Below are 72,089 nucleotides of genomic sequence, written 5' to 3' on the forward strand. Positions count from 1 at the left end.
CTTCTTGCTTCCATCCTCCATGCATTATCGCGTCCCACATGTTTTAAGCTCTTCATAGGCGTTTGGACCTTTGGTCACCTTTTTGGATAATTTTAATGTTTTCCCCCCTTTGTTCCAATATCCTTACTTAGGATTTTTTTTCTCTATTTAACCTCCCACTTTAGATTTAGTGTTAGGGTCTTACATGAATAAAGGGTCTCACCCTCTCATTGGCCCGAGAGGGACTCAGTTTGTTGGTTGGATCACAAACCAATTGTTCATTAGAGGATTATGGGACTTAAGAAACAAAGGTAATCTCAGGGGTAAAACAGACATTTGATCCAACCGTTATTACGAACAACCTGTGAAGGGTTAACTTACTAATCATGGTTATATCGATTGGACATAATATATCTAAAGTGAGGGGAGTGCAACTATGGGCTTTAGAGGAGTGACCCATTAGTTAACGAATGAAGGTTAATTTGGTGTAAAAAGTTTAGCTAATTAATCTCGAATCATTGGAGCCCATGATTTGTAGGTCCATGAGGTCCCCTTACTAGCTTGTAAATGGATTAGCCTTAGAGTAACGTGGTAAGTTAATTTGAAACATTCAAATTAGAATTAAGGGAACTAGTAATATATGTGATATAATAATGTGTTTAAATTAGGATTAAACAGAACTAGAAAATTAATTAATATTTAAATATAATTTAAATATTAAATTCATGAATAGGGATTCATGTGGTGGAATTTGTGTAAAATTAATTTAATATTTGATATTAAATTAATTAGAATTAATTAAATTGTTTAATTAATTATTTATTATTAATTTTATTAAAAAATTAATTTATGAAATTAATTTTGTAAAATTAATAATTTTTCAATTTTGAAAACAAAATTGGTTTTGGAAATCAATTTATGAAAACAAAATTGGAAAAACTTGAAAAACACAAAATGGAAAAATTGGATTTCTCCACTTACCAACCAAGAAGCTCATTCATTTCTCCACCAACTTCTTGATTCAATCTTCCAAGCATGAGGTGCTCTTCATGCAGCTTTCTTCTTTGCATGATGGTCTTACAATAAATAGGAAAGATTGGACTGAAAATCGAGCATGCAAACTGATGCATTAGCTGATGTTTTGTTGAAAACTTGAGAGTGAAGAAGGTGTTCTTCCAAAGGCATAGCAGTGAGCTTCTTCTCCAAATTCATTTCATTCAAGCTTATTTGAGTCCCACAACTCAATCTAAAGCTCTAAGAGAATAGTAGGGAAGACCTTGAGGTGGTTCACAAAAAGCTTTCGAGAGATTTGCAGTTGATTTTGAGTTTCAAGAGGTTCTACAAAGGTATGACTTGAAATCCTCTTATCATGATATGAGCATGCTTTATTTATAGCCAAAATTAATGAATTAGAATGCTTATTGATCCTTGTTGCTTCCGCTGTATGCTAATATAATCCTACACTGTAGTATATGGATAAGGTTAGGTATCTTATCCTAGTCACAGTACGGATACAACCTACTTTATAATTGTTATAATAGTTATAAAATGTTACAAACGATCTGATCACGATCGTTCATGTAGAGACATGTGAGTGGAGATATTCTATACAAAGAGTTTGTATAAGAATGGACCGCGAAATGATTAGTCTCTCTTTATAACATCATTACTTAAAGAGAATTAACATTTCAATAGGATGACCATAGGCGACTCGACCTTAATCCTGAGTGAGTTGTGAACTCCTGCCAGATTCGCCGACTTAATAAGTTTACCATTTCGGGAATTCATCTGAGTGGGGAGCTGGGAACACAGCTACACAGGATGAAATTTGCTCCTTCTTGTCTTGAGGGTAAGTAGATGAATTGCTCCCTTAAAGGTTGATTCCGGGTCTTGAACAATGAGGTGTCTCACCCTCTCACTAGCCAAAAAGGGGTCTTGTTTATAATTGGACTATAATTAATTGTTCATTAGAGGGATCAGTGGTATTTAAGGAGTTAGACATAACTATAGGGGTAAAATGATAATTTGATCCAGTTGTAGTTATTAGCGATTAATGAAGAGTCAACTTACTGTTGAGTGATTATATTTGTGGACACAGAAATATAACTATAGTACGAATAGTGCAATTATAGGTCTTTAGTAGAGTGACCTGCAGTTAATGAATGTTGATAATTTAATTAAAGAGTTTTAATTAATCTCGTATTACTGGAGCTTCTAATTTGTAGATCCATAAGATTTCTTTGCTAGCTCATTAAGGATAAAACAAGGAATAAATTGTTTTCGAATAATTTTAATTATTCAAATTATTTAAGGAAAATTTTATGTTAATATGATTAATATAAAGTTAAATGTATATTGATACTTTATAATATATAGTTCACTATAAATATTATTTATAACTAATACTATGTATAAAAGAAATAAATATTTAAATAGGATTCAAATTAATGTAATGTATATTGATACATTATAGTTAATTATAAATATGATTTATAATTAATAAAAGAGATAAATATTTGAATTAATACAATGTATATTGATACATTATAATATATAGTTAATTATATTATAATTATAAATATGATTTATAATTTATACTATATAATATATGAGAGTAATGCATTTGAATAAGATTCAAATATTAATTATATGAATGCGATTCATATTAATACTATAAGTTAAATTAAGGAAAATTATTTCAAATGGTAAAACTGTTGAAAATATTTACAAGATATAGAAAAATTTTAGAATCATCAATGATAGATGCTGATACTGATATAGACTTCTATCAGTATCTACCCGTGATATTGATAGACACTGATAGAAGTCTATCCGTATCTATCAGCGTCTATCATTGATAGTTCTAAAATTTGTTATATTTTGGTTTATTTTTCTATATTTAAAAACAACCCTTAAATTAATATTAGTGAGATTCATATTAAAACTATAGGTTATGTGAGAGGATGTCGTTTTGAATATGATTCAAATGAAATCAAATATATGATATTTAATTATTAATTATTTAATATTATTAATTTAGTTATATATATTAAATGAGATTTAATATATATTTATGAAATTAACAAAAATAATAACTCCCAAAGGGAGTTATTATACATTAAGGAGAGGGGTGTCATGATCATTCTTTCGTTAGTTTTTTTCAAGGGATGTGTGTTCTGTAAAAGTTACAGAGGCAACACAAATTTTTTTTTGGAAGAACACAAACTCTCTCTAAAAAAACTCTCATTAGAAAAATCTCTGCAAAGTTCTCTTCCCGTTCCATATCTTGAACCATAAACAGATCTCACAACCTGTATTCCTTGCCTAAGAATAGCAAGAAAGTCCTTTTTATGGTATTCTTACTCGTGAGAAGTGTTCTTAGGGTTCGAGGGAAGTTTTTATTACTTGTTGTGTTCGTGGGGAGAAATTTATGTTGTTCTGTGACTTGGAGAGGAATTATATGAAGATAAGATCTTCAAGGGTAAGGTCCTAATTGCTTCTCCTTCTAAAAGCTCGTTTAGTTAGAATTGTTTATCCTATATGCTTTTTCTCTGGTTTATACATTTTTCAAAATTGATTTTCTAATGCACGACGTTCACATGCTTCCATGAGGAATTTGATTCCTTCAAGAACAAATCTGTAACCCATACAAAGTATCAAAGAACCAAATAACAAATCAACCCATCAACAAAATAAACAATAAATATAAACAATAGCTGCCCAAACACCAAACCAACATTCGCAGCTGCCGACATCCAACCAACAAACCAACAAAACAAGCATGAAAAAAAAACTAAACAAACACTAGACCAAGACTACCAAGACCAACTCCCCCTCTAGCTTAAAGAAAATATAAAAAATAATGCCCAACTTGATCGGGATCATCAGCAACCTATCTCATCAAACTCAACAACGTAGTAAGCTCATACTTCCGATTAGAGGCATGATTAATAATATCAGTAAGCATCTTATTCTCTTTAGACCAAGAGTACATGAGGCGGAGGCCAAAAATAAACTTGAAAAAATCAGCATCTGGAGCTTCCTCAATAGTATAGGGAGAAGGTAGTGTAATATCTGGAACATGATGGCATTGAAACAGCTTGAAGTTAAAATTTAGCATTCTCGGAGTGGCACTAATAGGCTCTTCTACTGAGAGTAAATAAGCTTCTGAGACAACAAAATTCCATAAATCAGACGTGGATAGAGAATAAGTAAACGTAAAGCCCGAGAGTCAATGTGCCTCCATATAAATGACAAAAACCCCCATAGTCAAAAGTAGCACCTTTTCCAATTTGATATAACAAAGTAGCCAGAGCAACAGATAAACCAGAGTGGTGAGAAGAAAGGCACTAATTGGCAATCCCAATGCGAAACAATACAACATGTTTGGCATCTAGCTCAACAGAAGCAAGGACACAATTCATGAGTGTTAGGGGGAACATTCCTATAAAAAAAGAGTTAATCACACAATAGTAAAAACAAATTTGTGGCCTCTGACATGAACCATTCGAAAGTCTGGAGAATTGGCATCATCAAAAGCAGGCGAAAGATTCACAATAAATTCTCTAATAAGTTTAGAATAATAAGGATCAAGGTTCAGAACAGTCTTCATCATATCAACTTTAAAAATCAGTTCCATAATATCAAGGCATTCTTGTGTCTTTTCTAAAACTCCTTTTCAGCAAAAATCTTCCTCTTGATCACAAACTTCCAAAATAAGACACTTTCCTTAGAGTGAAAAAGACATACATACATAATGCACGTCCAAATCAATAATATTTCTCTTGTACCTGTACATGCATAAAATAAAATCTTAATTGCTTTAAAAAAATCCCCAATAACTCACAAAAGAGGAATTGGATAATAACTTAACTCCAAAACTAAGATAAAATATATTTTTTCATCCAAATCAACTTGTTATGGTTTAGACAGCAAATTCCTACTTATCAACCATGAAGTATACATGTATATTCTACATTGAACAAGTAGAGTATACATCTTAAGTTGCACACAAGAATAGAATTCAAAATCAATAAATTACAAAATTGTTTAAATGACTAAAAATAAGCTGAAGATAAATGAAGAGTGTACAACAATGTCTTCCCAGGTTTTTTATGTCAATTTTTGGAAGGGACTATTCTTCAACCTACGAAGTAGATAAAAGAAAGATTTTGAAAAAATAAGTAAGAAAGACGACAATTTGAACAAATAAGGTAAATCAAGGATCATGTTAGCATGCAAGAAAACATACCCTAATTGGTTGAATTCTACTTACCTAAGCATTTTAAAAGTGATTTTCAAATAATCAAGAGACTCCTAAAATAATAACATTCAAGTTCCAAGGTTAGAACTTAGTTCAAAACCTTATTTGAAACTCGAGTGTTCAAAATGAATAATCTTACCTACAAAGACCTTAAACCCCAATCCAAAAAATTTGTAATGAGTCTAAACTACACACAGATAAAAACCTGTGAGTGTTAAACTAAATCATAGCACCCAAATTGAAGTTGAAATAGTCTAAATATAGCCATAACGCTTAAAACTCACTAAAACAAGTTTGGGTCCATGCTAAAGAGTGTTCAAATGCATTCGTAACTGTTTTGAAACTACAAAAACAGACTTGGGTCCAGGCCACCAGGATGCAATTGCAATGAAAAGAAGAAAAACGATGTAGCAAGGACATGCTAATATTCATGGAAAGTGTGGATTAAAACTAAATTGAACAATCAAATCGAGTTCAAATTAACAAATTTAAAATGTTATCAAAGGTAGGAAAAGGGCCCAATATCTCTTATTATGTCAATTTTAATGATTCTAAGCAGAGTAAAGCATCAACTCCACAATAGCCAATATCAGGGTATTGATAATAATAATCTTTCAGAGAAATGAAAATGTAACAATCCCAAATTTCAATCCTAAAACTGTTACCAAAATTTAATCTGAAACTAAGTTTACTAACTCTTATATTTTGAAAAATTTTCTGCAGCATGACGACGCTACCACAACAAAACCAAAGAAAAGATTTACTTTGGGTCTATTTAAAGAAACATACCCTCAATAATATTCCACAACTACTTCCCAATAGAACTACTAGAATTCCCAAAAAAAACAAATATTCACTTCATAAAACAAATCCACGCACAAAAATATGGAATAGAGAATAGCTAATAATTCTGATATGATCTCACAAGTAGTTTATATTGATAAAATGAGTAAATAAAAATTTAGAACATCCAACTGCTACAATAAACCAAGATTATAAGTTTAATACTTATCATAGATTTTACACTATACCATGAAGAAAATCAAGCTAATTGTACATATTCATAGTAGTAATTCAAGGGCCTCTTGTTCTCACATTTTAATAGCCTAACACATCTACGATTTATCGGCTTCAAGTGCAGTAGAAATGTCAATGGTAGGTCTTAACTCCCAATATACTTGACTTCTGTGGCATAATGAACTAGGTTAAACAAGAAGTTGCGCATAAGGTCTTAGTTAATCATCAATCCATTGTCAGACCATCATGACTTGTTGAGTGAAAATATGTAAATGAACTATGTAAAGCAAGCTTGAAATTGCAAGGAACAAAATAGGACTTAAACCGTTCATTATTCTTCATATATTAACTAATGAAGTTACAAGCCAGTCAAAGAGTCCTAAATTAATTAATATATTAAAAATATTTTTCAAAAATGTAATAAAGTAAAATTTAGTAATAGGTAACTTGGCAAATAAGATATTGTTTTTTATTTTTATTAATTACTTAATTCGGTTTTAGTGTTGCAGTATTTTTCCTACTTTTTCAATCATTTACACAGTGCTGTCAAAAAATTTAATTGTATAAATGCATTAATTTATGTGTACCTACAGAAGGAGAATTAGATCTTTCTCCGTTAACTGCTGGTTGGCTGTTGATAAAAAGAAAACCTTTCAGGTTAATTTTCCCAAGTTGTTTGTTTATTCTAATTCAGACCGAGGACATAGAGCATATATTAACAAATATCATTCACAGAGATCATGTATTTACAACTTCTAGTTTATTATTCATACTTGATAGTTAGTCAATGCCCCAAATATGGAGGATTAATAGAATCACTCCATCTACCATGGGTTTCAAAGCTATATGACATACCATATGATATATGTTGGGTTTTATGTCCTAAAACTCGTGGTTTGTAAACAATAAAACTTATTCTGAAAATTCAATAAGTTGTTATTGAATATATGAATTGCTTATTTCGTTTTAGAAATAAATCCAATAAACTAAAAGATCCATGACTATTACATGAGTACTTCAATAACAATTATGACATTAAATCAAGTTAATTTAATATCAAACATGAATAAGGTTGGGTGCGTTATTCTAGTAACACTATTGGATGTGGTCCACTTTGTAGTTGTTACAAGGAGTTGTAAAGTGTTACAGACGATGCAATCCTAATTCGTACATGTTATGACATAAAAAGTGGGGGCGTCCTGTGCAATAGGTTTGTACAAGATCGGACCACGAAATTAGTCACTCTTACTTTAAAACGTTGTTTATTGTTTAAGATTGACTATTTCAAAGCGATGACCGAGGTAACTTGACTTTAATCCTAACCTAACTATGAACTCCTATTTATTCGTGATCATCCTTAGATTTGCATAGGTGAGGGTTGGCTCAACAGCGTCGGCTCAATAAACCTCTAGTTCAGGGGTAAGAATGGATAGATAGCTAGGGACATAGGGTGCAAGATGGAATTCACTCCTACTCGCACTCAAAGATAGTAGAGAGGTTGTTCCTTAAGTGCTAACTCCGGGTCTTGAACAAAGGGCCCCACCCTCTCATTGGCCCGAGAGGGACTCAGTTTGTTGATCGGATCACAAACCAATTGTTCATTAAAGGATCAGTAGGACTTAAGGAACAAGATGTAATCTCGAATGGATATAATATATCTATAGTGAGGGGAGTGCAACTATGGGCTTTAGTAGAGTGACCCATTAGTTAACAAATGAGGGTTAATTCGGTGTAAAGAGTTTAGCTAATTAATCTCAGATTGTTGGAACTCATGATCTGTAGGTCCATGAGGTCCCCTTACTAGCTCGTAAATGGATTAGCCTTAGAGTAGCATGATCAGTTAATTTGAAACATGCAAATTAGAATTAAGGAAATTAGTAATTATATGTGATATAATTATGCGTTTAATTTTGGAATTAAGTGGAATTGGAGAATCAGTTAATATTTAAATATGGTTTAAATATTAAATTCATGAATAGAGATTCATGATGGTGAAATTTGTGTAAAATTATTTAATATTTGATATTAAACTCCTACTACCTAGGGATCGATTCGGTTCTTGAGTTTTGATACCTAATTTTATGAGCATGCGTGAGCGATGTGAGGTAATAAAAGGTTTATCACTTAGACATCGTGGGTTAAATCCAACGTAAAAGATATAATTGGATAAACGCCTAGACTTAGGTTGTATTTAATTAGCTAGAATATACCTTAGTAAAAGTTTAGCCAAACCATCTAGAACACTTCAGTGAGAGATTAATGATATATATGATATATATGATATATTATTTTTAGCTCTCACGTTCCTAAAAGTTCATACCGTGAGATTCCTGCTCGGTTTTGTGTCGCCCTGGGTGCGACTTCCATTCGGAAAGTATTTGCATGGGTCAATAGCAAGGTGAATAGAGGAAGTTGTTCATAGTAAGTGAGAGAAGGAAGTGTGTTAACACATACTGCGGTCTCTTTCATTAGATTGCACCGTGAGATTCCCATGTTCCATCTGCGTGTCGTTTGAGTGCAACCACCCATTCGGAGGGTTGTAACTTGGGGATCGGAACTACACAAACTTCAGAAATGGATAAGGTCTCTTAGGTCCATCTTCAGCATTGTCTGCCCTCAGTAGATTGTTAATATCGATCTCTGGGATCTAAAAATGGCAGGTTACACTTATAAGAATTACTACGTGTTAGTAAGTTCTTGATAAAAAAAAAAAAAAGCGATAACTAAATGCTAAAGGAATAAGAGTTATTGTGATATTAGTATTTAGTTGGTCCAGTGAAAGAGTAATTGATTACCCTTCGATAGCAGTTATTCTGACTCACTGAAGTATCGTTGCAAGTTAATGAGATATAGGTACCTTATTACTTTTGCTAAAACTTGATTGGATTTTAAAGCATTTGACTAATGGAACTTGTTTAATTTTTTCAGCATGTCTAGCAAAATCATTCAACTCCTCACTTGTAATAAATTAAATGGAAATAACTACACAACTTGGAAATCTAATTTGAAAACAATACTAGTAATCGATGATCTTGGGTTCGTTTTAACAGAGGAATGTCCTCCAACTCCTGGCTCATCAGCAAACCGAAATGTTTGGGATGCTTATGACAAATGGTTTAAGGAAAATGAAAAGGTCCAAACCTATATCTTAGAAAGCATATCAGATGTTTTGACTAAGAAACGTGAGAGTATGTTCACTGCTAAGGGGATCATGGATTCGTTGTAGACAGTATTTGGACAACTGTCCTCATCTGTCAAGCATGATACTCTCAAAGAGGTTTACAACCACTGCATAAAAGAAGGAACCTCTGTTAGGGAAAATGTTATTGATATGAGGGTAGAAGTAAACGATGTTATCATAGATAAGAAAGTTAAGAAAGAAAAACAAGGTAAATATCATTTACTCATTGTTGAAATATGTTTAGTAGAGAATGGTGCATGGACCTGGATACTAGATTCAGAGGCCACTAATCATATTTTTGCTTTCACTCAGGAAACTAATTCCTGGAGATAGCTTGTAAAAGGTAAGACAACCTTCAAAGTTGGAATAGGAGAGGTTGTCTCAGCTAAAGCAGTAGGAGAGTTGAAGTTGTTTTTTGGAGATAGATTTATTTTACTTAAAAATGCATTTTTATCTCTCGTTTGTTAGAACAATTGTACAAAGTATCTATTGAAATAAATGAAGTGTTCATTAGTTCAAGAGGTATTCAAATTTGTTCTGCAAAATTAGAAAATAGCTTATACATGTTAAAACCAGCAAAGGCTAAAGCTGTTTTGAATATTGAGATATTTAAAAAAGTTGAGACTTAGAATAAAAGGCAAAAAAAATTTCCTAATACCTATCTTTGACACTTGAGACTTAGACACATTAATCTCAATAGGGTTGGGAGATTGGTCAAGAGTGGACTCCTAAGTTAGTTAGAAAACAACTCTTTACCTCCATGTGAATCTTGTCTTGAGGGTAAGATGACCGAAAGGTCTTTTACAGGAAAAGGTTTTGAAGCCAAAGAACCCTTAGAACTCGTTCAATCAGACCTCTGTAGTCCGATGAATATGAAAACATAAGAAGGGTATGAATATTTCATCAGTTTTATTAATGACTATTCAAGGTATGACTATGTTTACCTAATGCATCATAAGTCCAAAACACTTGAAAAGTTCAAGAAGTATAAGGTAGAGGTTGAGAACCTATTAGGTAAAACAATTAATACCTTTCGATCAGATCAAGGTGGAGAGTATATAGATTTGAGATTCCAAAACTATTTAATAGAACATGGAATCCAGTCCCAGCTCACTACACTCAATACACCACAGTAGAATATTGTATCAGAAAGGAGAAATAGAACCCTATTAGACATAGTTCATTCAATGATGAGTTATACTCAGTTGCCTAATTCATTTTGGGGATATGCAATAGAGACTACAGTATAAATTTTGAACATAGTTCATTCAAAAAGTGTTTCTGAAACACCTTATAAGTTATGAAGAGGGCATAAAGGTAGTTTATGTCAATCAGGATTTGGGGATGCCCGACACATGTGTCAGTGCAAAGGCCAAAGAAGTTGGAACGCCGTTCAAAATTATGTCGATTCATATGATACCTCAAAGAGATGAAAGATGATCAGTTTTATGATCTTCAAGATGACAAAGTGTTTGTATCGACAAACGGTATATTCTTAGAGGAAGACCATATGAGAGATCATCAACCTCACAGTAAACTAGTATTGAATGAAATTTCCAAAGATGCTACAAATAAATCAATAAGAGTTGTTGATCAGGTAGGTTCTTCAACAAGGGTTGTTGATGGAACTAGTCAGTTACATCCTTCTTAAGAGTTGAGAGTGCCTCGTGGGAGGATTACTCAACAGCCTGACCAGTACTCAAGTCATCATACCTAATGATGGCATTGTGGATTCATTAACCTATAATCAGATAATGAACGATGTTGACAGAGACTAGTGGATCAAAGCCATGGACCTCGAAATGGAGTCTATGTAATTCAACCTGGACTAAAAAGTTGTAGATCAGTCGGATGGGGTAAAACCTATTAGTTGTAAATGGATCTACAACAGCCTGAAGGAACCTTGTTAGAGTTCTTAAGCGGAAAATATGGACCATCTCAACTTTCCAAAATTTTCACAGAACAGAAATTTTACAGTATATAGAACAAAGTTTATGCATTCAACAAAATTACAACATGATTTTAACAAATTACAAAAAAAGTAAATAGGATTCAAAACCCATACCTTTGAAAAATGATTCTTCAAATGAAAGAATTCCCTCGTACTCCAAATGGGCATCACCGTGAAGGTAACCTTGGTATTCTCTAGGTGAGAATCCAGGAAGATGTGGGGCTCTGACTATTTTGGAAGAGAGAGATATGAGAAGGAGGAAGGACACTTGGATTTTTACAGAACCTTTTTGTGTATGGAGAAAGTCTTTGTCTCTCGTTTCAGACACTACACAGAATGAGGAATCCCCCCCACTCTCACGTCTGAGAGAGTAAAAGGTGGGGAGGGACTTACAACTCCCTCTCATAATTAATTTTTTTGAAATAAATAATGTTAGTCTATATATATTAAATGTTTTATTAAATAAATATAAAAAAAAAATTATTTTTTTATTTCAGAAAAACTAATCAAAGGATTGTTTTCATAGGCAGAAGTTCACAACTCATTTAGGATTCAGGTTATGTTACCTATGGTCATCCTAGTGAAATGTAAATCTATATTATGAACGAAAGTCTATATTATGAACGACGGTATATAATGAGACTAAACATTTCGTGTTCCGATCTTATGCAAACTCCTTTGTATAGAATATCCCCGCTCACATGCCTTCACATGAATGATCAGGATTAGATCATTTGTAGCACTTCAACAATTGTAACATCTACAAAATAGACCATACTCGTAGTGTCACAAGGATAAGGTATCTAGCCTTATCCATATAGACTATTTAGATTATCACTTAAACATGATCCACCTGTATGTCTCTACATAATGTTTAAGCTACAAGATAACCTTGGATGTTAGTTTATTGGTTTGTGGTTAATGCAACTAATTTTGAAATAAAACATCACATATTTTATTACATAAATAAAATTATTGTACAAAACAATTACAAACTATAGGACGCTACAAGCTTTAGGGCATCAAACCCAACAAAAACCTATTATCATATTGCCATGATAAAGTTGATTAGAATACTCTTGTCCATAGTCGTTATTTATGATTATAAGATTTGGCAAATGAATGTCAAGACAACCTTTCTGAATGTCAATCTTGAAGAGAGTATCTGTATGGCTCAACCAGAAGAATTTATTGAACATGGCCAAGAGCAAAGGGTTTGCAAACTAAAACAATCCATGGGTTGAAACAAACATCTAAATCATGGAATATAAAATTTGACACTAGGATCAAATCTTATGGCTTTGAATAGAATGTTGATGAACCTCGTGTCTACAAGAAAATTGTCAACAAAACTGTAGCTTTCTTATTGTCGTATGTTGATGGAATCCTACTCATTGGGAATGGTGTGGGATACTTGACTGCATTAAGTAGTGGCTAGCAACACAATTTCAAATGAAAGATTTGGGAGAAGCTCAGTTTGTTCTTGGAATCCAAATTGTTTGGAATCACAAGAACAAAACATTAGCCTTGTCTCAAGCATTGTATATAGACAAGATGTTGTCTAGATATAAGATGCAGAATTCCAAGAGCGGTTTGCTACCTTTCAAGCATGGAATTCATCTGTCAAAGAAACAATGTCCTAAGACACCTCAAGAAGTTGAAGACATGAAACATATTTCCTATGCATAAATAGTTGGTAGTATGATGTATGTCATGTTGTGTACACGACCTAACATATGCTATGGAGTAGGAATTGTCAGCAGGTTTCAATTCAATCCAGGATATATCTTTGGATTACCATTAAAAATATCCTCAAATATCTTCGGAGAACGAGGGACTATATGCTCGTGTATGGCACTAAGGATCTGATCCTTATATCATACACTAACTCTGATTTTTAGACCAATATAGACTCAAGGAAATCAAAACCGAGATCAATGTTCACTCTAAATGGAGGACTTATAGTTTGGAGGTGTATATAGCAAAGTTGTATTGTTAACTCCACCATGGAAACGGAGTACATGGCTGCATGCGAAGCGACAAAGGAAGCAGTGTGGCTTAGAAAGTTCTTAACCTATTTGGAAGTGGTTCCAAATATGCATCTACCTATCACCCTTTATTGTGATAACAGTGGAACAGTTGCCAATTCTTAATAACCTAGAAGCCATAATCACGAAAAACACATGGAGCAAAAATATCATCTCATCAAAGAGATAGTACATCGAGGAGACATGATCGTCGTGCAAATAGTCTCAAAAGACAACATTTCTAATTCGTTTACTAAGGCCCTCACGGCAATAGCGCTTGAGGGTCACCTAGTGAGTCTAGGACTACGGGTTATATAAATCTAGAGCAAGTAGGAGAAGTCATGGATATGTGATATCCTAGTTTATTGTATTTATGTTTTTCTATCACACTCTAAATTGTAAATAACCTATAAGAGTTTAGTCCAAGTGGGAGTTTGTTGGGTTGTATGTTCCAAAACTCATGGTTTGTAAACATTAAATATATTCTATTTTACAATAAAGTTGTTATTGAGGTTATTCAGTAAAAATATTATTGAATATATAAATTGCACATTTTAACCCTAAATCCAATAAACTAACAACCCCAGGCCATAACATGAATACTTGAACTTTATGTGGAGACATAAAAATGAATCAAGTTCAAGTATATGGCCAAAACTCATGGTGTAAGCAATGTTGGATTGCTTACACCAATAGACGCAAAGAAATTAGGCCACTTTGAATTCACCGTGAAATACATCGATCAAGTCTTTATGGGATTGTTTTCCCCCTTCCTCTCCCTCCCCCCCCCCCCCCTCCCCGGCTCAACATCTGCATGATCCCCTTCAATTTATAGATGAAGTCCCTACTCTTGATCGTAGGGACAATGCAGCACAATGTGATTAAATTTGTGGATGTTAGGTTTATTTCATTCTTTTGTAATTTCTCTTATGCCTTTTTATTTGCTCTTTTATCTTGCTTCTTGCCTTGATACCTCAATGACTAAACCAATGTTAGATAACTAAAGAATCTTTTGATAGGCGTTAGAATTAAGTTTAGAAACTTCTCCAAGTAAAATATATCCTTGATTTTCTATGCATGCAAGCCTCACCTCAAACCTCTTTTTCAAATTTTTTCTAAGACATTCTAATAGTTCTCTTTCAGCAATGAGGACCTTGCTGACCTCCAAAATTTGAGGAGGTGGAGAGGAGGAAAAGGGAGGAGAGGTTCGAGTTGATGCGATCACTTTATAAAAGATCATTTTCATAATTTCATATATATATATATAAAATAAGTTCACTTAACAATAACAAACTCCACTATCAGCGCAAGGAAAAACCAACCTGATATGAGTTTAGTTGTGAATAACACTTACTTATAGTTGGATATCCGCATGACACTTGTGGGGGTAAGTAAAAACGAAGGTAAGTAACCAAGACCAGCGTAAGACATAGTATAACAAAACCCAAACTCCAATGTTGGAGAAAGAAAATATATAGCTTAGACAAGAGTTTAGTCGTGAAGGTAACTTGCTCGTAGTTGGATGTCCACATGACATAAATCGAAGGTGAGTACCTAAATCGACGCATGAAAGAACATTAAGCAATAACTAGAAGATTTTATTAAAAGTGAACCATCTAACGCATTTCTGAATTTGAAAGATGAGTACGTTTAAGAAAAGCATAAGGATTTTTTAGGAATGTGCTTGCCGGATAAAACATCAGGGATATATTTCTTTGGGAAGGAAGCAAACTTACATTGTTATATGCTGAGCTCAGACTCTTACAGTTGAAAACATGATGAGATGAGACTAAGTGAGTTGTTAAGGAATTTTTTTGGGAATGCTTGAGGACAAGCATTGTTCAAAATTTGGGGGTGTGATAACTTGTAGAAATACAAATTATTGTTCTCTTAAAGTTAGAATAATTAGGATCAAATAATGAGAAACACATTCATTTCAGTAGAAAAACACATAAATTTACATATATGTGTTCAATACATACAAAAGCATCCGTTTTAAAGAAAAGTGCACTACTAACACTTGATAACATAGGAATCATAGGATTTCACTAAGTGTTGTAGAGAGGCCAACACAGGAAGCATGCGCTGGAACCAAGTGAGCACAAGAAGATACATTTCACTCGTGCACTTGATGTCAAATCTCAACTTGCAGTATAGGCAACCTGACAGGCGGAATTTGAGCTGATCAAAACGGCAGAAGCCTATAGTACAACATGGAAATTAATGCTATCAGATCACAAGTTGCTGAGTCCAATGCCTATAAAAGAATATGTTGCACAAGAATAAGAGTTAGTTAGTTCGAGAGTCATAAAGTTAGACACTTAGAAGTAGGCAGTAACATCTCTATACAAAGTAGTTCCTCAACTGCCTACAAGAAGAAGAGGAGTCCGACCATTATTTCCACTACAGATACAGAGGTTCTGCCAGAGTTAAAGCTCAAGATTCAGCACGCCTTCACCATAGTCATAATAGCAAATAGCCAAAGGGAGCAAGAGATTGACCCTGGCGGTTTGACACACTTTTCTTTCCCTTATTTAGCATTTTCTTCCATTATTTGTCTTTATTGAACTGGAATTTTGTAGAATTATGTTGGGCCTGCTTTTGTGAATTGATGAAGCTATTAGCCCAAATGATGAAATAAAGTTAGGCCCTTTTTGTTGATTCGAACCGAGAGCCCTGTTCTTTGCCCCAAAGACTATTGGTTGGTAGAGAACTTGGTTATTTGGAGCCCACGAAGTTCCAGCTGATGCCTTACACATGGTCTATCCCATTGCTCTTTGTCTGATGGAAAAATGAAAAAGAATTACTTCTTTCTTATGGGTGTTTAATGCAAATTAATTTTTCTCTCTCTCTCTTGCTCTCTAATTCTCTCGTTCTTCGCCTTCTGTGTTCTTTTATTTTCTTCTAACCCTAATGCTTTCTTGTTTGATGTGTGCGACTGCTTTGAGTATACGATGGGGGAATCTTGCAATCCGGTAGACGATGGCAGAAGGAAAAGGTAAACGAACATGCAATCGTGTAGACGATTGTTAAAGGAAAATATAGACAATCGGTCAATATTCTAGATGATATGAAGAAAAATAGTAAACGATCGTGCTATCTTGTAGACGATGAGAAGAAAGGGAAGGAAATACTCAGCGATGTACGTGGTTCGGCTATTAAAGCCTACGTCCATGGGAAGGAGAGAGTTTTATTGAAGCTAAGTCACAGACTCTTTTTCTTTTACAGATCTTTCAAGTTCTTCTTGAAGCTATGTAGTTGTTGTATCTAAAAATTTGTAAATGATAAGTATTTATACTAATTTCTGATATAAGTAGTTACAATAACTAACTGTAAAGATTAAAGAAATGTGAAATAGCTTCTTGACTATTGAATGTATGAGCTTATAATCTTCAAATCTCAACCTTAAGCTCAACATGCAACCTCTTCTCCGTCTGGATTTAACATGTTTTTACCCTTTTTCAAGAAGCAGAAACCCGATCTGATCAAGACAATTAGCAACCTTGAGTTTACTCACAGGTTTGGTAAGCATGTCGGCTACGTTCTCGGTGGTATGAAATTTTAGCACCTCGACTTCTTCTTTCTCTATTATGTCTCTGACAAGGTGATACTTGATATCTATATGTTTGGTCCTTGAATGATACTGAGGGTTTTTGTAAAGGTGAATGGCACTTTGGTTATCACAGTAGATTTTAACTACTGTTTGATTAATACCAAAGTCCTTCATCAATCATGTTAACCATAGTGCTTCCTTTATTGCTTCTGATAGAGCCATGTACTCTGCTTCTGTGGTTGACAATGCTGTGATTGACTGTAAATTTTCTTTCCAACACAACAAGTTAGGCCCAAATAAAAATAAATAACCTGTTAGAGATCTCCTTTTGTCTTGGTCAACTGCAAAATCTAAATCAACATATCCATATAGCACTAAATTTGATTCATTAGTACTTTGATATGTTAATTTCGACTGTTTAGACCAAATTAGATATCTTAAAATCCATTTTGTTGCTTCGCAATATCTTTTTTTAGGGTTAGACATGTATCTACTGACTAAACTGGTGTTGTATGATAAGTCTGGTCTAGTAGATATCATTAAGTATATTTGACTCCCTACTGCTTGATTATAGGGAATTGATTGCATTTGAGTCAAATGTTCTATGTCTTTTTCTTTTGGTGAGTTCTCAGAGGAAAGTTTAAAGTGTTTAGCAATAGGAATGGTGACTAGTTTTGCATTTTTCATATTGAATCTGTTTATTACCTTTTCACAGTAGCTTAGTCGACTTATGGTTAGGGTTGAGGATGTTCTGTCCCTTTGAATTTCTATCCCAAGGATCTTTCTAGACTAACCCAAGTCCTTCATGTCAAATTCTCTCTTTAGGAGATTTTTTACATGAGTTAAATCCTCCTTAGATTTTCCTGCTAGTAACATATCATCAACATAGTGTAATAAATAGACTTTGTCCTTATAGGTAGTAGAGTTAATATAAGAACAAATATCATAGGAACTTCTTTGAAAACCTATACTCTCTATGTAGTCATTAAATCTTATGTACCAGCATCTAGGGGATTGTTTTAGACCATATATTGACTTATTTAGGAGACAGTACAGGTCTTTCTTACCTTTTTCCTCAAACCAAGTACAGGTCTTTCTTACCTTTTTCCTCAAATCCTTTAGGTTGAACCATATAGATAACCTCATCTAAGTTTCCATGTAGGAAGGTAGTTTTAACATCTAGTTGATTTAGTTCTAGGTTATATTGAGCAACTAGAGATAAAAGAAGCCTAATAGAGGTTTGTTTCACTACTGTGAAAAGATTTCAGTGTAGTCTATTCCTTCTCTCTGAGTAAATCCTATAGCCATTAACCTTGCCTTGTATCTAGGCTTTTCTTCTTTGGTAGAACCTTCCTTTAGTTTATATATCCATTTAGAGGCTATAGGTTTACAAGCTTTGGAAGAGGAGCTAGGGTCCAGGTATTATTGACAGTGAGTGACTCAATCTCTTCACACATAGCTTGAATCCAAGACCTAGCATTAGGGCAGTTCACTACCTCTTCAAAAGTGGCTGGTTCTTGGTCATTAGGAGCTATTGTGGCATTTAGAACTAGGTTCATATAGTTATTTCCAGTATGCCTAGCTGGAGGAACTATCAATCTTCTTTGTCTATCCCTAGCCAAGGAATACTGACTTAAATCAAGTACAACTTCAGTATTCCCAGTGATCTCATTTAAGGCACCCTCTTCTTCTTCTAAATTTATAGGAGAGTTTTGGTTAGTGGAAGAAACTTTTGGTGACTCCACCTCAATCCTAGTAGTATTAGAGCTATTAGGAACTTCACAGGATGTCTTTTCCTTTTGCATAAACGTTTCTTTTTCTCCGAAAGTGATATCTCTGCTTATAATAAACCTTTTTTCAATAGGGTTCCACATTTTAAATCCTTTTACTCCCTCAGAAAACCCTACAAACATACACTTTACTACCCTAGATTTTAATTTCCCCTGATTTTGATGAATATAACCAACACATCCAAATACTCTTAGGTTTTCTAGGTTAGGTGGATGTGTGGTCCATTTTTCTTCAGGAGTCAAAAAATTTAGGGAGGAATGTGGACACCTATTTAAGGTGTACACTGTGTAGCTTGCAGCCTCCGCCTAGTAATTTTCACTTAGTATTGCATCTGATAGGAGACATCTAACTTTTTCCATGACTGTCCTATTTAGTCTTTCAGCAACTCCATTTTGTTGAGGAGTGAATCTAACTGTCCTATGCCTAGTAATTCCTATTTCTTTACAGAATTTGTTAAACTCTTCACTACAAAATTCCAGTCCATTATCAGTTCTTAGGTATTTAATTTCTTTAAAAGTGTGTTTCTTTATCATAAGTTTCCATTCCTTAAACCTATCAAATACTTGGTCTTTAGTTTTAAGGAAGTAAACCCAACTTTTCCTAGAGAAATCATTAATAAAAGAAAGTAAATACTTTGAGCCACTTAGGCCTGGTGTAGGAGCTGGACCCCATAGGTCAGAGTGTATATAGTCTAGGATAGCTTTTGTGGTATGTTGTGTTTTAGTGAAACTTTTCCTTGTGGCTTTCCCTAAAACACAGTGTTCACAAAAGGTTAGATCTTTTGAGAGACCTTTAGGGAGAATTCCTTGATTAGATAGGACTTCTAGGCCTTTAGCACTTATGTGAGATAATCTTTTGTGTCATACATCAGCCTCTGTGATCTCATTTGTGGTGGCTACATAAGCCCTGTCATCATCTCAACTCCTTTGACCACAAATAAGTCATTTTATCTTTTCCCCAACTAATATTACTTTAGAGTTCTTTAGCACCTCTAGAGTTCCTTCTTTACCCCTGTATTTACACCCTATAGCATCTAACATACATAAGGAGATTAGATTTCTCTTGAGTAGTGGAACATATCTCACATTCCTAAGAAGTTTGATGGTTCCATCCCTAAGTTTCATGAAAACAGAGTCAATGTCTTCTATTTTACAGCCTTGGTTGTTTCCCATATAAACCATTTCTCCTTCTATTTCCTTAAAGATGTTAAACCAAGGTTTCATTGAGGTCATATGGTAGGTGCATCCATAGTCTAGAACCCAATCATGTTTTCCTAGAGGGTTTACATGATTAGATTTGTCTAAAGTTGAGGCTAAAGCATCTGAATAGATAAAGGAACCTTCTACAACAAATGCTTCAGGTTGTTTGCCTTTTGAATCCTTCTCTTTCTCTTGGTTCTTTCTCTTTAAAATAAAAAATCTTTTATTAAATGTCCCTTTTTCTTACAGTATTTGCATTTCATTTTTTGTTTTAATTTATTTTCTTCTAGGTTATGAGGTTTTCTGTCTTTAGAATGGTTTTGCTTGAAGTTTCCTTTTACAAACAGACCTTCACCACTAAGTTTATCCTTTTTATCAATCTATAGCTCAAGCTCTCTAGTTCTTAAGGCTGAGATTATGGTGTCTGTACTTATACTATCCCTTCCATACTTTAGAGCATTCTTAATTTTTTTATACGGTCCAGGCAAAGAGTTTAGAAGCACATAGGCCTCGTTTTCATCACCAAGTTTTTCTCCTAGAGTTTGAATTCAGTAACTATCTTCTTGAACTCATCTAAGTTATCAGTTAGAGTTTTAGATGAATCCATTTTAAATGTGAACAATTTCTCCCTAAGATACATTTTGCTAGGAAGGTCTTTAGTAGCATACAACTCTTCTAGCTTAGTCCATATTCTATATGCAGTTTCTTGATCTAAAACTTGTCTAAGAACACTGTCACTAAGATTAAGAAACAACATACCGTAGGCTGCCAGCTCTCAATCTTCCTTTTCTTGGGCTGTCACAATGGCAGGGAGTGTTGATGGATCAAGGAGGGCTCTGTGGGCTTTCTGCTGGCTGAGTATCGCCTTGATCTTGGCCTTCCGCAGTTCAAAGTCTCCTTTGCCATCGAATTTCTCCACCTCGAACCTTGTTACTAAAATTTTGGATGAAAAACTTGTGTCTTGATTCTCCAAGAATTGAGATCTTGAATGTCTATTGCTCTGATACCACTTTGTTGGGCCTGCTTCTATGAATTGATGAAACTATTAGCCCAAATGATGAAATAAAGTGAGGCCCTTTTTGCTGATCCAAACCGAGAGCCCTGTTCTTTACCCCCAAAGACTTTTAGTTGGTAGAGAACTTGGTTATTAAAAGCCCACGATTTTTCAACTGATGTCTTACACATGGTTTATCCCACTACTCTTTGTCTGATGGAAAAATGAAAAAGAATTACTTCTTTCTTATGGGTGTTTAATGAAAATTAATTTTTCTTTCTCTCTTTTGCTCTTTGATTCTCCCGTTCTCCGCCTTCTGTATTCTTTTATTTTCTTCTAACCCTAATGCTTTCTTGTTTGATGTGTACGACTGCTTTGAGTATACGATGGGGGAGTCTTGCAATCGGGTAGACGATGGCAGAAGGAAAAGGTAAACGAACATGCAATCGTGTAGACGATTGCTAAAGGAAAATGTAGACGATCGGTCAATCTTCTAGACGATATGAAGAAAAATGGTAAACGATCGTGCTATCTTGTAGACGATGAGAAGAAAGGGAAGGAAATACTCAGCGATGTACGTGGTTCGGCTATTAAAGCCTACGTCCATGGGAAGGAGAGAGTTTTATTGAAGCTAAGTCACAGACTCTTTTTCTTTTACAGATCTTTCAAGTTCTTCTTGAAGCTATGTAGTTGTTGTATCTAAAAATTTGTAAATGATGAGTATTTATACTAATTTCCGATACAAGTAGTTACAATAACTAACTGTAAAGATTAAAAAAATGTGAAATAGTTTCTTGACTATTAAATGTATGAGCTTATAATCTTCAAATTATTTCATTAATATTAATTCAATCATGATTTCATCTATTTCCATATCCATTTTCTTACTTTCCTTCATCATGAGTAGTTAAATCCATTGTGGATTGGGTGGAACTAAATGTTAATCTGCTAAGTCACATGTATGTGCATCCAGCTTGCTTGATGCATACTTAAACGTTTTATGCTTGAATCTATCTAATCAATCGATTTGAATAGAAATAATTAACTGCTTGAGAGAGTAAGTAACTATGGAACATGTCAAGTAAGAATATTAAGTAGCTTTAGAGATAATGTTAATTATATTGATCTATCATATTAGGAAATATATGCACCTTAGAGATAAGATAAGTGTGGCAAACGCATTAAGAGATGTTGAAAGACTTAAGTGGAGAATTGAACTTGGACGCATCACACATGTATACTTAGAGATTACCAGATAGTCTTCCTAACCTCATTTCATTCCATTGATTTCATACAAACTTGTTGTCTATTATTGAGGAATCGTCACATTATATTCCAACGCATTCCACAGTCTATTAACGTATCCCATTTCTCTGACCTCTTTATCTTGCATGTATGTTGGCTTAGTTTAGTTTAGAATCTCAACACATATACCTATAATTAGAATCTCACTACAAAAGACCATCTCACCATCTTGCGTTAGGACTAACTAATACCTGCGACCTTGGGCTTACCACGAAACTTGAGCTAGGTTTAAACTTATATCTAACTCAAGAAAACTTGTATGCAATCAGAGCTTTGCATGAAAAATTAATCTTTATCTCCTAACGCATAGTCTCACATTAAGGTAGAAAATGACATAAGTGTAACACAAAGATAAAAATGCAACAGCAATCGATTCATCATCCTGCATTTTGAGATTTTCAAATTTTGAAGCCAAAAGTTGCAGCTTAGACAGCTTGACTTTCAAAGTTCCCTCATGAGCAATTGACAAGATAACTCAAGCTTCTTTAGCTGATGTGCAAGTACTGATCAAATGAAATATGTTGTGATCCACCCCAAGAAGGCTTCATCTTCAACTTCATACCAATGGATCTCGAGTTTCAAAACTTCTTTGTCATCAGCATTCTTCATAGTAGAAGGAGACCATCCTATCACAATAGCCTTCTAGGTGTTGTTGTTAATTGACTTCAAGAAAGCAACCATCATGGCTTTCCAGCACGAGTAATTTTTTCCATCAAGCACAGGAGGACGTGTAGTGGAACCACCTTCCTTAATACCTTCCATGATCGAAGCACTTAAGATAAAGGTGACCCGCTCTGATATCAATTGAAATTTTGGAAAGTGGTTACTTGCACTCTACGACTATCTCACACGAAGACCTAGCACATTCAGAGACAACAATAAAACAACGTAAAGTAAATCAAAAGATAAACACACCAAGGTTGGTAACCCAGCACGGTGATAAAACACCTAGGTCTGGGGGGCAGTATGCCGAGGAAAATTAATCCATTAATATATAAATATCAAGCGATTACAACATTGTACTTATCTACAACTTAACAATAATTATAGTGATACATGTTCAGCCCGACTTCATTGTGCATCTAGGCTCGCCCTAGATGTGAGACTCCCTCTCTTGAACTTAGATTCCCTCTAAATATGTGAATATTAGTGTCAAAACACTCAGGTTCCCCCTAAGTGTATGAGACTCTCTCTCATGAGATGATATCTTACCTTCTACATGTGAACTTAAGCGCCCGCCCCCTCCAAAGTATGTAAAACTCCATTCTGGATGAATAACACCTTAGACTCCCTCTAAGGTTTGACAAATCCTTCTCGATAAACAAAATCTTAGGCTCCCCCTAAGTCAAATCAACCTCTGTGAATTATAGTAAGAACAAGTGAAGAACACACCCTCACAAAAAGCACAAAGAAATTATTCTTGAAAAATAGTGTAGAACTTGCAAGAAGTCCGTAGAACTCACAATAACAGAAGCAGCAACCCTAGCATGAGAATTTCTTGAGCTTAAATAGCACAACGAAATGATGGAAAATATTCCCACACAAAAAATCGTCAACATACCAGAAAGAAAAATATTCCAAATAAAATATTCTGTAGAATACGGTAAATAAGGAAAGAAATATTTTGTAGATTTGGAAGTGAAAGAGCAACCTCTGAGCCAAGATCCATTAGAGACAAGAGCAGAGACAACTCTAAATAGCCCAAGAAAATAACGCCAGAAATCTTGAACAAATATATTTAGCAAATATCATTATTTCTAACCAGAAGTAAACTTTTTGCAATCCAATGGTGTGTGGGTTTAACCATATCAACCTTTTGTGATGATAATTGATTCCTATCTACCTAACTATGCTTAGATTGACATCTACTAATTGAAGAAACTCTCCCTCTCATTATATACATATTCAAACATATATATAACTTCTTATTCATCCCAAACTAAAACATGAATGTATAGTATAATGTATAATTTTATTTTTTATTATTAAATGATAACATATAAAAAAACCTAATTTTTATTACAAATTAATTCTATATATACACCAACAAAAGAGAAGGTTTTTAACAAACTAACCCATTATTCTTCTACATATTAATCCATATATAGATATTATTAAACACAAGCCAAATTTTACACAAAATATCATATGAGTACAATAAGTTTCACCTGACAAGAGGATTTATTTAATTTCGTAGGATGTCACCAACCAAGCATGTTTATACTTCCATGTGAAACAATGAGTTAGGTAGTTTGGTTGCAACCACAATACTAAAGATACCCATAACACCTGTGTGGTTTTGTGCAGGATCATATTTGGATACAAGAGTCCCCAATTCTCCTTTATTAATCTTCACATGACCAAACTTTGGATAACAAGTTGACATTCCAACAACATACCCATCTTCATTTCCTATTTCATCTCCTTTTCCATAAATTGGTGATGAAGAACATAAAACTCTCCCATCCTGTTACAATTACAATAATCCAATTAATTTTGGTTTCAATATTTTAAAGATGATTATTAAGTTTATATAAATTAGGACGTTAAAAAAATAATTTGTCTACCAAACGAGGTCTCATTCATTACCTGTCCATAAAGGGTTGCACCAATCCCACCAATGTGTTGATGAGCCACTCCATACACAAGAAACCCATTGTCTTGAAACATCACCTTTGACCTTTTGATAGCATTACACTCACCATCCAACTTGCTTATGAGGGAGCAAGATTCTACATCATACTCAACCTATATACATATACATAAACCAGTATAGTTCCTCAACTTAGCAAGTTCACAAATTTTCTATTTTGTATGTGTTCAATAAGTCCTTAAATATTCAATTTTGAGTCTAATAAGTTATTGACCTACTTTACGGTTTTTAAAATTCACAGAATTATATGATACAAGATTAAGTTCAAGGACGACCCATTACACACTCTTAAAAGTTCATGACCAAATAATTATACATTTGAGCATATTAAAACTATCCATATCGTTGTGGGTGTCCAGCCCACTTATCGCACAAGCAAAACTTTATTTTAAATTTGTGTTTTCTGAGCCCAAAATGTTGGAATGTTTGGCCTAATTTGGGCTCACTTTTTGGGTTGGCCCATCTTGAAAGTCCTACATTTTCTTTTATGTGATATGGATATGACCTAAGGAGGAGGAGAGTGAAAAAAAAAAAAGGCAGAAAATCGGAGAGAAAGATAGAGGCTATGCAGTTCGGTTTTTCAGTGACAATTTTCATAAAGTTATCGATCTCAGAGTTTAAACCATTGGATCGTGCTGAAATTTGACCAGTCTATTTGGAATAGATAGGGTCTCATTTTGAATGGTTGGATCAATGTTTGATGCTATGATTTGTTCGTAACTGCTGCTGAACAGAATTTGTAAAGGATTTTAATTTAATCATTGTTATGGAGTTTACTAGCAATTGTGGAGGTAGTTCAATGATTAAATTGACATCGACTAATTATTCCATCTGGAAACCAATAATGGAAGATTTTTTTTTAATTTCAAAGATTTGTTTGATCCAAGTGAAACAACGACAAAAGCTTATGGCACAATTTCTAAACCGGTAAAACCAGAGAAAATGGAAGAAACGGATTGGAAAAAGTTAGAAAGAAAAAATTTAGGGACTATTAGGAAATGGAAAGATATTAGTATTCTAAACAATGTTTCTAAGGAGCCCGACCCATATGAGTTGTGAAAAAATTTGGAAGGTCTTTATGAAAGGAAGACTGCACATAACAAAGTTCCATTAATCAAATGACTGGTTAATTTGAAATTGAAGGGTGGAAAATCTATTTTTGAGCATTTGAGTGACTTCTTTGATATTAATAATAAGTTGACTACTATGAAGATTGATCTTGATGATGAATTGCAGGTTTGTTTCTGTTGAGTTCTTTGCCAGACAGTTGGGAAACCTTGGTTGTGACCTTTAGTAACTCTGCTCTAGAAAGTGTTTTGTCTTTGGATGTTATCAAACAAAACATGTTCAATGAAGAGATAAGAAGAAAAAAGATGGGAGTTGATGATTCTCATGCTCTTATTCCTGAGAATCTTGGAAAAAACAAGAGTAGGGGACCTAAAGGTCATGGTAACTCAAAGGGAAGGTCCAATTCTAGAGACAAAGAGACTAGGACATGACATTACTGCAACAAGTCTGGTCATATAAAGAAAATTTGCTACTGTTGGAAGAAAGAACAAGGTAAGTAACAAAACTCAAGAGGTAGATGATAAAAATACTGCAACAATTATTTCTCAAAATGATAATGTTGTCACCTTGATTTGTGCGACTAATGAGTGTCATCATGTAGAGAGTTCAAACACGAAGTGACTATTAGATCAAAAGTGCTTCATACCATTGTGTTCCCAAAAAACAATACTTCATGAACTATCAATCTGGTATTTTGGTAGCATGGAGATGGGAAATAAGTGCTCAGCTAGCATAGTTGGGTTAGGTGATATTCGAGTGAAGACAAGTATTGGGTGCAAGCTTATATCAAAGAATGCACGTTATACTCGTGATTTACGCCTTAACTTGTTGTCGGCATATATCCTTAATCAAGAAGGATTTTGACATACCTTCAGTGATGGTAAGTGGACATTATCTAAAGATTCAATAATAGTTGCTCGAGGTGAGTTGTGTTGCTCTTTGTATAAAACAAACTTGAGTATATATTTTTCTAAGTTGAATGTAACCAAATAAAAGAATTCTCCAAATGTGTGGCATCAAATGCTAAGGTATATGAGTGATAAGGGGATTAAATTGTTGGCAAATAAATCTCCCATCCCTACTGTTAAAACATTTTCTCTTTATCCTTGTGATAATTTGTTTGGCAGATAAGCAACATAGAATTTCCTTTTCTGGGAAGTCCACCAAAAGGCAAGAAAAATTGGAGTTAATACATTATGATATTTGTAGTCCTATTAAGGTGGAGTCTCTTGGTGGAAATAAATATTTTGTCACTTTTATTGATGATGCTACTCGAAGAACTTGGGTGTATATGTTGAAGACAAAAAGTCAAGTGGTCGAGACTTTCAAAAAGGTCCATGTCATTGTAGAAATGGAGGTCAAAAGAAAATTGAAGTGTTTACTATCTGACAATGTTAGTGAGTATATTTCGAATGAGTTCAAGTATTATTGTTCAGAACATGGTATTAGACATGAGAATACAGAGCCCGACACACCACAATAGAATAGAGTTGTTGAAAGGATAAACAGAACCATTGTGAGAGAATGTAAGTTGCATGCTTAGAATGTCTGATCTTCCTAAGACATTTTTTGGTGAAGCAGTGCAATGTGTTGTGTATTTGATTAATCGATCTTCATCAATTCCTCTTAACCTAGACATTCCAGAGAGAACATGGAAGGAACATGATCCCACTTATTTGCATCTCAGAGTCTTTGGCAACAAGACATACATGCATGTGTCTAAAAAACAGAGGTCAAAATTTGATTCGAAAACCAAACCATGTGTTTTTGTTGGGTATGTGGATGAAGAATATGGTTATAGGTTCTATGATCCAGAAAAGAAAAAGGTAGTGAGAAGCAAAGATGTAGTATTCTTTGAGCACGAGAAGGGTGTGATCTTTTGAGTACAAGGTACTTTTCTACTTTAGAGTTGTTTTTTTTTTTATGTTATTAATGATTCTACTTCTAGTTCTTTTGTTGTTCAACTGATAAATGATAATGTTGATGATGTACATGATGATGTTAGTGAGATACAACCTGATGGTAATGTACCAGATGATGTTGATGATGATGATTTTTATGAGTCTTCATCTAATGAAGAAATTCATGAGGAAGATGCAGATGAGGAAGTGAGTCATGAAGAAGTTCATGAGCAGAGGGAGCAACCTATTCCTTAAGTGGAGGATACTCAAGCTTGAAAATCTCCCAGGGAGTGTAAACCTTCAACAAGGTATCCAAGCTCATATTTCATTCTAGTTAGTGAAGATGGAGAGCCAGAGAACTATCGAGAGGTCTTGTCTCATGATGAAAAAGACCAGTGGCTTGATGCAATGAATGAGGAGATGAAGTTTTTGGAAAAGAATGTAATCTATGAGCTAGTGGTACAAGAAAATTGACTTGTTTGTGATAAGCAACGATTATAAACGAATTAACAGCTAATTCTTGTGTGTATTTTAGAAAGTTATTTTCAGGTAACTTCATAATTCATCTATTATATGTAGATGATATGTTAATAGTTGGACAAGATGTAGATACAATTTAAAATTTGAAGAAATATTTGTCCATGTCTTTTGACATTAAAGATTTAGGTCCTACAAAACAAATCTTAGGTATGGAGATTATTCGTGCCAAGAAAGCTGGGAAATTTTAGTTATCCCAGAAGAAGTATATTGAACAGGTGTTGGAAAGGTTCAATATAAAGTATGCTAAATCTGTTAGTACACTGCTAACAACTCACTTCAAGCTAAGTAAGAAAGTTTGTCCTTCAACAAAGAAAGAGAAAGAAGTTATGTCATCTATTGCTTACTCTTCTGTTGTTGGTCCTTTGATGTATGTTATGGTGTGTACTATACCTTACATATGCAGTCAGTCTAGTGAGTTGTTCTCTATCCAATCCAGGTAAGACTCACTAGGAAGCAGTGAAGTGGATCTTTAGGTACTTGCAGGGCACATCCAGAATTGAGTATGTGTTGTGGAGGTGGCAAACCTATACTTGAAGGCTATATTGATGCAAATATGGCAGATGATCTTGATAATAGAAAGTCTACCTCAGGTTATGTGTTTACATTTTTAGGGGGAGTCATCTCATGGCAATCTAAGCTACAAAAATGCGTAGCATTGTCCACAACTAAGGTAGAGTATATTGCAGCAATAAAAGCAAGTAAGGATATGTTATGGTTTAAAAAGTTCCTTTAAGAGTTGGGTTTTAAGTAAGGTGAATATGTAATATTTTGTGATAGTCAAAGTGCTATGAACTTGAGCAAGAATTCAATATATCATACTTGTACCAAACACATTGACATTATATATCATTGGTTACGAGATGTAACTAAAGAGAAGAGATTGAATCTCAAAAAAGTCCACACTGACAAAAGCAGTGCAGATAAATTGACTAAGGTAGTTCCCAGAAGTAAGATTGAGCTTGGGAGTAAGCTTGTTGGAATGAAGTTCAAGTGATCGTGGATGTGATTGTGCCTTCCCTGTGTTGGGCTAGAGGGGAGATTGTTGTGGGTGTCCAACCCACTTGTTGTACAAGCGAAGCTTTATTTTTAAATTTTTGTGAGCCCAAAATATTGGGTAATATGTTTGGCCCAATTAGAGCTAATTTTTTGGGTTGGCCCATCTTGAAAGCCCTAGGTTTTCTTTTATGTGATATAGGTATGATCTAAGGATGAGGAGAGTGAAAAAAAAGAGGCAGAGAATCAGAGAGAAATACAGAGAGTTGTGTAGTTCAGTTTTTCAGCGACAACTTCCACAAAGTTGTTGATTTCCAGAGTTTGAACCATTGGATCATGCTGAAATTTGGTCAGTCTGTTCGTGACACATAGGATCTTGTTTGAACGATTGGATCATTATTTGGAGCTCTGGTTTGTCAATGATCGTTGCTAAACAAAATTTATAAAATCAGTGATTTTTCATTCTTTTTATCTCTCAAGTGTTGATCTCGTGAATGTATGAAAGTGTTGATGAGTAGTGAATCTTTGTATGAATGATTTGGGTTCCTTTCCAATTTATCATAATAAGAGAAGTTGACAAGGGTGGACTCCTCACAAGTCCCATGATTTTTACTCTTCACATCGAATGTGTTTTCCACGTATAATTTGTGGATGTTTTTTGTTTTTAGTCTTCTAAAATTTTATGGTTTATTGTTGTCCATTATTGGTTGATTTCTTGGTGATTATTTGGTGATTAATTTTTTGGTGTTTTTGGAGTACAATTATTTGGTTTATTGTCTTGGAGAAGATCATAGTTGGTTATTGATATATTGTTTTGGTTTTATCATTTGGTATCATAATGTGTTTTAATTTAATCATTGTTTTGGAGTCTACTAGTAATGGTGGAGTTAGTTCAATGATTAAATTGACATCAACTAATTATTCCATCTGGAGACCGGTGATGGAGGATTCGTTGTATTGTAAAGATTTGTTTGATCCAATTGAGAAAACCACAAAAGTTGATGGCACAATATTTCTAAACCGAAAAAACTAGAGATAATGGAAAAAAAGGATTGGGGAAAGTTAAAGAGAAAAACTTTGGGTACTATTAGGCAATGGATTGATATTAGTATTTTCAACCATGTTTCTAAAAAGTTTAACCTATATAAGTTGTGGAAAAAATTGAAAGGCCTTCATGAAAGGAAGACCGCACATAACAAAGCTTCATAAATCAAGCGACTTGTTGATGGGGCTCACCTCATAGTCTAGGTACAACAACGTAATTATATCAAGAAGCCCTATATACTACTAATCTAATAATACAGCCCCTCGTGTGGGCTCTAGCTAAATTCATGGACTAAATCTATAATTTATCCATGTATAAAGTTATATTTATTGTGCCACATAAAGTTTTTCTTGATAAAATAACTTAGGATGCATGTTGGACAATCCTTTAGATTTTTAAATTCAAGTTTATATGCACCGGTACTACCCATAGATTTCTTTGTTTGGTTCAAAATCCCATTAAGGATATTTTCAAAATCCAAGACATAAAATTTTTTAAAAACTAAAAGATAAAATATACGAATTAAAAATTTATATTTGTTTTTCAAATTTAACTATGCATTCAAATGTTTCTTTAAGTAATGTAAAAACGAAGGTAAAGAAATAAGGGTAAAAGAGAAAAAAATGCTAAAAATTATACAATTTTCAAATTATAAAAAATTAAAACCAAATAATCATGAAACGAGGAGCGTATATAGTTGATAACTTACTTGACAGTCATGTTGTTGAGATATTTGTCCTGTTGAATCCGTGAGTGGCTTCCATGTATCAGTTGCATCAAATACATAAACTTTAACAGGAATGACAAAATCATCATCCCAATCCACCCACTTCACTGTATATTTGACATACAAATTCCTTTCCTCTCCTTCATAACCTTCCCTGACTTTACATTGTGCTGTATCATAACAACATTTAAACCCTCCTTTATAATCTTCTTCCAATTCATCTTTGTTAACATTATACAAATCACACCTACACTCAAGGCATCCAATTCTATCCTCCACTCCTCTAGTATCAATGACATGTACATTAAGAATCCATTTCTCTTCATAACCTAAAGGAACTTCCTTTTCATTCCCAACTTCAATTCCATATGGATTTGGAAGAAAATTTGATGTTTTTCTTGATTCAGTTCCCATACCATAAAAATATGATAATGTATGTGGTTGGCAGCCTCCACTATTACCTGCGATAATAATGGAGTCTGCGAGATCATTCGTGTGATTTGTTGCGGTTTTGTTGTGTTGGTAATATCTCACGAGTGTCCAATGATGGAGATATGCGTCGAAAAGTGAGACGGGATTGGATTCTTCATCGATGACTTCGGCATCGAAGCTCTTTATTGCAATATGGCCTTTGGGAAAGTTGAGATTGTAGAAGAATTTCTCAACTACTGAGCCAGGAGTTAAAGTGAATAATGGGGATAGAAAAGTTTGGGTTTTTATGGTTTGGTGGTTCATTTTAATGGCTTCCAAGTTTAGGAATAGTGTCGCTATGAGTGTAAAATGGAGCAGCCAATGGTGAAACAACATTGTTACCTGAAAATATTATATCATATAAGTTACCAAAATAGTCGGACAATAATTTGAAGGAAAAGTTAATAATGATAATAGAGGGCCACTATATGTTGAATATTATATGAAGAAAAGCCTTTATTTTTACTTTTATAATTATATTAGTAATAAACGCGTACAAGATACTTAATGTAAAAAATTTTAATTTAAAGTTTTAAAATAGTATTTAACTGTCTAATGAAAAATAAAACTCTAATACGATACGTGATTTGACATATATAAATTCATATTTTCTTTTTTAAAATTATATCGAATAATATCAAAATAGTCAGATAATAACAAAGGGTCACTAATTACCAAAGTAGAAGGTAAAACAATAAATATCAAAAGTAGAGGCTCACTATTTATTGACAACCATGACCACGATGATGATGATCGAGGGCCACTATATATATTGAATATTATATTAATATTATGGCGGTTTTTAAATATAAGGTCATGAACCAAAATATTTATAAATATAGTAAAATTTTATTATCTTTTTGCGATAGATTGCGATAGATTACTATATATATTTATCTATATTATGGTAGATATAGATAATAGTCTATCGCGGTTTACCACAGATAAATTGTGATATTTTATTATTATTTATATATAATTTCAGTAATTTTATGATTTAACTTAATTATTATATTAGTTTTTTTTTATATAATAAGTACTCTGAAATTTGAAATCGAAAGTTTTGGACCTTTCCTTAGACATAAAATAAATTTTATACCAAATCGATATCTAATAAATCGTAAATATATTGAATTGCATTAAAATTTAATTTTATGTCTAATAGATTTATTAATTTTATAGAATATTGAACATGTTATGAAGATTTATTAGACACGAAATTAAAAGATGAAGAATATACTATTTGATATTTTTTAAGTTCAATGACCTATTAAATACCAATTTAAAAAAGTTCCCAAATCCATTAGAAATTAGAAATAATTTATAAAGTTCATGAATCTATTAGATACAAAATTAAGAGTGGATGGAAATAATTTGTAAGTTGACTATTTTATTATTATTATTAAGTTATTTTAGTATCATTATGTAATATAAAAAATGTAAATTGTTAGTCACTAAGCTTTGGAATGCTGAGAAGAAAAAAATTATGCTCTTAAACTTTTAAATCCTAAGTTTGGACAACTTAATAAAATCAGTCACAGTAAGGAGCATGGTCGAAAGAGTCGTCGGACCCCTTAGTAGTACACTTTGGAGGCAATGTTTTTTTTTTTTTCCCTTTCTTTTTATTATTATTATTAAATTAATTTTACTTTGTTTTATTATTTTCCCTTATACATTTTTTCTTGAAATTGATGGATGGATGACTCAAATTATTAGAGAAAAATGAGATTTGATCAACTTTTGGAAAATACGCTTTTTTTTTTTTTCTTTTTATCATTTACTGACGGAGTAAGATTACCAAAAAGAACTTTATGCACGTGGAATGAGTTTTTTGACTCTTGGACCCTTGCAATCTCTCTCTCTCTTATTTTCTATCATGATCTCAATCTCTTACTCTCGCTCTACAACACAAACTGAATTGAAGAGAAGAAGAAGAAAACAACCAAAGCTATTCTTATGGACTTGTCGAAGTTGGTACAAGCCTCATCCAAACTGGTCGCACCGAAGAAGAAGAGGACGAGAAGAAGAAGAAATAAAGGTAATTTTGTAAAATTGCTTGATGATGAAGGAAAGATCAAAATTCTTAAATTTTAAAATGTCGGACAAAAATCATTTTGGATTTTGAGCATGGATTCCCCCCTCCCTTTTCCTCTCCTTCATTCTTTCTTCTACTTTAAAATTAAAAAAATAAATAAATAAATAAATAAACTGAAGAATCGAGCAGGATCTAAATGCTGTAACAAATCCAAATTTTATGGACCAAAGATTTAAATTTTTTGTATAACATAATATGAGGCGATTGATTTATATATATCTTCCTAAAGCTAAATATGTCTTTTCAATTTAATTCTAATTGTTTAAAACGCACTAATTTATTCTCTTTTAGAAACTATACTTTTTCTTATTTGTGAATAATTTTAAAAAGATTTCTATGCCATGATTTATTCTCCAAATTTCTATTGACTCACACTAAATATTAAGTCACAGGAAAGCTTATAATTAATCAAATTTAACATCAACCAAACTTTAAAAAAAAAATCAACCAATGAAAAGAGAAAGTATACCTAAATTGAAATTTAAAAACAATATGATGAACAACAAAACTGAAAAGAAAAAAAAAAGGAGATATATATTTCCACATATATTTCGTAGTCTTAAGTGAAAATTAAAGAAAAAATGATGAGAAAATTGGGTTTAAACATACCGTATATTATGAAGGGCAGTGGTAGAAGGGAAACCGAAGAACAGAGAAACTAAAGATTTTGGATATGTAGGCTTATAGTTAATTATTATGGAGGATTTGATTTTTATATATATTCATCACTTTCCTTTTTTTCTATGGTTTCTTTTTTTTAGTGGCATCAAATAGTCTCTAGCTTCTGCCGTTTACCCCTTTTCTTTTTTATTTCTTTTTCCTTTTCAAATAATATATACACAAATAGACCCCTTTTTTCTTTTTGGTTTCTTTTTTCTTTTTTAAATAATATATACACAAATGCTATGGGTCGAGGATGAAATGAAAGAGAAGGAGGAGAATCAGTCCAAAGAAAAAATAAAATAAAAAAGAGAGAGAGAAGAGAGGAAAGAGAAATATTTTGGACATTTGATGGGCTTGCAATCCAAGGACAAAAAGATAGTTTTCCTACTCAAAAAAAAAGTATTTAAAAAAAGGTATTACACTTGTGTAATAGCAAATTTTCAAGTTTTATTTGTAAAAATGGCAAAAAAGAATTTGTAAATTAGAAAAAATGGCAAAATCAATTTCATATTGTTAATTAGTAATTATGGAAGTGTTATGTAGTTGTATTGACTTTTTTTTTTTTTTAGATTTTTTTATCGTGCATCATGTCTTTACGCTTGTCTAGCGCATTACTGTCATCTAATTCATTTCTGTTTGGAAAATATTTTTTCTTACCTAGTATAGGATTTCATAAGCGTCTTTTTTGCTTTTGTTTCAGCAAAGATTTTTTGTTTTTACAGAGTTGTTTTCGTTTAGTGTTGGATACATTTGTGGTCTTGAGGTTTTCTAGGGTTAAAAACTTTTATAAGTTGGATATTTTTTTTAAGTAGCAAAAATGTGTGAAAACCTAGATAGAAGGCTGTGTCAAACCACCATTGGTGTTTGGCTGTGGAGTCCGTTCATGCTTTTACTTCATCAAAGAAGTTGTTGATCGAATACTTACTTAGAGAAGTCTAAGTTTATTCAAATGAGACAATCCCACACTTAAGAGTAGCCTAAGTAATATTGTTTGATGTGTGTTCCAAACAAGTAGTGAAAAGAGTGCTAGTTCAACAAGAAAGGAAGTCTTAAGTTTGGGGAAGTCTAAACTCTTCACCTAGGAGTAAGCTCTTTGAGAGTTACTATTGTGGATGTCTAATGAATAAGTATTTTATTGTAGTTGCTTAATTCATATTGGTAAGTTCTTTTTATCAGGTACACTTTCTCCTAGACGATGTAACTGTGGTTTTCTCTTGTTGACGAATGTAATCCACTGTATTCAAAGAGACGACGAGTTTATTGGGAAAAAAATATATAGCTAAAATCAAGAAAACTAGTCAATAATATTAGATTCTTTTGTAAATGAAAATCTAAATAATAAAAGAACTAACAAAATGATTTTCAAATTTCAAAATGGCCCGAAATATCTGTAAAGATCACGAATATTTTGAATATTTAGACCTCACAATATAAAGGCATTTGTAAAGACTATCGAATATGTTAATCTAACCATGTGAAATATATTACTCATTTTTGTAAAGACTGTTGCAAGACTGCTGGGGGCATTTTAAGGATAAACTATATTTCGGACCATGTGTGCGGGTGGGTGTGTTCGCCATTTTGCTGATAAAAGCTTGAATTTTGCTATTTTCCCAACCAGAAGTCCAAATGTTGACTAATTTGAAGATGAAGGAGTTCGATTCCATGTATTATCGTCATATAATATCTTAGTGACATGTCAGTGTATTAAAAATGTAATTTAACTAGCAACTAAATCATAATCGAAAGTGAGCTTAACTTAATGATAATTGGTATGGTCTCTCCCTCTTTAAAGGTCGGAAGTTCAATCTCCCATCATTGACTTCATTTCTTAAAAGTTGGAGATTCAATCTCTCATTTCTCTAGTTGTTGTAGTACTGCTATACTTGTGGGAAAAGAAAAAAGAAGTCTTATCACTCAAGAATGATCCTAAAATGATGGTTGGAAAATGATCTTTCACTATCTATGTTGAGATCCATTCAAAGATTGTGTATGATATGATTTTGAAGAAATAATTTTACCAAAATATTTTATGTCACACATTTTAGCTCATAAATTCATAGTGATAGGTACCATATATTTTATAATATGTGTCTAAATGAAGCTTCTCGCATAGTCCTAATTACTAGATATAGACTTCAACCTTATTTTTACGTTTTAAATTAATTGAACAAAATCGCACCTCACGCTTCTTATTTCAATCTGTCCAAAATATGGAACTTAGAACCAAAATAAAAATATGAAGTTTTAATGGACAGTTTTTAAAAATAAATCTAATAGTGTGTATCTATGTAACACAGATACGATTATACAGTACGGATACGATCGGATATGGCGATTCGTCAATTTCTAAAAAATTAACATACGAATACGTCTAAGAATACGTCATTTTTTTTAATATATTTTTCTAAAAAACGAGGATACTGATACATTAAAGATACTAGGATATAGATAAATTTAACATACAAGTTAATAATAATAATAGAAAATAGAATACAAATAGTGAAATGCAATACAAAAAAAACAACATCTAAGATGTTGAAGTCCAATAGTTAATAAAATGCAATATAAAAGTAACTCATATTACAAAGAAAAAGAAGATTAGAGGACGAAGTATGAAGATAAACGAATAACTTCTTCGTTGAATAGTTTTAGATTGGGAAAAATTAGATGAATTGTTTGTCTTTTTTTAAAAAATGTTACGCGTAGAAATAGATACGTCAAATCGTGTCTCAGATATGTATTTAGAAAATATCTGGAAGTATCGGTATCCAATACGTATCTCATACAAATTTTTTGTCTTACATGAAGTATCTGTGTTTCATAGGTGTGTATATATAAAAATATCTAATAGTAGATATTAGTAAAATTGAATTTTCCATGTACTAATATCTTGTGTAATAGCAAAATTTGAACATTTGATGGGTTTGTAATCCAAGGACAAAAAGATAGCTTTTCTACTCAAAAAAAGGTATTTAGGGGTTAGGCTTGTGTAATAACAAATTTTAAAGTTTTATTTGTAAAAATGATAAAAAAAAATTATAAATTAGAAAAAATGGCAAAATCAATTTCATAATTATTAATTAGTAATTATGGAAGTATTATTGTAGTTGTGCTGAACGATTTTTCTTTATTAGACTTTTTATTGTACATGATGTCTTTACGCTTGTCAAAGGTATTACTGTCGTTTGATCCATTTCTGTTTGGAAAATATTTTTCCTTACCTAGCGTAGATTTTCATAAGCATCTTTCTGCTTTTGTATCAGTGAAGATTTTCTACTTTTATAGATTTGTTTCCTTTTAGTGTTGACTTATATGTGTGGTCTTGAAGTTTTATAGGGTTCACACTATTTTTCACAGATTCGATATTTTTGTAAGCGAAAGAAAAAGTTTGCTATCAAGTGTGTGTGAACCACACTTTGAGGCTATGTGGACCACCATTGGTGTTTGGTTGTGAATAAGGGGATCTCACACTTACGGAAAATCTAAGTAATATTATTTGATGTATGTTTCAAATAAGTAGTGAAAAGAATATCGGTGCAATAAAAGAGGGAGTCTCAAGTTTAAAAAAAAAAAAAAAAAAAAAAAAAAAAAAAAATCCTTCGTTAATAGTTAGATATTTGAAAGTCATTATTGTAATAGACGTCAAATGAATAAATATTTAACTGTAATTGCGTAATTGATATCATTGAAGTTATTTTCCTGGACCCAAGTAGCTTAATTTACAAAGCTATTTGTCATTATCAAATATTCACAATCATGAATTATTAGATTTTTTTCCCATATTTCATCATTTACCATCTAGCACTTATATTATTTTATTTCAATATGATTGAAAATTTTGAATAAAAAATTAATTTAGATTATTTAATATTATATCTCCATCTTTCTTGTAAACAACAACAAAACAAAACAAGAGGGGGAAAAAAGTTATTTTTCCCTCCCCCCCCCCTTATCTGATATCCCTATCTCCTACCTCGGGCATATCACATTCATTCACAACCACTATTTTTCCTCTTCTTAAATCTTTGTTCACACTGTTCTATCTCTCTTTCTATTTATTTACCAGCAATTATTAGGTGAAAATAAATGTCACGTCGTATTATTTTATTAGACTATCTTTGATTTTTCACTTTATTTTTTCATTTATTTATACCCATGAATTTTGTCAATGTTCAGAGAGCATATGGATTATTTTCCACATTTGAAATTATAATGGATTTGTTATCAATTTTTCTAATTTATTTCTGAAGGTAGATAAATTATTTCTACCAATATAAATGCTAATGTTAAATAAAGTATATATTAAAAATCCACAATTTGTATGAGATACATGAACTCTTTCTCGTCAATTAGTTTTGAGATGTGTTATGGACAGTTTTAGACCTAAAGACAAATGCATAAAAGAACAAGCAACATAGTAATAATGCTACAGATCAAACGATCAAACGTCTCAAAGCAAGACAGGACATAGAGCTGTGAAGTGACATGGGTTAGACATGCCGAGGCCTACCCAATGAAAATACCCCCAAAAAGTTTAGCCCAAGAAAGGGTTTGATATAAAGCTCAAAAACCCTAAAGAATGAGGCAAAATCAAGAAAACTCTATAAATAGAAGAATGAGATACAAAGGGAAGTAAGTGCACTAACCTATAAGAATTCCCTACTTGCTACGTAAATTTCCTTGCCAACTTACACATCAAAGTCCTATGTAGCAAGCACAACATCGATGTGTATATCCTCCTTTCTGTTTTACAAGTAGCATTTTCTTCTAAATTACAAATTCTCAGTTGTTGTCACGGGAAGATTTGGTATGTATTTACTTCGTCCAAATTTTGACATCAACCAGACGAAACCTCGATGCTTTCGTACTGTATTAAAAAAAATTCTTTCATGTTTTTCTATTGCTACTTCCTCATAAATTACAAACTCTCTGCTACTACTTATTTCCAAGGGTTCTAATTTTTTGAAATTTTCCGCAATCAAATTTTCTTTCGGTTGGAATTTTCCATTTACTTAATTTGTCGTCATAACAACTACACAAATGGCGTAGATAAAAATCAATTATATCATTCCAATTAGTTGATAGTTCAACTCTCTACATTCTGCAACAATGGATCTAAAAGATAATATTTTTATTTTAAAAAGTAGTTTTATCATTATTGTCTAGATCAACGAAAAAAAGAAAAAAGCTTAAATATTTGAATGGACGTAATTAACATTTTAGATTGGTTCAATAGTATGGTGTTTGGGCTAGATAATATTAATGTTAATATGGGCTAATATGGGCTTCCTTCTCTTTCCCTTTCTCTGAAGAAATCAATATGCCCTTCTATTAAGCCCAATTATCCTTCTTGTTTTGGGCATTTCTATATCTACATGAAATTGAACATCAGACTTGTTCCTCGTCTAAAATAAATTATTTCCAACTTTTAATCTCTTATCGGTGATATAGACTTATCGTCACTTAAGTTATGTTTATAGGTAATATAGACTTATTATCGACATATTGAACATTTCAAATCCAAAAAAATGGATTTATTTACAAATTACATATTTTAATTATATCATTAAAAATAAGATACCTTTCATAATATTTTGAAAATATATTACTTTTATTAATGCTTTGTTGGGTTAACCACCCTTCACTAGATCCAAATATTCAAGATCAACGTTGGAAAGATGAAAAAAGGCTTAGAAATATTCTGCCAGATCCTCGATACTCGAAACTCGATGCTCAACGACTTCCTACTCGATGCTCGATGAGAATTTTTTTTTTTTTTTTTGTCTGACAAGTTTCTGTTAAATCCTCAATGGAACTCGATGACAATTGAACTAATACTCGATCTTACTCGATGATTCTTGAACGATACTCGGTGAGACTCGAAGGAGAAAACGATCAACTTGACGCAACTCGATAACGAAGATCGACACATGATTGAACTCGATACTCAGATTACTCGATGTGATTTGAATGATGAATGAATGGCATGCGATTTGCAAGAAAGAAAACACTCGTATGAACAAGAAAAATAAGGCAAGAAGATGAGACACAGTATTTACGTGGTTCGACAAGATTGCCTACGTCCATGGGAAGATCTGAGTTCTTTACTAATGAAGATTGCGTACATATTTTGTTGTTTACAGAAAACTAAGAAAAACGATGATAACTCTCTGTTTTGTTTTAAGGATCAGAGGTATTTATAGAGAATACCAGTTGACCGTTTACAAATAGTTATAAACAAACAAAAAACTGAGGTATTTGAGTCAAAGCTTCTTCAAATTCTCCACCTTGACTCCAATGTCTCGTAATTTTCTGATCTTCCTGATTCTGATCGTTCTGTCTACCCTGTATCTAGAAGCTCAAAACCAACCTGTTCTAAACATTTAAACAATTTAAGCTTTGAAACAGGTTTTGTTAACATGTCAGTTGCATGTCTGAAGTATGAACCTTTAAAATTTCTATATCCCTTATCTCAATTTTATCTTTAATGAAATGATACTTGATATCAATGTGCTTAGTTCTAGTGTGATATTGTGGATTTCAGGATAAATGGATAATACTTTGGTTGTCACAATAAAGTTTCACCATTTTTGATCTATTCTAAAGTCTTTCAGCAATCCCTTAAGCCACAATGCCTCCTTGATTGCTTCTATTAAAGGCATATATTCAGCTTTTGTTGTAGATAAGGCTACTATAGGCTGTAGTGTTGCTTTCTAGCTGATTAGATTAGGACCATAAAGGAAAAGGTAACCTATTAAGGACCTCCTTTTATCCAAATCCAGCATAGTCAACATCCACATATCCATAAAGTTCTAAGTTTGGTTCAGCTAACCTTTAGTAGACTAATCTTGAGTTTTTAGACCAAACCAAGTATCTTAGGATCCATTTAGTAGCCTTTCAGTGTCTCTTACTAAGACTAGACATATATCTACTAACTAAGTTAGCTGAATAAGAGAAATCAGGTCCAATAGAAATCATTAAATACATTAGGTTTTCAACTGCTTGACTATAGGATATGACAGCCATCTGTTTTTTATGTTCTTGATCAGAATCTTTAAAAGAGTTAGCTGAGGAAAGCTTAAAGTGCTGAGCAATAGGTAAGCTCACAGGTTTTGCATCATTCATGTTGAACCTTTTAATAATTTTCTCACATTAATTGAACTGATTGATGCTTAGAATAGACTCCTCTTTCTTCCTTTGGATCTCGGACCTTGCTTGATTCTCCCAAGTGCCTCATATCAAACTCCCTTTTTAAGAGGTTTTTAACATGGGTTAGATCTCCTTTGGACCTCACTGCCAGCAACATATCATCTACATATATGAGTATGTAAACCTTGTCCTTGTAAGAACCTGTATTTACATAAACACATATGTCAAATGAAATTCTTTTGAATCCAATGCTAAATATATAGTCATTGAATCTTTTATACCAGCACCTAAGTGATTATTTTAACCCATATATAGACTTGTTGAGTAAGCAATAGAGATTTTCTTTTCTTTTTACTTCAAATCTTTTAGGTTACGTCATATAGATTGTCTCCTCTAGATGTCCATGAAAAAAGGCAGTTTTGACATCAAGTTGATACAATTCTAAATTATTTTGAGCAACTAAGGATAGAAGAAGTCTTATGGACGTCTGTTTGACAACTGGAGAGAAAATCTCAGAATAGTCTATTCCTTCCCTTTGAGTGAACCCCTTTGCAACCAATCTAGCTTTATACCTAGGCTTTTGATCACAGGATACTCCTTCCTTAAGTTTGAAAACCCATTTAGAGGCAACAGGTTTGTAACCCTTTGGTAGAGGAACTAAAGACTAAGTGTCATTCATCTTTAGTGAATGCAATCCAATCCCTTGCATTAGCACAACTTGTTACTTCCTCAAAGGTTGTTGGTTCTTGGTTAGTAGGAGCTACAACAGCATTCAAAACCAGATTCATATAGTTCATTTCAGTATATCTAATTTGAGGTGTAATAGTTCTCCTTTGTCTATCCCTAGCTAAGACATGCCAATTTAAATCAAGCTGCTCACTTGTTGTCTCCTCATGTTCCCCTACATCTTCCTCAGTTTCCTCTATGTCATTAGGTTGGCTAGACTCTATTGGCTGCTCAGTAGGTAACTCCACCTCAAAACCTATGTTGGATGACTCTCCTTCATCCTTAATCTTTTTCTCATTTTGCATAAACATCTTCTTTTCCCTAAAGGTGATGTCTCTACTCCCTGTGAACTTCCTCTTAATCGGATGTCACATTTTAAACCCCTTGACACCCTCTGTAAAGCCTACAAACATGCATTTGACTACTCTGGCCTTTAACTTTCCCTTATTTTGGTGTACAAACCCTACACATCCAAAGATTTTCAAGTTATTTAGGTTAGAAGGATGATTAGTCCATTTTTCCTCAGGGATAAGCAACTCTAAGGATGTGTGAGGGCACCTATTCAAGGTGTACACTATATAGGCTGCAGCTTCTGTCCAATAATTTTTTCCTAAGATAGCATCAGAGAGCAAACACCTAACCCTTTCCATTATGGTTTTATTTAACCTCTCAGCAACCCCATTTTGTTTAGGTGTATACCTCACTATTCTTTGCCTAGTTATACTATTCTCACTACAAAATTTATCAAATATTCATTGGAAAACTCAAGCCTATTATCGGTTCTAAAGTATTTTAACCTTTTAGATGTTTAATTTTCTATCATGGCTTTCCATTCCTTAAACTTCCCAAAAACTTAGTTTTTAGTTTTAAGAAAGTATATCCAGCTCTTCCTAGAAAAGTCATCTATAAAGGTTAGAAAATACCTTGAGCTACTAAGGCTTGATGTAAAATATAGTTCCTATAGGTCAAAATGAACATAATCCAATGTTCCTTTGGTGGTATGTTGAGATTTTGTGAAACTTTGTCTAGTTGCTTTACCTAGAATGTAGTGTTCACAAAAGGAGATGTGCTCACTGATACCTTTGGGCAATATACCTTGCTTGGACAGTGCTTGAATCCCTTTTCCACTAATATGGGATAGTCTTTTGTGCTACAAGTTAGTCTCTGTTAAGCTTGTTGTTGAAACCGTATAGGCACTTATCATCATCTCTACTTCTCTCACAATATGAAGGTCATTGATCTTTTCACCAACTAGTACAACCTTGGAATCCTTGATCACCTCAAGAACTCCACATTTTCTTCTACATTCGCACCCAATGGAGTCCAACATGCCCAAAGATATCAAGTTTCTCTTGAGCAAAAGTACATGTCTCACATTTCTAAGACGCTTGATTGATCCATCCTTTAGCTTCAAGGATACTAAACCAACCCTTTTGATCTTGCAGGCTTCATTGTTTCTCATGTACACTGATTCTCCATCTACATCCTTGTAAGTGTTAAACCAAGGTCTGAAAGATGTCATATGATAGGTACAATCGGAGTAAAGTACCCAATCATGCTTCCCAAGAGGATTGATTTGGTTGGTTTGGTTTCTAGTGGAGGCTAAGGCATCAGAATAAAAGTAGGAACCTTCAACAACTGAAGCTTCTGGTTGTTTTCCCTTCTGATTCTTCTCTTTTTCTTGATTTTTCCTTTTCAAGCTGTAGCAATCTCTCATCACGTGACCTTTCTTCTTGCAATAGTTACATCTTAGCTTGGTTTTCAGTTTATTCTCTTCACCTGACTGATTTGTATTCCCCTTAGATTGATTCTGCTTGTTCTTCCCCTTAACAAATAGCTTCTATGCACTAGGCTGCTCCTTCTTGATTGGCTGAAGCTCTAACTCTCTAGTTCTTAATGTTGAAATGATGACATCGGTGGTAACTAATTTTCTAGTATATTTTAAGGCATTCTTCACCTTCTTATAGGCTTCAAGTAGAGAGTTTAATAACACAAAATCTTCATTTTCATCGTCCATTTTCTCGCCAAAGCTCTCGAACTCAGAAACTATCCTCTTGAACTCATCCAAATTATCTGAAAGAGGCTTAGTAGAATCCATCTTGAACGTGAAGAACTTCTCCCTTAGATACATCTTGTTGGGGAGATTCTTGGTTACAAAAAGACCTTCTAACTTGACCCACATCTTGTAGGCCATGTCTTGATCAATCACTTGTTTCAGAATATTGTCACTAAGATTAAGAACCAGTATCCTATATGTTGTAAGCTCCATGTCTTCCCTTTCTTAAGCTGAAATAGTAGGTGGCAGAGTTGACGGGTCCAAAAGGGCATAGTGTGCTTTCTGTTCTCCCAGAATAGCGTTAATCTTGGCCTTCCATAAGCCAAAATTGCCCTTCCTATCGAACTTCTCGATTTCATACCTTGCAACAACCATTCCTAATCTGATCGAGTATCGAGTCTAAACTTCTCGAGTATCTTGATGCTCTAAGAATGCTAACCTTGATGATCTTCAAACACTTTAATACCACAAATTGTTGGGCTAACCACTCTTCAATAGGCCCAAATACTCAAGATCAATGCTGGAAATATGAAGAAAAGGCTAAAAATTATTCTACCAATTCCTCGATACTTGAAACTCGATGTTTGACGACTTCCTACTCGATGCTCGATTAGAATTCCATTCTTTGTCTGATAAGTCTCTGTTAAATCCTCGATGGAACTCGATGACAACTGAACTAATACTGGATCTTACTTGATGATTCTTGAACAATACTTGGTGCGATTCGAAGGTGAAAATGATCAACTTGACATAACTTGAAACATTTACTGTTGCCATTACCATTACCATTATGGTTTGACAATCAGAGGTAAAGGTAACCATAATGATAACAGTAAATTTGACAAAATTCTTAATTTTAGGTAAATGCAATAAAAAAAAACAATCTAATTACATTTGAGGCCCATTAGGATTGATCTGTCAATAGAATTCAATTATGAATACACCAATTTTCAATACGAATGGGTAAACATGGTCTTCATTGGTCTAAAAGACAAAATAGATAAATAATATAATAAAGATCTATTTGGTAACTATCAAAATTCTATTTTATGTTTTCAGATTCACTAAGTTTAGTAAATTCATATACATTCGGTAGACAATCTAGATTTTTTTTAAAAAAAAATCGAATTTTGTGATCAAGTAGTGGAAATTATGAAAACCACTCTTTTATGTCTTCGATATATTTAAGATTTTTAATTTGAAAATTTAAATTTTAAAATTACATAAAAAAGATTAAAACATTAATAAATATTGTATTTTAGGTTAGACACTCAATTTATTTTGTTAAATTAAAATATGTATTATTTACTGTATTATAATTATATGATATTGCAAAATAATAATTATATAAAATTTGTAACATAAAGTATTTTCATAAATTAGTTAATAATATTTAAGATAATATTTAGTAGATAAGTACAATTAGTTTAATAGTTTATAGATATATTATAAAACAGGTTTTGAACAATTATTTAAATTTAGAATTTAGTTTCTTACCAAACACATATATGAAAAAACATTAAATATAATTTTTAATTTCTGTTTTAGAATTTAAAATGTGCTCTTAAGGAAGGTAAATTGCTCTTTCGAGGGAAAAAAAAAAAGTGTGAAATGCTTTAACATAAATATTGAATTTTTTACCTACTAAACTTTTGAAGAAAAAGTGCTATTGTTATTTAGTTTGTGTTATTCATCATTTATTTTCTTCCTCAACCCACAATGAAAGTTTTCATTTTAATTACGTTTTGAATTTTCCACCTCAAATATATTGAAAATGGGCTCATTAAGTTTATTGTCCTATTTAAAATTTTAAATTAACCAATTAACAAGCTTTGTACCATAAAATTAATATTATGACTTAATTTATTATTATTCCCAAGTCATACTTTTTAACAAAATTAAACAAAATGATAATATCCTCATTATCCTCATACATTTAATGGTATTGCACATTCTAAACCTATACAACTCACAAGAATTTGTTCTTATACTCTTATCCAAAATGTGTCAAAATGTTGTCCCCCTTCCTTTTTCAAACATGTTTAGGGCAGTGTGAACATGGAGAAAAAGGTGAAAGAAAAGTCTCATTCCATTTTTGTTTTCACCTCTATATACTAAGTTTTCGTTTGGAATTATCATAGCTTTTAAAATAATTACAGATAACCATGTTTTTAAAAAATATCACAATGTGAATAGAAGTAAAAGATTGTGTGGTAAATTTTAATTTTAAATTAGAAAAGACTAGTTAAAGCATTTGGTAAATTAATACTAAACTAATATAACTTAGTTATATAATTATTTGAAAATATATATGATTTGAATTGCAACCATTTTTATTTAATTAAAAAAATAATAATTTTTATAAGAATATGAAGCAGTTAAATTTGGAATAAATATGAGAAAATAAATTAATGAAATGAAAATTTGAGATGGGTAAGGGAAGATACTAAATTTTTAGGAAAGCTAAAATGTAAAAGCTCCATCAAATAACTTTTGCTCCTTAAAATAATTTTAAAAGTGATTATGGGTAGGTTAATATATAATTTGTTTTACCAAAAAAACCTAGTTAGTTAAGATTCTCCTAAAATAGCTTTTTAGAAATTCAAAAACAATTAGTCATGAATTAGTGATAAATTATTGAGTAAGACCACCACAATATAGCAAAAAGTGCTTCATATTTATATAAATTTTTTCAATTATTATTAGAACAGAGCATACTTTTAAGAACATGTTCGGTAGTTATTTGGTTTTTGAAAATTGTGTTTGCTTACTCTCAATTTTTTATTTCATGCTTTTCTAAGTAAAAGAATTAAATTCTTAGTCCAAATTGTAAAAACAGAAACCTATTTTAAAAATGACTTTTTAAGACTCTCATTAGTAGCCATTTTATTTTTTATTTTTAGTTTTTGAAAATCAAGCCTATAAACACCATGTTCACTTCTAAATTTCTTGTTTTGTTATCTACTCTTTTTTACCAATATTTTTAAAAATCAAGTCGAGTGTTGAAAACTAAGACCCCGTTTGATAACCATTTTTGTTTTTTATTTTTTTTTTATTTTTGATAAAGCCTATTTTCTCCTCATTTCTTATAATGATATATATCTTTATCAAGTACAATGGTTAAATTTTTAACCAAATTCTAAAAACAAAAATAAAAGCTACTTCTTTTAGTTTTTAGAATTTGGCTTGGTTCTTTAATTGGTAAAAAATAATAACAAATGATGAAATTTAGAGGTGTAAGTGGTCTCTATAGACTTAATTTTAAAAAGCCAAAAACCAAAAGTCAAATGGTTACCAAACCGGACCTAAAAAAAATGTTTGTGTTTTTGGAATTTAACTAAAAATTCAATTTTTTTTTATTAAAGAAAAATGCAAACAATGGTAAGAAATCAAAAAGGAATGGATTTAATTAAAAAAAAAAACAAAAATCAAATTATTATTAAACGGGATTTTAGTTTTCAAAACTTGATTGGTTTTTGAAAATATTAATAGAAAGTAGATAACAAAACAAAAAAAATCTAAAGCTGAAATGAGCGTTTATAGACTTAATTTTAAAAAACAAAAAACCACAAATTGGTTACTAAATCAGGTCCAAATAATCTACATTGGGCAGTTATAATGATTACTTTTCATTATTTATTGTTAAAAAAATAATCTACATTCGACGGTTATAATGAGAAAGCTCCATTGTGACGATTTCATTAAATAATTTATCCACGATAACTTCTTATCGAACCTGATTAGGTCAACTTGATTGGACATAGCCTCGAAAGAAAAAAAAGTAAAGTGAATAGAAAAGGGACGACTTATATCCTTCCAAGAAGTATAGAAGAGATATAAGAATAGAATTATACGATTGGCGGGCTTTATGGGTATCTATCTCTGTGGGAAAAGTTACACAAACTTGAGAGATTTGATAATGCATGCCAATTTTGAATATATAGACAAAGAATGATCAAATCAAAGTCCATCCAGAATGGGAAACCAAAGGCCTTATCAATTAGTCAAATCTATTATTTCCAAACACTGAGAATCTCTCAATTTAATAATTACCTCCCATGATCAACAAATATGGATAACACCAATTTGTAAAGAGAATAAATAATATATATGTTTGTGAGGAATAAAAATTTTAAGCCCATTCCTAGCTGTTTTAAAAGCTCTTTTTGTCACAACAGCCTACTTTCAACGCAACCCAACTTCAAAAACAACTTAAAGTCTATAAGAAGAGAAGAAGATCCAATCATATCTTTTGTAAATACAAGAATTTTGGATTCGAAGCTTTTTATATGCATGAATTTGAGTAGGGAATTAAAATCAAAGGATTACCATGTGCTTTAATGACAAATTTGTAAACTAGACAATAAGGCAATTTGTTATTAAATTTGCACATGTCTCCATTAGAAATGGAGAAGAGAGTATAGCAAGAATAGAGATTATGAGAATAAAGAAGAAGTTATCTCTATCAATCATGATAATATTTATATGAGGGTTGAACTAGTTAGAGTTTTCGACTTTCTTTTGAATTAGATAGAAAGTGATTGAATCGAGCTTTAAGAGTATCTAGGAGTTAAGGATTTCGCCCGCTTGGGTTTTTAACCAATGGCATATGACTTTTCGAGGGGGTGGGAATGTGTACTTAGGGCACAACTTATATAGTGCTTAAGCCACTTGGACAATGTTAAGGTGTTCAAAGTAGGTCTATGAGCCTTCCTTGGAAATTTTTCAACATCTCCTCCTTCTAACAACACTTTTGACGATTATTTTTTCTCGAGAACAGTACTTTATATAATGTTTTTCAAACTATTTCCAACGGTTTTTTTGTGTCATCAAAAAAGGCTTTAATTAATTCTTGTAGTACTTGATCAGCCATAAATCTGATCAAATCTTATATTCTGTCTCTTGATTTTTCTTCAATATAATTTAAACTTGTAACAAAACGGAACGGTTATTATATATAGAAATATGGAGAGATCTCTAGATTTTTTTTTTTTTTTAATTTGATTTGTGTAACTAAGCTATCAATGACTCATTTGATTGTGAAGGGGCATAGAGTTGATGAGTGAATAATGAAGGGTGAAAGTGGGGTGTGGACACGTGTTGTGTTGGAGGTTTTGAATCATCTTCTTCTTCCTTCTATGGTTAATTTATATGTGAAAATGACACAACCGTCCATTTCACTTTATTCAGTAAGGCTAAGCTGTGATTAATAGAAAGACAGCATATATATCATCAAAAAGGATCAAGGATAAGAAATGTGTGATGAGGGATGCCCTTTGAATCTTAAACTTTTCTTTTTTCTCTCTTTGTTTGTCCATGTTTTCAGCTGCCAACTTGCTACCATAGGAATTAATCCACATATCCCTCTCTCTGTCTCCATCTCAATGGACGGAGATGCTACCTTCATATATACCTATTGGACTTAGCATACAATTAGCAGAAGCAATTAGGATCTTAAGCATATTAATTCCATCAATTTTGGCACAGAAACATGCATGTTCAATAAGAGAAAATAGAGTTTTGAAGTTATACCTTTGAAGAACTCTTCAATCTCTAAATACAATTTGAATTTCCTTGGCAATTCCTTAAAGACCACCACTTTATCTTACCTACTATCCTCTAGGACCTTAGATTAGATTGTCGGATCCAAAATGAGTTGGAATTGGAGGAAATTTTTTTAGGTAAAACTGATTTTTTTTTCTTTTTTGTGTGTGTGTTTAGAAGTCGAAGAACATTACTTCAACTAACTCAAAATTTCAGCCAAATTTTTATCATGACCAAGTCAGCTGAATAAAACCAATTTTATTCAATAAATTCATGCACATGCATTGCTTGAAGAGGTGAAACCAATAACCTTAATAGGAGGTGGATTTTGGGTGGAAGATGTGTGTTGAAAATGGGAAAAACCCATTAAACACAATTTTCAAATTTTTAATTAAAAATATTTTTTTTAATTTTAAATTTTTAGAAAATTAAATTAAATTAAAACAAAAATTGAATTTGGTATTTGAATTTTCATAAAATTCAAACTTCTAATGTTTAAATAAAATTAATTCAAATAATTTATTTAAATAATATAATATTCAATATTAAATTATTTACACCACCAATTTCCACATTCATGAATCTCCATTTACGTAATTAATATTTAAATCAAATTTAAATATTATCTAACTATCAAATTCCGTTTAATTTGATAATTAAACATGTAATTATATCGTATATAATTAATAATTTTCTTAATTCGTATTTGAAAGCTTCAAATTTACTCATCACACTATTATAAGGTTTGGTTCATTTGTGAGCTAGTAAAGGGACCTGAGGGACCTATAGATCATGGAATCCAACAATTCGAAATTAATTGGCTAAACTCTTTAAATCGAATTAATCAACATTCGTCAACTACCGAATCACTCCACTAAAGTCCTAGCTGCACTCCCCTCACAGTAGATATATTTCTATCCACTCGATATAACCATAATCAGTAACTCGTTCCTTCACAGGTTGTTCGTAATAACAACTAGGTTAAAAGTTGTTTTACCCTCAAGATTACATCTTGCTCCTTAAGTCCCACTAATCCTCTAATAAACAATTTGTTTGTGATCTAATCACCAAACCGAGTCCTTCCCAAGTCAATGAGAGAGTGGAACCCCTTGTTCAAGTTTCGGAGTCGGTACTTAACGGAACAACTTTTTTGATATTCCTAAAAACTAGTAGAAGTAAATTATGTCTTACACTCTATGTCCCTAGCTATCTACCCGGTCTTACCCCTAAAATAGGGGGCTTATTGAGTCGATGTTGTTGAGCCAACCCTCACCCATGTAAATCTAAGGATAATCCTGAATAAACAGAAGTTCATAGTTAACTCTGGATTAAGGTCAATTTAGCTAGGTCATCACTTTGAAATAGTCAGTTTTAAAAAGTAAACAACGTTATAAAGTAAGAGTGACTTTATTTCTTGGTATAGTCTTATACAAATTCTTTGCATAGGATGCCCCCATTTGCATGTCTTCATATGAATGATTCAGGATCACATCGTTTGTACTAAATATAAAGTGGATCACATCCGATAGTGTTTCCAGAATAAAGTACCCAGCCTTATCCATAAATTATAGACCGTTTTGGCCATCTACTCAAACTTGATCCACTCTTACATCTCCACATAAAGTCCAAGTACTTGTGTAATAGTCATGAATCTTAGTTTATTGGATTTAATTTTACAAGTGCAATTTACATATTCAATAACAGTTTTATTGAATAAGCCTCAGTAATTTCTTTATTGCGAATAGAATATGTTTAATTTTACAAACTGCGAGTTTTAGGACATACAATCCAACAAACTCCCACTTGGACTAAAACTCCAGTGGGTTTACATATATACAAATATATACAATATTGAGTATGAGAGAATAAATACAATAAACTAAGACATCAAATACCCATGAATTCTCCCACTTGCCCTAGATTTATCTATCTTATAGTTCTAGTCCCACTAGATGACCCTCAAACACTTTAGCCGTGAGGGACTTTGTAAAGGGATTAGTTAAATTGTTAACCGAGGCTACCTGCGTGACAATCACGTCTCCTAGGTATACTATCTCCTTGATGAGATGGTACTTGCGTTTGATGTGCTTTCCACGTTTATGGCTTCTTGGTTCTTTGGAATTTGTAACTGTTTCACTATTATTACAATAGAATGTGATCGGGAGATTCATATTTGGAACTACTTCCAAGTCGGTTAAGAACTTTCTAAGCCATATTGTCTCCTTGGCTACTTCACATGTAGCTACTGAAGGAAATTGTGTACGAGGATTTCCATGAGCAGCGGAAAGATCATTCCAAATTACAATCATATATGAACTTTACAATTACAGTCATAAACATAAACACACGGTTATATATTCATTATAGAAATTATAGCATGATACTACAAATGATCAAGGAGAAATGCTACACACATTTGTAGACTCATCGCCAAGCTCCTTGATCACAAATGCTCGAACACTCGTCCAACACGACCCCTATACTGCACGAACACTGTGCACTCGAACTCAGCGATCGCCTCGGTCACGAATACCTCAACAGCACGAACAACCTCCACAGAACCACGACGGTTTCGAGTTGAGTATGACACCACCAAGAAGGCTACCTTGGTATTCTCGGTGTGAGAATCCAGAGGGTGGGCTTTGTGTGGACTTGGTTTGAGGCAGAAGACGGAGGAAACAACAATCGTGTAAACGATTGAGCAAGTGGGAGATGGCAGAACCTATCGTATAAGTCAATGCCCAATCATTTAGGAAAAGCTAAGCGATCGTCTAGCAAAAGCTATGCGATCACTTAGCTAAGTGCCTATCGCCTACAAACACTACACGATTGTTTACCTTGATCCAAGTTGTCACTTAGTAAATCCTATTTACTTGACAACTTCCATGAAATTCTGAGAGAGAAAAATCTCAAATTCACAAAAACTCTTTTTTACAAAAACTTACTAAAATTAGGAAAACAAGTTTCCTATTATCTCACGGTTACCATGAAACCACCAATAACCTCCCACTCAATTGGTTATTAGAGAAAAAGATTTAATTATCCAATAATTAATATTATTATAAATATAAATGATAACCAACTTATCATACTATATTTATAACCTATAGTTTTAATATTTCATCTCATAAAACATATAAACCATAGCTCTTTTTCTATTCCATGGTACTTAATGAAAATATCATTTACATTAATCCTCCACTAGATATATCTCATACACCATACTGATCATATCATATATAATCAAATTACCTCTTGTCAATTTGAACATTTCAAATCAACACCAAGAACTGATCCTTAATTTAATCCATTGTACTACCAATGGGACCTTATGGACCTGTAGCTCGAAGCTCCAACGATACGTGAATAACTGACTAAACTCTTTAGTCACGAGATCCACCATCCGTTAACTACCAAGCATTCCACTAAAGAGCAATAGTTGAACTCTCCTTATCACAGATATATTATATGTCCATCTTAATCAATCAATAATACAACAACCCTTCACAGATCGTTCGTAAGTACAGCTCGGCCAATAACCGTTATACCTCTGCAGTTACGTCTAACTCCTTAAGTACCACTGGTCCCTCTAATGAACATAAGTCATAATCCTACTATGACTATTAGGACTGAGTTCTCTTTTCCAAAGAGAAGTTGTGGCCACTATGTTCAAGCCCTGAAAGCAGCTCTTAAGGGAGCAATCTTTCTACTTATCCCTGCTTCGGAAAAGGAGTGAATTCCATCTTGTGTATGTGAGTTCCCAACTCCCAGATCAGACAAGTCCCCAAAAAGGTAGGCATTTTAGCTGGCAATCTGGTCACTCCCACCCATACTAATCACAAGATCGCACTCAAAGGCAAGAGTTCCCAACACACTCAGGATTGAGGTCGTGTCACCTATGGTCGTTTAGGTGAGATGTAAGTCTCTAGTATCAATGGCGTTATATACAGAGTCTAGTCATCTCGTGGTCCAGTCTTATACAAACTCTTTGTATAGGACACCTCTGCTCGCACGTCTTCACATGAATGGTTGGGATGAAGTGTTGCGATGCTTCTCATCCCAACTCAGTTCGCGCACACGCCAAACGTCTAGCGGTTTGGTTGAACCGGTTTAACCGGTTCAAGTCTTGGAGATGTATTTGACTATCCCTCGGTAGCATCTGTTCTGACTCACTAAAGTATCGCTACAAATAAATAATGGAATTTGGGTACATTATTACCTTGCTAGAATTTGTTTGGATTTAAAAGAAATTTACTTATTAGGATTTGTTTATATTTTCAGCATGTCGAACTCTTCTAAATAACTCACTTCCGACAAGTTTAACGATCTTAATTTTTCAATAATGAATTTAAACTCACTACTAGCAGATGATGATTTAAAATTTGTTTTAATAGAGGAATGTCCTGTTGGGAATGCCCTAAAACTCGCAGTTTGTAAACACTAAACATATTCTATTCACAATAAAGTGATTATTGAAATTTCTTTCAATAAATGTGTCATTGAATAGCATTATTTTATAAATCCAATAAACTAACCCATGGCTATAATATGAATACTTAAACTTTATGTAGAGACATAAAAGAGAATCAAGTTTTAGTATATAGCCAAAAAGGTCTATAAGTATATGGATAGAGTTGGGTACCTTGTCCTAGGGACACTATGAATTCAGCCCTTTTTGTATATTGATACAAATGATGTGATCCCAAAATTTTTCATGTGGAGACATGCGAGTGGGTGCATCCTATGCCAAAGATGTTTGCATAAGACCAGATCACAAAATAGTCACTTTTTTTTATAATGACCGTTTACTATTAAAACTGGCTATTTCAATTAGATAACTTAAGGTAACTCTATCTTAATCCTAAGCTAACTATTAACTCCTGTTTATTTGGGATTATCCTTTAATCTTTATAGGTGATAGTGATTCAACATCACTGCTCAATAAACCTCCCATTTTAGGGGTAAGACCAGATAGATAGCTGGGGACATAGTCTTGCAAGACAGAATTCACTCATACTCATCTTAGGGTTAGCAAATAGGTTGTTTCCTTAAGTACCGATTCCTAGTCTTGAACAAAAGAACCCCACTCTCTCGTGGCAGAGAGGGACTCGGTTTATTGGTTAGACCATAAACCAATTGTTCAATAGAGGATCAGTGGAGACTTACGGAGCAAGATGTATTATAGGGTTAAAATGGCAGTTTTGACCTAGCTGTATATACGAACGACCTGTGAAGGATCGATTTACTGATTATGGTTAAATCAAGTGGATAGAAATATATCTAAAGTGAAGAGAGTGCAACTACTAAGCTATAGTGGTATGTCTCGATAGTTAACGAATAGTGATTAATTCAGTTTAAAGAGTTTAGCCAATTAAACTCAAATCGTGTGAGCTCATGATCTGTAGGTTCATTAGATCCCTCTACTAGCTCGTAAAAGGATTAAACCTTATAATAGTGTGTTGAGAGAATTTGGAATGTTCAAACTCGATTTAGGGTTTGAATTATTATATTTGATACGAATTTTAAAGAGTCGATAATATTTAAATATGATTTAAATATTTGATGAGGTGTTTTAAGTAATGTAATATTTGATAATAAATTAAGTCAATTAAATTGGTTTAATTAATTATTCAAAATTAAAATTTTGAATTTATAAAATCATGAAATTAATTTATTAAATTTTGAATTTTTTGAAATTTAAAAAATTATAAAACTTGTTTAATTAAATTAATTTGAGAAAATCAGTTTTTTAAAATTAGATTTATTTGTCAAATTAATCAATTTCAATTTTAAAATTCAAATAAAATGGAAAGTGGGTTATTCCCACATTTTTCATTTAGATAAACACCTCATGCCACTTCAATCTAATGGAATTTTGAAGTGACACCTTCAAATTTGATCTCATATTCATGGTTTAGTACTATATAATGAAGGTTTGAGATCAAATTGAGATTGATGAAAAAGAACAAAATCAAAATATTACAAAAGGAATAAACCTGTATTTTTCCACTACAACTCTAAAAAACCCATAGTAAATTTCTCTTAATTTGAGTTTCACCAGTTAATCTAAGGCCTGAAGATAGTAGAGAAGAATTTGGTGGTGATCTACTACTGAGATTGAAGAAGAAATCAAAGAAGATCAAACAATTTGGTGGAATCTACAAAGGTTGGATTCTATAAACCCTATTTCTGGTTTTTTTTTTTTTTTTTTTTTATGAACATGCATGTTTTTCCTTTAAAATTGACGTAGTTAGAGTGCTTAGATCCTTAATAGCTTATATTTATTAAATGTCAACTCCATCAATTGGTATCAGAGCATGTTTTAAGCACTTAATTTACGTTATTTTTAGTATGGTTGGTGTTTTTCATGAGTTGCATGAAATGGTTGCTAAAATGGATATATTGTAGTTTTTGCATCATAATTTCTGTTTAATTTGCATGTAATTGTTGTAATTGGCTCTTTGTTTATGGACCTTAATGTGTGATTAAGAGTCTGTAAATTTATTAGAGTCAAGAAAGTTGCAATTAGGTTGTAATTGAAAGAAATCCAGGACAAGCTCAGCAACAGAAGTTCAAAATTGAAGCCTCTGTGAGACAGCGTTGCAACGCTACCCTCATAATGTTGCAACGCTGTTCTTCAGCTAGCCCAGAAATAAAGAACAAAACTCGTGGCGTTGCAACACTGGGATGAGGCGTTGCGACATTGTTCATTCTAGCCCAATTCGCGCACACGCGCCATTCATCCAGCGGTTCAACTAAACTGGTTTGACCGGTTCAGGCCTTGGTGGTCTGGTTCAGCTTGATTATAATTGGTTCAACTTTTTTTGAAGCCATGGAAGTCCGATTCAGGCAATTTGGGTCTGGTTCGGTTCAGTTCAAGTGGTCCAGAGGCTTTGGGAAGCTGTTTTTTATTTATTAATGTAATAATTAGTTTGTTTGCGTGTTTAGTATGCCTAAACCAGTCCATTTCAATGTATGTTTAATTATTTATGCATTATGAATGTATGTTCAATTAAATTAAATCTTGTATATGCATAAAGTATGCCATGTAGACTTAAAATCTCACCATAGGAAGCATGTATCATGCATTGAAAGTATGTTCTAAAATGTTATAATATATAGTATGCATGATTAGGGTTTCATGTGTTTAATATAATTGTTATATTGAAATGAAAAATTCTTGATGTATGTTATAGTATGTCTATAGTTTTATAAAGTGTTATAAAATGGATTAGGCATTTAAAATTTATAACAAAGATAAAAAGCATGCTCACTTAGGGTTAACAAATAACAACTTATTTTAATAGTTAAAATAGGTCGTTATCTTGTAAAACTTTGGTTACAAACTCAATCGATCTATAATCCTGTCTAAGGCTGGAGGTACTTAAGTTGACGGTTTACGAAACACTTGTTACCTGGGGATTATAGTCAAATTATTGAGTGTTGATAACTCGATTTTATGAGCATGCATGAGCGATGTGAGGTAATAAAATAGTTTTATCACTTAAAATATCATAGATTAAAATCCAAATATAATCGTTATACTTGGATAAACCATCTAGACATAGGTTTTTTTTTTTTAGCCGGAATATACTTAAGTAAGAACATACCCAAACAATTAGAACACTTCAATGGGAAACTAATAGCATATATGATATATTATTTTTAGCTCTCACGTTCCTAAGAGTTCATACCATGAGATCCATGCTCGACTTCGTGTCGCTTTTACCACGACTATTCCATTCAGAAAGTGTTTGCATGGGTCAATAACAAGGTGAATAGAGGAAGTAGTTCATGGTAAGTGGGAGAAGGAAATGTGTCAACATATCCTACGGTCTCTTCCATTAGTTTAAACGACGATATTCTTATGTTACGCCTGCAGTCATTCTTAGGCGACATTAGCTAGTTATTTCCTACGGCTATCCCCTTAGAGGGTTATAACATAGGATTCGGTACAAATCAAACTTCATATATGAATAAAGTTTTCTTAGTTCTGTCTTCATCATTGTCTTCCACTTCGAGGGCCTGTTGATACCCTTCTATGATATCTGAAAATGGAGGGTCAAAATTACAAGGGTTACTAAGTGTTAGTAAGTTCTTGACCGAAAACGGTAACTAAATAACTAATTGTAAAGAGTTATTCTATAATTAGTGTTTAGTCAAGAATGTCTTGCTTTAGTAAATGAGTATTTGACTGCCCCTCGGTAGCATCTATTCTGACTCATTAAAGTATCGTTGCAAATAAATAAAAAAATCTGAGTGCTTTATTATTTTTGCTAAAAATTGGATTTAGATGCAATTTTCTGATAGAATTTGTTTATGTTTTGGCATGTCAAACTCGATAATTCGACTCTTAGCTTCCGATAAATTCAATGGTGAGGGTTAATGGAACTAGAGAACAAATATAAATACGATACTAGTTATTGATGACCTAAGATTTGTTTTAACAGAGAAATATCCTCCTCTTCCTAGTTCAAATGCAAATCGAAATGTTCAGGATGACTATGACAGGTGGGTCAGAGCTAATGAAAATGCCAAAGCTTATGTTTTAGCGAAAATATCTTATGTGCTTACTAAAAAGTATGAAACCATGGTCACCGGTAGGAAGATCATAGAGTCGTTATAGGCGACGTTTGGACAGCTGTCCTCATCAGTACGACATGATGCTATTAAATATGTTTATAATTCCCACATGAAAGAAGGGACCTCTGTTAAAGAACATATTTTGGATATGATGGTCCACTTCAACATAGCGAAAGTAAACGATGCTGTCATAGATGAAAAGAGTGAAGTTAGTATGATCATGAAATCTCTTCCGAAGAGTTTCCTGAACTTTCGCATAAATGTTGTGATGAATAAGATTGAATACAATTTGACAACTCTTCTAAATGAACTCCAGACTTACCAATCATTGATAAAAAAAAAATAATAATAAAAAAAAATCAATAAGAGGAAGCAAATGTTGTTACCCAAAAGAAGCTTCAAAAGGGATCGACATCTGGTATAAAATCTTCTGAAAAGAAGTTTAGTTCTTCCATGGATAAAAGTATCCAAATGAATAAAAAGGAAAAATGGAATAAGAAGGCTTCTGCTAAAAAAAGCAAGACGAAGATTGCAAAAAAATGTTTCCACTATAATATAGATGTGCATTGGAAACGAAATTGCCCTAAATATCTTGCTGAAAAGAAGGCTGAAAAGGAAAAATAAGGTAAATCTAATCTGCTTGTAATTGAAGCATGTTTAGTGAAAAGTTCTCATTTAACTTGGATACTAGATTAAAGTGCCGCTAATCATATTTGCATTTTCACTCATGAAACTAGTTCCTGGAGGCAGCTAACAGAGAACGAGATGACTTTTAAGGTGGGAACATGTGAAGTCATTTTGGCTCAAGTAGTGGGAAATCTGAAATTAGTTTTTGGTCAAGCTTACATTTTACTTGAAAATGTATACTATGTACCAGACATGAAAAGAAACTTAATCTCTGTCTTCTATAGATTAGAACATATATACAAAGTTACTTTTGATAAATGAAGTGTTCATTAATTCAAGAGTTGTTCAAATATGTTTTGTTGAACTTGAAAATAATTTATATGTGTTAAAACCACCGAGGCAAAAGCTATTTTAAATATAGAGATGTTTACGAAACTCAAAATAAGAAAAGAAAAAATTGTCCTAAGCCTATCTTTAGAACTTAAGACTTGGACACATAAATCTCAACAGGATTGAGAGGTTAGTAAAGAATTGATTACTAAATCAGTTAGAAGATAATTCTTTACTTCCATGTGAGTCATGTTTTGAGGGAAAAATGACCAAAAGATCTTTTTCAGGAAAAGGTCTTAGAGCCAAAGAACCCTTAAAGTTAGTATAAGGCAGAGGTTGAGAACTTATTAGGTAAAAAGATTAAAACACTTCAATTAAATCAAGGTGGTGAGTATATAGATTTACAATTCCATAACTATTTAGTAGAACATGGAATTAAATCCCAACTTACTGCACCTGATACACCACAACAAAATGGTGTAGCAGAGAGGAGAAAAAGAACCTTGTTAGATATGGTTTGTTCATTGATGAGTTATGCTCAGTTACCTTAGTCCCTTTGGGAGTATGCTGTGCCGATTGCAGTATATATTTTGAACATGGTTTCCTTAAAAAGTGTTTCAGAAACACCATGTGAGCTATGAAGAGGACGTAAAGGTAGTTTAAGTCACTTTAGAATATGGGGATGCCCGACACATGTGTTAGTGCAAAACCTTAAGAAATCGAAACGACGTTTAAAAGTATACCTGTTTGTAGATACCCCAAAGAAACAAAAGGTGGTCTATTTTATGATCCTCAATAAGACAAAGTACTTGTGTCAACAAATGCTACATTCTAAGAGGAAGACCACATAAGAAATCATCAACCTCGCAGTAAACTGGTATTAAATGAGATGTCCAGAGAATCTACAGATAAATCAACAAAAGTTGTTGATCAGGTTGGTCCTTCAACAAAAGTTGTTGATGCAACTAGGCCATCACATCCTTCTCATGAATTGAGAATGCCTCAACATTGTGGAAGGATTGTTCAACAGCCTGACCGATACATGGGTTTAACAGAAACTCAAGTCGTCATATCGGATGATGGCTTAGAGGATCCATTGACCTTTAAACAGGAAATGGAAGATGTAGATAGAGACCAATGGATAAAAGCCATGGGCCTTAAAATGAAGTCAACATATTTCAATTATGTCTGGGAACTTGTAGATCAACCAGATGGGGTAAAACCTATTAGTTGTAAGTGGATCTATAAGAGAAAATGAGACCAAGCTGGTAAGGTGTAAATCTACAAAGCTAGACTTGTGGCAAAAGATTTTACTCAAAGAAAGGGGATAGACTTTGAAGAACCTTCTCTTCTATTGCCATGATTAAGTCTATTAAAATAATTTTATCCATTGCTGCCTTTTACGATTATGAAATATGGTAAGTGGATGTTAAGACAGTTTTTTTAAATGGTCATCTTGAAGAAAGTATTTATATGTCTCAACCAGAAGGGTTCATTGAACAGGGTCAAGAACAAAAAGTTTACAAGCTTAAAAGATCCATCTATGGATTAACACAAGAATCTCGGTCATGGAATATAAGTTTTGACATTACGATCAAATCATACGGCTTTTAACAGAATGTTGACAAACCTTATGTTTACAAGAAAATAGACAACAAAACTGTAGCTTTTCTGATACTTTATATTGATATCTTGCTCATTGAGAATGAGATAGGATCCCTTGCTGACGTAAAAAGATGGTTAGAACCACAATTTCAAATGAAAGATTTAGAAGATGCATAGTATGTCCTTGGAATCTAAATAGTTCAGAATCGCAATAACAGAATGCTAGCACTACCTCAAGCATCTTATATTGATAAAATATTGTCAAGATATAATATGCAAGATTCAAAAAGAGGTTTATTACCTTTTAGACATGGAATTCATTTTTCTAGAGAACAATGTCCTAAGACACCTCAAGAAGTTAAAGGTATGAAAAGAATTCCTTACCTATCAGCAATCGAAAGTTTAATGTACGCTGTGTTGTGCACACGTCCAGACATATGCTTTGTAGTCGGAATAGTACAACAGGGTCCAATCCAATCCTGGGTATAATCATTAGACTTTCGTTAAGAACATACTCAAGTATCTTCAGAGAACGAGAGACTATATGCTCGTGTATGGATCTAAGGATTTGATCCTTACTAGATACACTGATTCTGACTTTCAAACTGATGTGTGGATTCTAGGAAATCTACTTCAAGATCAGTATTCAATCTAAACGGAGGACTTATAGTATGAAGAAGCATAAACAAAAGTTGTATTGCTGACTCTACCATGGAAGCTGAATACGTAGCTACATGTGAAGCAGCCAAAGAAGCAGTGTGGCTCAGAAAGTTCTTAATTAATTTGAAAGTGGTTCCAAATAAGCATTTGTCAATCACTCTATATTGTGATAACAGTGGAGCAGTTGCCAACTCAAAAGAACCAAGAAGCCATAAACGAGGAAAGCATATCGAACGAAAGTCCATTTCATCAGGGAGATAGTACATAAACAAGATATGATCGTCACGCATATAGCCTCTAAAGACAACCTAGCTAATCCACCTTTAAATTTGATCTCACCTACATGGTTTAGTGCTATATAATGAAAGTTTGAGATTAGATTGAGATTAATGAAAAAGAAAAAATCAAAATATTATAAAAGAAAAGACTTTATTTTTCCACTAGTTCAACTATCAAAAACCCATAGTAAATTTCTCTCAATTTGAGTTCCACCACTCAATCTAAGGCCTGAGGATAGTAGAGAAGACTTTGGTGGTGGTCTACTACTGAGGTTGAAGAAGAAATCAGAGAAGATCAAGCAATTTGATGGAAACTACAAAGGTTGTATTCTATAAACCCTATTTCTGGTTTTTTTTTTTTTTTAATATGCATGTTTTTCCTTTAAAATTGATGTAGTTAGAGTGTTATGATCCTTAATAGCTTTCATTTGTTGAATTTCAACTCCGTCATGTCCTCCATCTCCCAACTCATCAGCAAACTAAAGAGTTTGGAATGCATATAATAGATGGATTAAGGCAAATGAAAAGGCCTGAATCCATATCTTAGCAAATATGTTCAATATACTAGCTAAGAAATTCAGTAACATGGTTTCTGCTAAAGAAATCATGGATTCGTTATAGACATTGTTTGGACAATTAGTTAACAACAATATTCTTGAAAATGTTTATAACCATGACATAAAGGATAAAACCTTTGTTAATGAACGAGTTCTAGATATGTTAAAAGTAATAAACACAAATGTCATAGATGAGAAAACTAAGAAAGCACAACAAAGCAAATATGATTTACTTGTCATTGAGACATGTTTAGTGGAAAATGATAAATTAACCTGGATATTAACTTCAGGTGCCGCTAATCATATTTGTGCTTTCGCTCAAGAAACTAGTTCCTGGAGGCAACTTACAAAAGGCAAAAGAGGTAGGGACCGAAAGGTTATCTCAGCTAAACCAATGAGAGATATGAAGTTATTTATTGATGATAGATTCATTTTACTTGAAAATATTTATTACATTCCTTCCATAAGGAGGAATTTAATATCTATCTCATATTTACTAGAACAAAAGTACAAAGTCTCTTTTGAATATAATGAAGTGTTCATGATTTCAAAAGGTATTAAAATATATTCTACAAAATTGAAAAATAAATTATATGTGTTAAAACCAACTGAGATAAAAGTTGTTTTAAATATAGAGATGTTTAAAACAACTCAAACTCAAAATTAGAAACGAAAAATTTCTCCTAATGCCTATCTTTGGCACTTAAGACTATGCTACATTAATCTCAATAGAATTGGGCGATTGGTTAAGAGTGGACTCCAAAATCAGTTAGAACACAACTCTCTGCTACCATGTGAATCTTGTCTTGAGAGTAAAATGACCAAAATATCTTTTCTGGGAAAAGGTTTTAGAGGCAAAGAACCCTTAAAGCTGATACATTTAAACCTTTGTGGTCTGATGAATATTAAAGCACGATGAGGGTATGAATGTTTCATTAGTTTTATAGATGATTGTTCTAAATATGGCTATATTTACCTAATGTATCATAAGTCTGACACCCTTGAAAATTTCAAGGAATATAAGGCAAAGGTTGAGAACCAATTAAGTAAAAAGATTAAAATACTTCGATCAGATCGAGGTGGCAAGTATATGGACTTAAAATTCCAGGATTATTTGATAAAACATGGAATTCAGTCTCAACTCAAAGTACCAGTACACCTCAACAGAATGGGGTAGTGGAAAAGAGAAATATAACCCTGTTGGACATGGTTCGTCCAATGATGAGTTATTCTCAATTGCCTAACTCTTTTTGGGGACATGCAGTAGAGGTTGTTGTGTATATTTTGAACATGGTTCCCTCGAAAAGTGTTTCAGAAACACCTTACGTGTTATGGAGAGGACATAAAGGTAATTTACGTCACTTCAGGATTTGGGGATGTCCAGCACATGTGTTGGTGCAAAACACAAAGAAACTGGAACGCCGTTTAAAAGTATGCCTATTTGTAGGCTACCCTAAACAGATAAAAGGTGGTCTATTCTATGATCCTCAGAAAGATAAAGTATTTGTATCGACAAATTCAACCTTCTTAGAGGAATATCACATAAAGAATCATCAACCTCGCAGTAAGCTAATATTAAATGAAATTTCCACAAAAGTTACAGACAAGTCAACAAAAGTTGTTAACCAAGTTGGTCCTTCAACAAGAGTTGTTCATGAAACCGGTACTTCACATCCTTCTCAACTGTTGAAAAGCCTCCATGTAGTGGAAGGATTATTCAACAGCCTGACCGTTACATGGTTTGACAGAAACTCAGGTTCTCATACCTGATGATGGCTTAGAGTATCCATTGACTTTTAAACAGGAAATGGAAGATGTGGATAAAGACTAATGGATAAAAGCCATGAACCTCAAAATGGAGTCTATATACTTTAATTCAGTCTGGGAACTTGTAGATCAACCTTTTAGGGTAAAACATATTGGTGCAAATGAATCTACAATAGAAAACGAGACCAAGTTGGTAAGGTATAAACCTACAAAGTTAGACTTGTGACAAAAGGATTTACCCAAAGAGAGGGGGTGGACTACAAAGAAACTTTCTCTTTAGTTGCCATGATCAAGTTTATTAGAATACTCTTATTCATAACTACTTTTTATGATTATGAAATATGGAAAATGGATGTCAAGATAGCCTTTCTGAATGGCTATCTTGAATAGAGTATCTATATGTCTCAACTAAAGGGGTTTATAAAGCAGGGTCAAGGGCAAAAGTTTTACAAGCTTAAAAGATCCATTTATGGGTTGAAACAAGCATCTCGATCCTAGAATATGAGATTTGACACTGCGATCAAATCTTATTTCTTTGAACAGAATGTTGACGAACCTTGTGTTTACAAAAAAATTGTCAAGGTTGTAGCTTTTTTGGTATTATATATTGATGATATTCTACTTATTGGAAATGAAGTAGAATTTCTAACTGTCGTTAAGAGAAGGCTGTCATTGAAATTTCAAATGAAGGATTTGGGAGATGCACAGTATGTTCTTAGGATTCAAATAGTTTGAAATTGTAAGAATAGAACGCTGATGTGTTATCTCAAGCATCTTATATAGACAAGATGTTTTCTAAATATAAAATACAAAATTTCAAGAGAGGTATGTTACTTTTTAGGCATAGAATTTATTTGTCTAAGGAACAATAACTTAAGACACCTCAAGAGGTTGAGATTATGAAACGAATTTCCTATGCATTAGTAGTTAGAAGTTTGATGTATGCCATGTTGTGTACATGCCCCGACATATATTATGCAGTTGGAATAATCAGCAGATATCAGTTCAATCCTGGATATGATCTTTGGATTGTTGTTAAGAACATCCTCAAATATCTTCGAAGAACGATGGACTATATGCTCGTGTATGGTGTTAAGGATCTGATCCTTACAGGATACACTGATTCTAATTTTCAAGCCGATGTGGATTCTAGAAAATCAACTTTAGAATCAGTATTCATTCTGAATGATCTCGTTTAGGTGATATCTGCTGAACCTTTTTGCCAGAGTCTAGCTTTGTAGGTCTGTACCTTTCCAGCTTAGTCTCGTTTTCTTTTGTAGATCTATTTGTAATCAATAGATTTTTACCCCTTTTAGTTGATCTACAAGTTCCCAGACCGAATTAAAGTACATAGAATCTATTTTGAGGTCCATGGATTTTATCTATTGGTCTCTATCCATATCTTCCATTGCATGTTTAAAGGTTAATGGATCCTCTAAGCCATCATCAGGTATGATGACCTTAGTTTCTTTCAAATCCATGTAACGGTCAGGCTGTTGAACAACCCTCCCACTACGTTGAGGCATTCTCAACTGTTGAAAAGGACGTGAAGTACCAGTTTCATCAACAACTCTTATTGAAGGACCAACTTGGTTAACAACCTGTGTACATTTCATTTAATACTAGCTTATTGCGAGATTGATGATTCTTTATGTGATTTTCCTCTAAGAAGGTTGCATTCGTGTTGATTACTTTTAACATATCCAGAACTTGTTCATTAATAGAGGTTCTATCCTTTATAGTTATAAAAATTTTCAAGAACATCATTGCTAACCAATTGTCCAAACAATGTCCGTAACAAATCCATGATTTCTTTAACAGAAACCATCTTCTTGAATTTCTTAGCTAATATATCATATATATTTGCTAGGATATGGATTCGGGACTTTCCATTGCCTTAATCCATCTGTCATATACATTCCAAACCTTTTGGTTTGTTGGTGAGCTGGGAGATGGAGGACATTTCTCTATTGAAACAAATTTCAAATCATCATCTACTAGTTTTGCATTTATATTTGATGTTGAAAAATTAAGGTCGCTAGACTTATCGAAAGCAAGTAATTTAGAAAAATTCGACATGTTGAAAATTTAAACAAATTCTAATCAGTAAATTGCTTTTAAATCCAATCAAATTTTAGCAAATTAATAATGTACCCAAATTTTATTATTTTATTTCCAACTATATTTTAGTGAGTCAGAATAGATGCTACCGAGGGGTAGTCAAATACTCCTTCACTGAAGCAAGACATTCTTGACTAAATACTAATTCCATAATAACTCTTATTCCTACAGTCATTTAGTTACCGTTTTTGTCTCAAACTTACTAACACTAAGTAATTCTCGTATGTGTAACCCTCCATTTTTAGACCTCAGAGATCAGCCCAACGGTGCTATCGAATTGGAGACTCAAGGTTGGGAATGGACCTAAGAAATACTATCCATTTCTGGAGTTTGAGTTATTTTGAATCCCATGTTACAACCCTCTAAGGGTATAACCGCCACAAAACGACTAGCTTATGTCGCCTAAAAACAACAAACAAGTACAACATAGTAATCTCACGGTCTAAACTAATGGAAAACACTGCAGGATATGTTGACACATATCCTTCGTCTACTTACTATGAACTACTTTCTCTATTCACCTTGCTATTGACCCATGCAAGCACTTTCCAAATAAAGGTCACTTCCAGAGTGACACGAAGCCGAGCATGAATCTCACAGTGTGAACTCCAAGGGACGTGTGAAAGCTAAGAATAATATATCGTATATGTTATTAATTTTCCACTGAAGTGTTCTATTTGTTTTGGGTAAATATTTACCTAGGTATATTCTGGCTAATAAAACAACCTAAGTCTAGATGATTTTTCAAGTATAATTATATTTTGATTTAATCTATGATATCTAGGTGATACACCAATTTTAAAACTTCATACCACTCACGCATGCTCATAAAATGGGGTTAAAAACGCTCAATAATTCAGCTATAATCCCTAGGTAGGAGGTGTTCCGTAAACCGTCAACTTAAGTACCTTCAGCCTTAGACAGGATTATAGACTAGTTTAGTTTGTAACCAAAGTTTTACAAGATAATGACCTATTTTAATTATTAAAAAAAGTTGTTTCTTGTAAACCTAAGTGAGCACGCATCTTATCTTTGTTATAGATTTTAAATGTCTAATTCATTTTATAACAATTTATAAAATATAGACATACTTACAATCCATAACATACACCAAGCATTTCAACATTTAATATAACACTTTATATTAAACATGAAACCCTAACACATGCATACTATATATTATAACCATTCATAATATACTTTTAATGCATGCTACATGCTTTCTATGGTGGGATTTTAAATCTATATGGCATGTTATATGCACATACAAAATTTATTTAATTATAACATACATTCATAATGCATAAATAATTAAATACACACTGATATAGACCAGTTTTGGCATCCTAGACAAGCAAACAGCCTAAATTATTATAATAATAATTAAAAACAGCTTCAAACAGCCTTTGGACCGCATGAAGCTACCCGAACTAGACCCAAATCACTTAAACTGGACTCTAAGGCTCCAAAAAGGGTTGAACCCACCAAAACTGGACTGAACCTACCAAAATCGGGCTAACCCGGACCTCCAAGACCCAAACTGGCTAAATTGATTGACTTGAACCATTGGTCGGTCCGTGAGCGCAATTTTTGGTTGGAATGAACGACATTACGATGCTTCATCCCAGCGTTGCAAGCCATGGGTTGTTTGAAGAACAGTGTTGCAATGCTCTACAGGCAGCATTGCGGTGCTATATTCTAGTAGCTTTAAACCTAGCTTTCTGCAGCTGATCTTTCTTACTTTTTTCTTCAATTACAACTTAACTGTAACTCTATTGGCTCTAATAAATTTACAGACAATTAATCACACATTAAGACCCATAAACAAAGAACCAATTATAACAATTATTACTAAATTGAAGAGAAATCTAACGCCAAAACTAAAATTATCCATATCAACTCTCATTTTCATACAATCTACGAAAATCACCTACCAAACTAAAATTAACATGATTTGAGTGCTTAAGTCATGCTCTGATACCAATTATTGGAGTTAACATGCAATTAGTGGAAGCAATTAGGATCTTAAGCACTCTAATTCCATCAATTTTAGCATAACATAGAAAATAGGGTTTTGAAGTTATACCTTTGAAGAACTCTTCAATCCCCAAATACAGCTTGAATTTCCTCAGTAAATCCTTGTAGACCACTACTTGATCTTCTCTACTATCCTCTAGAGCCTTAGATTGGATTGTAGGATCCAAAATGAGTTAGAATTGAAGGAAATTTTTTATGTGAACTTGGATTTTTTTTATTATTATTATTATTATTATTATTTTGGTATTTGGAAGTTGAAGAATTTCTTCAACTAACTCAGAATTTCAGCCAAATTAGCCAAATTCATCCTGCCCAAATCAGCTGAATAAAACCAATTTTATTCAATAAGTTCATGCACGTGCATTTCATGAAGAGGTGATACCCATCAATCTTAATAGGTGGTGGATTTTGGGTGGAAGATGTGTGTTGAAAGTGAAACTCACTAAACACAATTTTCAAATTTTTAAATTAAAAAAAAATTAATTTTTAATTTTCAAAAGATAAAATTAAATTAAAACAAAAATTGAATTTTATATTTGATTTTTCATAAAATTCAAACTTCTAATTTTTAAATAAAATTAATTAAAATAATTAATTAATTAATTTAATATCCAATATTAAATTATTTACACCACCAATCCACAATCATGAATCCCTATTCTTGTATTTAATATTTAAATCAAATTTAAATATTATCCAATTCTCCAATTTCGTTTAATTTGATAATTAAACGTGTAACTATATCGTATATAATTAATAATTCTCTTAATTCGTATTTGAACGCTTCAAATTTACTCATCGCGCTATTCTAATGTTTAGTTCATTTGTGAGCTAGTAGGGGATCTAATGGATCTACAAATCATGGGCTCCAACGATCTGAGATTAATTGGCTAAACTCTTTAAACCAAATTAATCAACATTCATTAACTACCGGGTCACTCTACTAAAGCCCGTAACTGCACTCCCCTCACTGTAGATATATTTCTATCCTCTCGATATAACCATAATCAGTAAGTTGACTATTCACAGGTTGTTCGTAATAATGATTAGATTAACAATTGTTTTACCCCCGAGATTACATCTTGCTCCTTAAGTCTCACTGGTCCTCTCATGAATAATTGATTTGTGATCCAATCACCAAACTGAGTCTCACTCGGTCCAATGAGAGGGTGGGGCATCTTATTTAAGACCCGAAGTCAGTACTTAAGAGAACAACCTCTTTATTATCCCTAAAAATGGGTAGGAGTGAATTTCTTCTTGCACCCTATGTCCCCAGCTATCTACCCAGTCTTACCCCTGAAATGGGGTGCTTATTGAGCCAACACTGTTGAGTCAACCCTCACCCATGCCAATATAAGGATAATCTCGAATAAACAAGAGTTCATAGTTAGCTCAAGATTAAGGTCAATTTACCTAGGTCAACGCTTTGAAATAGTCAGTCTTAAATAGTAAATAGTGTTATAAAGTAAGAATGACTTTATTTCTTGGTCCGGTCTTATATAAACTCTTTACATAGGATGCCCCTATTCGTATGTCTCCACATGAACGATTTAGGATCACATCGTTTGTACTAAATACAAAATGGGTCGCATCCGATAGTGTTTCAAGAATAAGGTACTGAATTTTATCCGTATACTATAGACCGTTTTGGCTATCTACTCGAACTTCATAGCTATCTACTCAAACTTCATAAAGTCCAAGTACTCGTGTAATAGTCATGGATCTTAGTTTATTGGATTTAGTTTTTACAAGTGCAATTTACATATTCAACAAGTTTTATTGAATAAACCTCAATAACTTCTTTATTGCAAATAGAATATGTTTAATTTTATAAAGTGCAAGTTTTAAGACATACAACCCAACAATACCTAAATGGGTTATTCCATTTGAAATGCCACAATGTTATATATATGTATTATGTATATATATGTATGTATAATAATGTTACCTATGTTTTTAGGTTAAGTTGTGATTTAATAAGTGTGTGTTTGAGTACACGCATTTCTAATTAATTATAAAGGGCTAAACATGTTTGTTCTTTTTTTTTTTTTTTTTAATGTCTAGAATCTGTTATCCGACGCTTTGAAAACTCAATTTGTATTTTTATTTATCTTACTTATGACTTGTGCACTTAGAAGAGTGTGCTATGTAAATTCTTCAAATCTACTAGTGCTTCTAAATTTGTAATATGATATTTTCTTCTCTAGTAATAACTTTGCTATCTTTCTCTGTTCATGGATGTAGCTAATACACTATTAGGGAACCATGTAAACCTTTGTGTCAATTTTCTATTGTTTACCTTTTTTGTTTATGTTCAATTATTGTTGGTTTCATAACATGTTTTTCCAAAACATTATAGTGTTTGGCTGAGAAAAATCAAATTTGGTTCATTGGATTAAGAAATTTAAATACACACTTTTATTAATCAAGCCTATTTCAAAATCTATTGGAATATAATCTCATATCGGTTAAATAAGAGGATGTCATGGATTTATAAGAGAGTATAACTATCTTCAATGGTATGAGGTGGCCTTTTGGGGTGAAACTAAAAGTAAAGTCATGAGGGTTATGCCTAAAGTGGACAATATCATATCATTGTGGTGATATATGGAGTTCCATTGTCTCTAACATAATCATTTAATCTCTGTTTAGTAACTATTTGAGTTTTGTTTTTATTTTTTTTCTAAATTAAGCATATTAGCACCATTTTCATCTATTGATTATTATGTTTTGTTGTGCGTGTGAAACATTTAAAAACTTATTTTTGTTTATGAAATTTGGTTAGAGTTCAAATTTTTGCATAGAAAATATTTAAACCATGATTGAAAAATTATATAAAACAAGTACAATTTTCAAAAATCAAATGGTTATGGGCCTTAATTTTTTGTTTGTAAGGAAAAGTCCAAAGAAAAATAACCTTAGGTCGACATTAGCATGTTTAATTTGCATCAAAAGAACTTCTAACGAAGTGATGTCTGCGTCTGCATAAGGTCCCCCGATGTATTGTTAGGATAACTTTTTTCTTGTATCGGGAAAACTATAAATTCTTGTAGTGGATTAGAGAGTAGATAACAAAATAAAGAAATTCATAAGTAAAAATAATATTTATAAATTTAATTTTAAAAAATAAAAATAAAAAACCAAATAATTATACCTAGACTAGACTATACTTTGCCTTAGCATTAGTCGGTGGAAAATTGTTTTTGAGATTTGTTTTTTTCTAGAATAACAAATAATTTAATTAAATAGAAGGAAAATTATTTTAAATGATAAGATTTGTTAAAAATATTTACAAATAATGGTAAAATATCGTAGTATATATACGATATACCGTGATAAACTACTAACTGTGTCTATGACACAGATAAATACAAATAATAGTCTATCGCGATCTATCACGTATAGACAATGAAATTTTACTATATCAATACATATTTTGATTCATTTACTTACCTTTAAAAACCGCCCTAAATAGAAAGGTTCCAACCAATGGGTTCAGATCACCTTAATGACAACGTCTTGTCATTCGTTGAGTCTTGTAATAAGTTGCAAATTAAATATGTCGAAGTGATTTCAAATTTATCTTAAACCCTCATATTATTGAGGGAATGATTTAACAAGACATTCCCC

At 32.7% G+C, this 72,089-nt stretch overlaps 1 protein-coding gene and 1 long non-coding RNA gene across 2 annotated transcripts; one reads left to right on the plus strand and one right to left on the minus strand.

Moving 5' to 3' along the window:
* Positions 1 to 24,258: 24,258 nt before the first annotated feature.
* LOC120091645 (uncharacterized) lies at positions 24,259 to 34,555 on the minus strand. Its single transcript, XM_039049750.2, has 4 exons — positions 34,363 to 34,555; positions 31,170 to 32,000; positions 24,850 to 25,008; positions 24,259 to 24,727 (listed from the first exon to the last, which is right to left on the minus strand). The coding sequence occupies exons 2-4, from the start codon at positions 31,992 to 31,994 to the stop codon at positions 24,479 to 24,481; spliced, it is 1,233 nt and encodes a 410-aa protein (XP_038905678.1). The 5' UTR covers positions 31,995 to 32,000; positions 34,363 to 34,555; the 3' UTR covers positions 24,259 to 24,478.
* Positions 33,277 to 36,179, plus strand: LOC150037587 (uncharacterized). The gene is made up of 2 exons (XR_016527473.1): positions 33,277 to 33,696; positions 35,919 to 36,179. It is a non-coding gene; the product is annotated as an uncharacterized LOC150037587 (long non-coding RNA).
* The last annotated feature ends 35,910 nt before the right edge of the window (positions 36,180 to 72,089 follow it).

The sequence above is a fragment of the Benincasa hispida genome, chromosome 2 (genome assembly GCF_027475165.1).
Source record: "Benincasa hispida cultivar pf3 chromosome 2, pf3_genome.v1.1, whole genome shotgun sequence".
Lineage (NCBI taxonomy): Eukaryota > Viridiplantae > Streptophyta > Magnoliopsida > Cucurbitales > Cucurbitaceae > Benincasa > Benincasa hispida.

What these genes read in the sequence shown, in the direction of transcription:
- LOC120091645 (XM_039049750.2), bottom strand. Translation starts at nt 31,994, where the DNA reads ATGTTGTTTCACCATTGGCTGCTCCATTTTACACTCATAGCGACACTA. An exon ending in CTCAACAACATGACTGTCAA is followed by an intron (nt 25,009 to 31,169) that starts GTAAGTTATCAA and finishes ATATGTATATAG; the next exon opens with GTTGAGTATGATGTAGAATC. An exon ending in GTGCAACCCTTTATGGACAG is followed by an intron (nt 24,728 to 24,849) that starts GTAATGAATGAG and finishes TAATTGTAACAG; the next exon opens with GATGGGAGAGTTTTATGTTC.